Source organism: Lygodium microphyllum, chromosome 14 (assembly GCF_053477565.2).
Source record: "Lygodium microphyllum isolate KBCC chromosome 14, Lygodium_microphyllum_v1.1.10, whole genome shotgun sequence".
Taxonomy (NCBI): Eukaryota; Viridiplantae; Streptophyta; class Polypodiopsida; order Schizaeales; family Lygodiaceae; genus Lygodium; species Lygodium microphyllum.
The window spans coordinates 39903104-39975192 of record NC_141148.1 but is presented as its reverse complement, the minus strand read 5'-3'; the positions used below and the strand labels follow the sequence as shown (position 1 = coordinate 39975192).

The window sequence follows — 72089 nt, the reverse complement described above, 5'->3', positions numbered from 1 at the left end:
AGAGAAGACCTACAATTCTAGAGGAATGGCCACTTTGAGCCCACGGCACAAAGGTGAACCAAGCGGCTACACTGAAGTGGCCCCAATCATCGCAGGGAAGGGCAAGGCCCTATTGCACCCCTCCCTTCGACCCTCACTCCTCAAACTGCCACCACCACCACCACCTCCACCACATAGGAGCTCTCATCTGCCATGGACACCACTCAGCTCATGTCCATGATGCAGTTCTTGGTCACAAAATAATAAGAAATGGCACCAAGGATAGGAGCCAAAAGGTTGTCTGCAACGAACGCTGAGTCTAGGTAGGACCCTAAGTGGCAAAAGATGGAAGCATCCACCATAGCACTGCCAACGATGCCCTTGGCTGTGGACTATGATGCCTATGTGGCTGAACTCCTAGCCCAACTAGAGAGGGCCAAGAAAGAGAAGGAGGCTGCTGCTCTGGAGCTAGAGGCCGAAAGAGAGATCATTGCGGCCCTACGACTAAAGATGACACGGCAAGCCTCTGAGCATCAGAAAGAAATTTGGAGCTTGAAAGAGCAACTCAATGCCCAAGAAAAGAAGACTCAAGAAAATGAAGATCGCTTAAGGCAAAGACTAGAGGATGAAGCCCAAGACTTGGTGGCAGAGCAACAAGACCACAAGTGGCTCATCCAACAATATGCTGAGCTCCAGAAGGGAATGGCACGGGTGGAAGCTATGCATGAAGAACTATAGGAAAGCCCGCAAGAAGGAGACCAATCATCAAAAGAACGACACCAAGAATAGGAGGATGCCTTGGTATTCCAGCTATGGTTGGCAATGGAAGAGCAAGAAAAGCTAAAGAGAGAAATAGAAGCCATGTCAGAAATGAGGGATGAGGCCATCGACAAAGCCACAGGAAGCCTACAAGACGACCTGAAGAACGCCCAAGAGGAGGTGGAGACACTAATGGCCATGGCCATGACCGAAAGAAAGGTGCACCAAGCAGAGCTTGAAAGTTGCGTGCAAACTATTGAGTGAATATCGATCAGAACAGATCGCAGAAGCCCACCAATAGTACTCTATGGTTGAGCATGGTAGGAGGATAGCCGAGGAGCAGTTGAACCACCGAGATAAAGAGAAGACCCAAATTATGAAAATCTGGAGCGAGTAGCAACAGGTGGTAATGATGCTATCTCAGGAGATGGAAAGGGGTAAGAAAAACATGTAAGAAAAGGCACACCAGTGGGAGGAACGTAACCTTGAGAGAGTACGGGGACTGACAAAGCGCCTAGCAATATCAGAATGTGAGAGGGTGCTCGTAGAGTCCAGAGTTGAGGCCGTTGAAGCATGCTCCAACACGTAGAGGCAAGCCTTTTTTAGCACTATGCTTCATGTCACACAAGTTGAAGGCGAGGACTCAGTGGAGAGAATGAGGAGGAAGCTGGAACTAACAACCAAAGCTTTAAGATATGGCCTGCAAGAGCGCACACTTCCAACCAGCATGGGCATAACCAAGGAGCAACAACGTAGCTACTTGCTACAAGTAGGTCTCTCCACCAATGAGCTCATGGAACTTGGATTTGAGGAAACAAGAGTACCCCCACCCACCCCTAATCCAACTCTCTATGGAACAAGACATCGAGGAAGGGCTTGAACTCGAGCAAGCATTCAAAGAAGAATCGCAAATCAGAGAGGCCAGTCTACCCTTACCTAATCTACCCCTAGAAGAGCCGGAGGGTACCCAGGTTCTCGAGCACATTATTGCTGCAAGAAGAAGAAGATGGAAACTTGTGAAACAAGCCTAGCAAAGGGCGCAGGCACGACCATAGCAGCTTCTTGACGAGCCCATGCCACCACGCAAGGATCACCACCCCATTAACTAGCCGCATGAGTTGACTATCTGGAAATAACATGAGCTCTAATCCCGGCCCTTCGAGTTCTCCTTCCTCTATCCACGGGCCTTGAATCGAGTCTTACCCCTGGAAGTAGTGGAAGGAATCATTTGTTTGGGCAATACTCTAGCGAATCGATGGGTCGAGGAGCGAAAAATCATCATCACACAATGGAGGCAGGAGCCCATGGACTACTGGTAGGACAATGTCTATTAAGTTCCCAAAACTGTCCAAGGCTACAAGGAACTGCCAAAGTGGCAGAGGAGGACTTGGGACACCAATTTTGATGCGTGGATGGCCTTCTGTGGCAACTCCTGAGGAATGCATGATCTTTAGAGTAGGGGACTTGCGCCATTCTATTAATCGTTTCCTCGAGGACTTCTCTTCCTGGCCCAAACCCAACCTTCATAACCACTTATAATTACCTTAGGATCATTATGTTTCTGCTTAAACAAAAGCCAGTAGTTGAGGAACCCCACCTCCCCCTACTCTTTTTGTTGACATTAACCTAGGAATAGATAGTTGTGCTGTGGCTAGGCTCATGATGAGGCCAACCTTGCTTCCATCGTTTTGCGTGAGGATCCTTGAAGACATGAATGATAGCCACTTTATGAGGTGCAACCACCCTTTTATGTCAACCACACCTTTCAATGTGAAAGCTAACATCAAGGAATACTTGCAGAGCTGCACCTTCTTGACTAAATCCCTAAGACTGCCTCGCGACTCATCCAAGGAAGATCAGGGTAGAGTCTAGAAGCACCCCTAGTATCCCAAAAAAAAAGCACTTTGCATGCCACAAATCACTGCACCTAATGTTTTTATACCTAGCCACACCCCCCACGACACATGCTTAGGCCATAACAAGGGTAGGACACACCTAGAGAGGTACCACTCGCCTATGGTTAGACCTATCACCCTAAGCTACATGCACCACACCCTCCGCCTACACCAACTGGGTCCTCAAGTGTGGAATACCACGAAGGGCTTGCCCAAGGTAGACCCATCTCCCAGTTCCACAACCATGGACACCACGCACTCCACTATTAGGTAGACACACCCCAGGTAGTGCACCTTCTTTTCTTTCCAGGTACAAGCAAAGGGCCCACCACCAGCTTCAGAGACTGCATCATCCATGCAATGCACTCCCCATCCTATGCCCCGTGCCATCCAGCAACGTGCACCCAAGCAAGCGGCGGATGCGACAGCCCCGATCAGAAAGTGAATGAAGAAACTCATTTAGAATAGCACAAGCAAACTCAGCCCCACAGAGAGTTAAATGACGGATCCATCTAACACTATCTTAAATTTCAAAGAAGGATCTATCCACACGCCATCCTCCAAGCGTGGATCCATCTAACACCATTTTGAATTTTAATGATGGACCCACCCCTCAACATCCCACAAACACCAAGGATCATACCTAACACCAAAGCCTTTCAATTCCATAAATCCCTCCAATACCACGGCTCATTTCAAACTCACGAACCTTCCAATTCTAAAAATCACTCCAAGACACCCTCAACACGGCATGTCCACAACCTCAACAAGGCGCCCCTCGTCACCCAGCACCACCGTCCCCCTCACCACCCACAAGTGCCATGGGACTGGCATTCGTCTAGAAGAAGGTTAATGTTAACCCTCAAACGAACAAGGTGGAAATTTGGGAAACTCTAAAGCAAAGGACAAGGCCAAGGCAAAAGTGAAACAGAAGACGAAGGTGTGCCAACAAAAATATAGAAACACAAGAAGCCTAGAAAAGTCCTAAATCAAGGAGAAAGGCGCACAAGAAAAAGCACGAGTCAACACTTTTGTAAAAGAGCACAAGGCACACCATGATTTATTTGAAGAAGTGCCATGCAAATTGTAACGGTAGATGGGTGGTAGGCAGGAAGCTAGGAAGATAGGAGGACAATGGAAAAGGACCTAGGCTATGACCAGCCATGTAAGAAGGGGATGACCACCCAAATGGAATTTAGAGCTTTGTATATAAAGTTCAAAAGATGAATGAGAGCTCATTCTTCAGTGTGTGGCAAAGTGGACTCTTCTTCTTCTCTCCTTCTCTTCTCTTTGCTTGCTTGTGTGTGCTTGAGGGAAGGAGTGTGAGAGTGTGAGGGAGTGAGTGTGTGAGGGTGAGGGATCAAGGAGATGAAGCTCTCCACCATCTCCTCTCTTCTTCTTCTCTCCTCTTCCCTTCTCTTCTCTTGTCTCACATGCGGCTATGGAGGATGGAGCTTGGAGGTGGAGGTTTGAGGATGCTTGAGCTTGCATCAAGAATCATGAACCTATCGCAGTGCTTGAGAGAGGAAGCAACTCAAAAGGGCATCAAGGTAAGCTCACTACACTCATAGAGAGGGATAGCATGTCGACTATGTGAGAGATAGCCATTAGTACTCGCTTGAAATGCTTGAACAATAAGCGGTCTGTGGGTCTTGGCGGTAGAGCTCGTGCTTGCCTCTACATGGCCCGCCGTCCGAATGGCCGAGGGTCGAACGAGAAAAGGGTCGAATGCAACTAGCCTGAATGTCAAATTTGGACCGTCCAAGTATAGTTATCTGAGGACCGAATGGCCAAACGGCCAAGGGCCGAGTCAGGTGGGTTGAATGCTAAGTTGGTCCAAATGGTTGATTTAGTCGCCGCGGGCTAAATGTCAGCTTGTCCGAGTGGGGTTGGGCCAAGTGGTAAACATCCAAATGGTAGTGGGCCGAATGGCCGAATACATGAGGGTCGAGGGCCGAGCCCAGAATCATCGTCACTCGAATAGGCCGAACGCGGTGCAATTTTGGCAGACAACAATAAATCGATCCAACCACACGATTTCGATCACTAGATGTAGCACACACCTCCATATCAATGATATAGATAGAGGAGAAGAGTTGTGTGTACCTGTAATGCACAAAAAACACCTAGATGAAGCTATCGATGCAATGTGGGAAATGGCTCTCCCTCCCTCTCTCTCTCTCTGTCTCTCTCTCTCTCTCTCTCTCTCTCTCTCTCTCTCTCTCTCTCTCTCTCTCTCTCTCTCTCTCTCTCTCTCTCTCTCTCTCTCTCTCTCTCTCTCTCTCTCTCTCTCTCTCAATGCAACAATTGCAAATGAGCTCTTCAATCAATTTCCCCTCTCCAATCACTCTTTTAGCGACATAAATCCATTCAATCACTCCTTTTTTCCATTTTTTTTCTTGATTTGTGTCCTGTTTGGGCTTGTTTTACAACAGCAATCCTAAAGCTTTCCGCTTCGATTTCTTGATCCTACCTACTCTAAATGTAACAAAAATCAAAAGTAAAGTATTGAAATGATTTCTCCTACTTACATGATTATCAAAAGCACAACATACTTACTTACTTTAAGGATTAAAAACCCAAAACCTCCTATTTATCTCAAGCTCTAGTTCGGGATGAACCCTTACTTCGATACCCGAGTGAGGCGTGAAAGTACTCAAGCTTGAATCCATTGGTTCCGACAACGGAACCAAATTGTAGAGGGATCTCATGCTCAATCTCCATGACCCACGAACCTCCGCTTATTGTTTAATCGTTTCAAGTGATCACCTATGGCTATCTTTCACCTAGCTGATGCACCTAGCCACTTACCTCGATATGCCCAAATTAGTTGCCTCCTCCCTCAAGCACACCAGTAGCTCCACGATTCATGATGCAAGCTCAAGCATCCTCAAGCCTCCACCTCTAAGCTCCATCCTCCATAGCCGTGTGCAAGATGAGAGAAGGGAAGAGAAGAGAAGAAGAAGATAGGAGATGATAGAGAGCTTCATCTCCAAGATCCCTCGCCCTCACACACTCACTCCCTCTCTCAAGCACACACAAGCAAAGAGAAGAGAAGAGGAGGAGAAGAAGAGTCCACTTTTTCCACACACAAAAGAATGAGCTTCTCTATTCACTTTTTGGCTTTTATACATAACCCTAAATCCCTTTCGGGCAGTCATCCCTTTTTTACATGACCAACCATTGTGACAAGGTTCTCTTTTCCATTTCCTTCTATTTGCCTTATCTCTTTACCTATACCCACCTACCTTTTACTATTTTGCACAGGAGGGAACCTGGCACTCTTTTACAATAGTTTTAGGGGTGCCTTGGATTTAAAAATGTGCTTTTGCCTTTGACTTGATTTTTGAGGCCACCCTTGGACTTTCAGTCGTTTCCCCACTTGCTTTTTCCATTGTGTCCGATTTCCTTATGGGTCACCTCTTTTAGGTCCCGACTTGCGCTTTTCCACTTTTGTCGCTTTCTTCTTGTGCGAGATTAACATTAGATCCCAAAGGAAGGAAGCATATAAAATGGTTCATGGAGAGGTTTTTGTTATTCATCAAGATTGATACTATCACTAAAGATACGCATGGGATTTTGTGGTATGCTAATTATAATGTTGTGCCAAAATGGGCAACCACATTGCATGAAAAAATGATGTAGGAAGTGTATGTTCCCACAGTGAGGAAGAAACAATAGAAGATTAGGGTTGAATCTATGATTGCTTCTTTGTATGTACACTTGATAGTTGTTTGCCCAATGCTTTAAAGAAGACAAAGTTAATTGATGGACTAGTTATTGATGTTTATGACAATGATGCCGATCAACATAATGCAAGGGTGGATAGTGAAAATGACAATGTATGCAAGTAGCTAACTCCATTGAGTATGGGTTTTGGAATGCATGAAGTTCATTAGGGTAATGCATTTCGATCTAGTATGCCTATGGACTTCTTAGATTGGTTGAATGATGACGATAAGCAAGATACACATAATGATGATGTAGTGGTTTTGGGGATGCAAAAGAAAGTTAAAATTTCCAAAGTCAAGCTAGAGTCAATGCAAAAAAGTAGGATCTAATGCATGAAGGGAGCACTATGCATGCAACCTATGGTTGCAAATTATGTATCATAGAGTCTTGATGAGGCATATCCTTTGATAACTAGTTTGCATAAATTTCTACTTCATATGCATGCTAGTAGTGCAATGAAATTAGATGCTCTATGGGCTTTTCAATTAGCAGCTTACAAATGAAAATGAAAATAAGAATGTTATGCTCCTTGAAATGTAGAAAATGAGAGAATTGCATGACAATGAGGTTGAAGCTTTAGAGAGACAAGTTGATGAATATTGGATGATGTTACAAAAGTGCAAAATTTCATTATCCGCTTTTAAGGAGTGAACATTTGCAATGTAGGAAAATTTTTAGCATGAAATTGAAGTGGTGGCTCAAGAAAATCCAGAGCTCAAAGTGGAAACAGTGCTCTTGGATACTAGAATGGAACCTCTCTTATAGGTTAAGAAGTAGCTATTGCATGATCTAGAGGTTAATTTAGAAGGACCGGCTTTATATGAAAGGATTTGCATGCAATAAAAAATGCTTTGATTAAATGTATACACGACCAATGGAATATCATAGCAAATAGAATATCATAGGTTATTTCTAGGATGCATGCATTATTGCAAGCAGGGCTTCATTCTTGAAGAATTGGAAACTTTGATTCATGAGAAGGATACCTTGAAAGATAGGTTGGATGGCCTGTAGAGAGAGTATAATAGATTGCTTATGATGATTTTTGGTTTGCATGGTGTAAAGCTAGTTGAGCATGTTGTAATGCGATTGGGTTGATGTAGTGAATTCAAATATTAATGTTCTTTTGAATATCAACAAGCAAGTGAAAATTAGTGAGCTTACATTCGACAAAATACATGAATTTGATGTACTTTTGTTATTTTCACCTAAGCCTCACAGCTAGAAATAGTCTCATGTGGTGTCTATGACTAATTCTCATGATGATCACGAGCCTCACAGCCCATGAATTACCTTGGTGGCATTGTTAGATTTTTTTATTATTTTTTTGTATTTCCCATCATGTAATGATATGATATACTTATATGCCTTAGTTTTGCTACGATTGTCTCTTGATGGGTTTATGCAACTTCATTGGGGGGTTATGAGATTATTAGAGAGGCTCTACTCGTGATTTCTGTGTGTAGCTTGATTCAAGATGAAAGGCTTTGAGTAAGGCATAACCTATATCATTAGATATGTCCAACTTTGAGATAAGTGACAAGTCATGCAAGGGTTTGAGTCATGAATGTTATAGCCATCCATCAAGTTGTGCTAGGTGTTAGCCATGGCTTAACATTACATTTACCCTTAATACAATTTATAACGTAGTCTTTGGTATTTCTTGATGTAAGTGGACTTAGAATGTCATATGAAGTGTAGTTATGTGTGTTGTTACAGGTGTGACGTGAAAGGGTATATTCAATGTATCATCTTGGATATTACAATTTGATGTATGATGGGATTTCTTGCTAATACATAGTCTCTAATAGTTGGGACCATGAACATGTTGTGTATTTTTGCCATATTGTAGTCATGCTCTTTGATCTCTATTTCCCTTTTGCTGTCATGATTGATCTACGATGTATACTTATGGTTTCACAGCATTATCTCTAAGTTTTAGGTTTATTGCTTGATATAGTATGATATTTTTATACAATGCTTGTAGCAATCAGTTGTGTTCATGTATTCAACATTGCAGCTCTATTATGTATTCTACATAGATTAGGGGCTATAACACTAACAAACACCATCCACAACTAGGGCTAAATAATTACTTATCCATTCATCCCTTTAGGTTGTGCACATAACCTAGGCCTTGGGGCAAACATGGATCTAGGTTGCATCATCTTAGAATAGGAAAATTGAACCAACACCAACTAGAATCAGCCTTCAACATGTCATCCATAAATTCTTCTAAACTTACAACTCCGGATTAACCCTAAATCACACTTGGATGCTTGCAAACACCACTCTACACAAAGGGGCATCCACACACATGAATACACATAGGTTCACCCTATAGACCTTCACCTTGCCTTTAGGTTGTTCAACTACCACTCATAGGTACCCTCTCCGTAGGATGAGACCACCGATTAAAATCAAAGTAGCATGATAACTAGGTGTAAAGGCATAGCCACCCACTTTTAAACACATTTATGCATAGGCCATCACTTACATACACAATAACTGCACCATTCTGAGGTAGCCATAGCCATATATTGTGATCACCACAATCCACCTAAACCCTTTATCACACGATGTAAGGGTTTAGTCAAAACACTCCTACACCCATTAGGCAACCTCAAACCTAGTGTAATATAAAATTTATGTGCCTAAACACTCACATCACCCTCTCTTATGCCGTGCATGTAGAATCACATCATGATCTTAGGTGCCTCATCCTTTGTACAAAAAGTGAGGCACCACTCTTCGAGTAGATATATACCACTTACCTTAGAACTAGTTGCACATACCTTACTCTTAAGACATGTAGTCACAATTTTGGTGTAAGCACTTCAGCTCTTAGGCACTTATCACCATCCAGCACACTACTTGTGGTTGCATTTTTAAGCTCGCCTAAAATTAGGATAGAAACCCACCACTCGTAAGTCCATATAAACCATGATACTCTTAGGTTAAGCCCCACACACCTACACCTTACCTTTAGCTGCACACCACATTGCACTCTTAGACACCCCTCCACACATAGTCAATAGGCACCCACTAGGCTCTAAGGTTACACATCTATTTGACCCACCCCCATTTGGGGCAACTCACTCCATTAGGTGCACATATAAAAGCACCCATAAATTTGAATCAATAGGGCTCACTATGTGACAACTTAACAAGGCTAGAGAAAGAGAATATGAGAGATTATATTTCAAAGGTCTAAAGCTTGTATAAGAGGATCTCTGTAGGGGAAAGATTCAAGATTGAGGTTGTTGCAAATGCTTTTGTCAAGGGTATCCATGACAAAAGAATCTATGATGCAATTGCTAGTAATTCAATGTTTGACGAGTCCAACATTGATGGTGCCCTAGAGGAGGCAATATGAATTGACAATCTCCATAGGGAGAGGAGTAGAGACAAGGAAGGTGTAATTAGACAAGATTCCATATCAACAAGGAGTAACAAAGAGGTTAGAAAAATGTAGAACCTCCTAATTGCCTTCAAGTAGTAGCAATTGTAGCTCTGAAGGCTTGTAATCATGACCCTACTAACATAGTGTGTGTAATGCAAAGGTAATCCTCTACCATCAAAATGCCCTAGACTCTCTCAAATGTGCACTAACTATGGGTGCATTTGGCATGAAGCCGCATATTTGTGTGCCCCAAGAATGATCCCTTATCTAGCTCGTAATGCAAATCATGGATATCAACAAAACTAGGATCCATGCTACCCAAGTCTATAACAATTGGCATTGCCTACACTATTTGTGTAAAATCCAGCTACTCAAAGGAATGAGATTACCTTATCAGGCATACCAAGACCTATGAGGATATTATCACTCACCCTCCTAGCAACCAATGATATGGCCTATTACATCGAGGAATAAATCAAAGAAGAGGAGTATGCTAACCCTTACATTGCATACAATGAAGAGTCCAACACAATTATTATGAACTATTGCTTGATTCTTGTGATGATGCTAGGATGTGGTCAAGGAATAGGAAGAATCCAACAATGAGAAACCATTGAATGCTGAAACTATGGGAGACTTGGATATATTTCCACAAAATTTCCACATAAGCTAAAATCTTCAAAGGACAATTGCATGGACCAATGGTGTTTAGAGTGTCACATTAGTCACCTGTACTCTAACTACCCTAGGCAAAAGGGAAGCATAAGTAAGGAAATCATTTTGTCAATGCCTTTGAGCCGCCTTGGAAAAGAGATGATAAAAATTTAGGACAAAATACCAATTCTGATGGATATCGTTATTAGGGAACAAACATCATTCCCAACTCTCACCATCACAAGGGAACAAACCAAAAAGATAAGAGTCATCATTCCCACTCTTACCGTTACTAGGCATGAAAGTAAAAAGAGAAGACTCATCATTCCCAACTCTTATTGTCACTAGGGAACAAAGAAAAAAGACAAGAGTCATCATTCCCAACTCTTTCACTACTATTGGATCCATAATAGTTAAGACACTAAAGCTAATGTTGCCTTAAAGAGCAAAGGACTCACCATGCTAAAAACAAAAATAACCATATGTATTGCAAACTAACACTGCAACACCACAGCTTAAGAAAGCAACCTCAACTAAGGCGAAATAATACACAAATTCTAAATATCAACCATGAGTAATAGATAAGCTAAAACAATGGGTGTAGGAAGCCCAAGCTAAGATATAAGGTAGGGGAGGTCATGTATAATATAAGTGCACTCGTGTATGCTATAACAACAACATCCATTTGAAGGGCTCCAAATTGGATAGTAACATTCCTTGTGCACATTGATGCATCAAAGATTGCTATTAGAGAGGTTATTTGCCAAGTTAGCACAACATGGATTTTCTTATGAACTTTGCTAGAAGATAGCTCACAAATATGAAAATTAATTATTCTACTACTAAAAGGGAAAGGTTAGGAATGATATATGTAGTAAAGAAGTTTTATGGCTATTTGCTTGGCATCCACTTTAACTTCTTCGTGGACCATCAAGCATTGTTATACTTGGTAAACAAACCGTGTACCACTAGCCATATAGCTTGATGGCTCCTACTATTGCTGGAGTTTGACTTTACAATGATTGTGCAAAAAAGGCAAACAACACTATATGGCCAATCACATGTCTCAAGTGACAAGTGGTGAGAAAGCAATTGGTATCGATGACAACCTTCCTAACTCCTACTTGTTTAGAATATAATAAGAAGTCCAATTATTCAAGGTCAACTTGTGACCTTATTGGTCAGATAATGTTGTGTAAATCCTTGAACAAGGACTACCTACATTCCATAGGATAGATAACATTCAAATGCCTTATAATTAAGACCAAACCCTGTCGAATGATAGTGGGATAGCTCTACCTAGCTAGGATAGGTTGGTCTATCAAGGAGATGTGTTTGTGAGCATAAATTGGAGGATGTGCTACAACAAGCACATGGAGGGATAAGAGGAGCCCATTTTGATGCCAATACCATGGCTTGAAAAGCACTACATTCAAAAGTCTAGTATCCTACATTGTTTAAGGTTGTGGCTTGTTTTGTGCACTATTGATTTGTCAACACACTGAGGTGCCACCCCAAAAAGGTAAAATGGAGCTAACACTAGTGATAACCCATCAACCCTTCAAAATTTGGGCCATCAACTTCATGGGGACTAGTAGCCCTACAATGCAATATTCAACTGCTCGCAATAATGGTGCTTGAACTATGACAAACTTCTTATGGGAGTAATTATCTCCGCATTTGGTTGCCCCATTGAAACTATGAGTGACCAAGGAATCCATTTCATTAATGAAGTAGTGGAACAATTTCTCTCATTATTCTTGGCCATTCACAGAGAATTGACCTTATATTATCCACAAGCAAATGACCAAGTGGAATCCATAAATGAAACTATAGTAAATGTTATGACTAAAACTATTTCTAACTCTCAAGCAAACAACAAGCTCATTGAAACACCTCGGGCTTATAGAATAACATATAACATAACCATGGGCGAAACTCCATTTTAGTTTACTTATGGAACAAATGCCACCATGCATTGGAGTTCCTCCTCCGCTATATTATGCATAGTTATGCATGAATAATGGGAAGACAATAAAGCTTGGACCAATCAATTGATAAAGCTTGTATGACTATCTCCTAACCATATATGCATCGATTTGTGAAAAATCCTTATGAAAGGCCTAGCTTGATAAGCATGTGCAACATAGAGCATTCATCAAAGGAAACTTAATTCTTGTGTATTCACTTAAGGGACATAAGGAGAAGGTGAAGTTTAGAGGCCAAGAACCATACCATGTTCATACGATCAATAAAACCAAAAACATAGAACTCTAGACCATGGAAGTTGAAGGAATTTGACACTTCAATGGTAGTAGAACTACCCTTGGTGAGATTACTTACACAAATCAAGACATTACATGTGAATGAGCTTGGCATTTTAGTGAAAACCATCACAATATTTGAGCAAACTTGGTATGGGTAGATTGGCCAATAAGCTAAACTCACTCAACAAGTTCATCCAAGACTTTCAAGTCACCCACCCCAAACCAACTCATTCAAACTTCCATGTCAAGGCCATGATGAGTAGTAATCTAGACAATAATGAGGAACCTACCATCCCTTCAGCATATCTCCATGGCAGATTTATCACAATAATGGAGGTCAAGGCTGATGCTTTAATAGACAAAACGCCTTCCCATATCACATTTGGAATCGTGTGGGCCATCCACAATACTAACAGACACAAAACTCCATCCTTATGGTAGTCTTACTCTTTGCTAAAGAACTTGAGCTTATGGCTACACTAGAAAAAAGTAACCCTTTTCTCTTCTATGTTCTTTTGAACTATGAAGAAGTGGGGAGAAAGATCCTTTTAAGCCGCCCATTTAAGTAGCAAGTCCAATGCAATGCCAACCATGTCAATAAATGTATCCATTTGACATCCCTATAGGAGCACGGTTTTATCTACTTTCAGCACATGGGAAACTTGAACTTCCAGTGAAGGGAGTGAGCTCTTGTGTGAAGTTCTTTTGGGTTGTAGGTAGTTACAACTAGGGCTTTAATTTGGACTCTTGAGTAGAAGAAGTGGGAAGAGTATCCCTCATGACTTGCTCTTGTTTAGTTCTATTGACGAGAGGCTAAAGCTTGAGTTTATTAGTGGAGGTTTGAGTGATAATAAAGGCTCTCTGGGATAGAGGAAAAGAGGCTAAAGCTTGAGTTTATTAGTGGAGGTTTGAGTGATAATAAAGGCTCTCTGGGATAGAGGAAAAGAGGACAGAAAAAACATAGCTTGTAGTTCTTCAAAGATGACTAAACCAGATATTATGGTTTCATCTAGCGGGGACATCTACTGTTCTAAGAACTTAGTGTTGGTAAAGAGTACTCAAGAGACACTTGACTAAATCCAATGCCCATGACTAGCAAAGGGAGTGCCTTGCCATGAGAATTATTGGATGCCCAAACTAAAAGCTTGCAAACAATCACTTAACCAAAAGAAACCCATTTCATAAGCAAAGGAAAATGACAAGTATCAATGGAAACCTAAGAAAGAATTTAAGCAATATAAGGTTACTACATTTACAAATAGAAAGCCAATATAGTGAAAAGAGAAATATGGTTATGTGTCTCATTGAGATGGGTGCCTAAAGCCTTGCTTACAAACAAGGATACTACCAAGGCAACATCACCTCTAGGTTCCAAAATGCACCAATTCTACTAAAAATTTATCGAAGACAACCTTGGTTTTGTTTATCCAGAACAAGTATCTAGGCAAGAAGCCAATACCATGAGGCCTAGACCCACATTTGCCTCTAAAAAGTCTCAACCCATAAAACTTGCTATGGTGTATAGGCAAAAGGATTCCAACCCCAACACCAATGTTATATAAATAAGAGCCACCGCCAAACTAGCATGATAAAGCCACCTCCCCCAATTAGCAAGAAACCAGAACACTCTCCACACTCTATCTATCAAAGAGTGACCACACTAGCCATGCAAACAAGTCTCCCACTACTAACTTGTTTGCCTAGTTTGACATGACATTCAAAACCCTTGCTCGAGCCTACAAAATAATAAACGTGGGTATACACCAAATGATTGTGTGCTAGAGGTTGTCTCACATTGGCATACCATGTGGGAAGACCATGAGCACATCTTTTGCAAAAGCACACTAATATAGAACGAACTCTTAACGACCTTAATAGAGAAAGATGCAAAAGCACAGTGCCTCATCCCTAATAGGGCCTCTACAACTAAGATTCGGGACCACACTTTGAGATAACAAAGCTTAGACAAAAAAGCCACTTGCAAATCCATTACTCAAGAATTTGGTATGCATGTAGATTGCCGATCTAGAAGTCGAATCATGTAGAATGCAGAATAGCACAACATCATAAAGACAATCCAATATGCTCCCATCCATTGTGATATGATCTCTTTTCAATCAATCGTTCTCCTAAGAAACCTGGACTATTCTTTAGAGCTTGAACATCATCCCCTCTCGGGAAAAAATTGCTTGAGGAGGAGCTTCATATAGTTGCCAATTCAAAGGGCCCTCAATAATGAGTTAAATCATTACATATCTCTGCATCCTAACACGTAGGACATTTGAGCTAGATCCTCTAACAATAATGCAATATAACCCTCAAATCTACAACTAGTAGCTTCCTAAGGTTAAACTCCCAAAACCCTATATATAAATAAATAGAATAAAATTCATATACATAGCAATAATTTTTTTAATGTTCAAATACTATTTACACATGAATAGGCTATCATGAATTTCCCCATTTTGCAAAGCTAGGAAGATGTACAACTAGCTCTTCTTCCGTGGGGATAGAAACCCATGAACTTGTTTGGTACCAATAAAGGTAAAAGCAAGTAAATGTAAAGCAAAGTTTCATGACTCGTATCAATTACTCGCTCAAAATTTTCTCCTATGAATGACTTTCTATTATGTGCAGATGGCAAGATAAGTACCAACCACTATCAAGGACGACAAAATAAAACTATCTTAACCATGGAACAAAAATAGGAGATCAAAATCCAAGCATAGATTTGGAGCATTGGAGATCTAAAGTTTCACCTTCTAACTAATCTAGCAAGGTGATAGAAAGTAGTGGCATGCCAAAGGGATTAATACAACAATGTAACCTTACCAATTGCATGAAAGCAATGTGTGGGCCAATCCAAATGATATGTGTGGATTACATGAGAACGTTCACACCAGAATCCAATTCTTCTTTAGTTGGGTTCATGGTAAGAAAGGAGAAAATAACTTGTCTAGTCATACTCACACCACAATTGGTGAAACATGCTCGAAGCCTAAAGCAATAAGAGGATAAATATGATAAGATGAAGAGAACTCAAACTATCTCAAGAAAGTGGCATGAGAATCTAAAATACACAACAACTTGTTGTCCGCTTCTATCCCAAAGGAAGACTTGCATGTTACAACATAAGTCATTCACACCATATTCACCTACATCAAACCTAAAGTACAAGCTAACATGATTCCCAATGGACTAGTGGAGGATATGATGATAGGTAGAACAATAAGACAAAATGCAAATGGCATGTGGATCAATGTAGTAACTAAATCAATTATGAGGGCCCAATGCCTACTCAGCAACAAGCAACTTGGTAAATAGCTCACAAGTATCGAAGCAAATGTTGGTGTAACACATGTAGCAATGCCTTCACTAGAGTCATCATCATAGCCATAGGTGCACTTGATGCCTCAACACTTGTCCCTGGAATTCCATCCTCATTGTTAAAAGATCCAAGCCTGCCTAGAAGAGCTTCACCCTCTAAATATGTAGACCCAAAAGAAAGAGAAAAAGGGGAGCAAGGCAATAGAGCATGCAAAAAGAGGTCAATACAATAATAGACTAACTCTTCTCTAGCATTTATTACAACTCATAACTAACTCCAACCATTGGTAAAGCTTTTGCAATAGTGGTCCATGCCATGTGAAGATGGCTGCAACCCTCTTCTTTGATGTGAATGTTGGGATAGATTACGTATTTATGGCATAGCTCCATCTTACAATATTGCTCCTTTTGGTAATGAATGCGTTGATCGAGGTGAAGACTACCTTGAGTGGTTTCATGTCAGTCAAAGCAATGGATCCTTGACTAGATTTATGCAATGTATAGTTAGTCAAAGTGATGTAATAGAGGTGAAGCACTAGAAATGTTCTAGATAGGGTGAACATATCAGTCACGAAGGTGATAAGCAAAATCAGTCAAGGTGATCAATATTCAAGTTCTTAGACTAATCCATTCGACCTTGGAATTCTTTTGTTTGACTAATAATGTCTAGATTGTGTTCTCTAAGGGTGCCCCTTCTAGTTTCTAGCAATAAGACCCAATTTAGCAAGCTTTTTGATGCCCAACTTCAAGTAGTTGATGTGATTAGAAAAATGGTCAAGGTGATGCTTTTGGCTTTTCTTTTGGGCTCAAACTTCAAGCAATGTTCTTGGTGTGGATACTATAGGCGGTGCTTGTTTAATAGATGGTTCAAAGTGTGTTTCCAACTCAAAAGAAAGTGTGTGTTGATGATTTTAAAGGCCTAAAAGCATCCAATCAAGAGTGGTGGTTGCTCTTAGTCAAGATGAAGCTGTTTGTATTCTTGAAATTGAGATTAAAATAAAACTTGGGGGTTCACCATCGATTGTAATGTGCACCCCTTAGTCCCTAGATGCAGGGAATGCCTTTAAGCTCTTCAAATCTTGAAATTTGAAATTTGAAATTTTGATAAAATTGCACCAATTGATGATATGGTTAACTAGTCAAGGCATTGTATATTAAGCTCTAAATGATCCCTCAATAATAGACGTCACCTTAGACAATTAACCTTGGGCACGCTTCTATTAGTTAAAGAGGTTTCCTTATTTTGTGGTTTAAGGAGGGTTTAAGATTATCTCTCACATAGCTAGCTCGTGCTTTAGCTCCAAACCACATAAGTCCTTTCCTCTCAATCCCATGAAGGCAAGAAAGTCCAAGAGTTTGTAGTAGATTCACCAAAACTCACCTTTCTTGTTGTAGCTTGCTATTGAAAGAAAGTTGATGGCCTCAAGGTTCATATATGGCTTATCTTGTGTTCCAACCATTGATATGCAAGAACAACTCCTATCCAAGCCACCAAGATTTATCTTTTTGGCACCATGAATGACCTTGGAGTCACTCATAAAACAAGTAATGGAGACTCGTATAGATAAGTTTGGTGGGATCTTACAAGGCATACTAAGAGCATCTATGTTCGAGAGACAAACACTTTGAAATGAGTATTTTACACATGTTTTGAAACGAACACAAAATCCCATTCATTAATTGTTTTTGATGATACCATAAAGCTACTACATTTTTATGATTTCAAATGAAGCATGGGTAAATATGTTACATACTCATTGTTTTAAACAAAGTAGTCTTGCAATAATTACCATTACTAACCATGTCAAAAGTCACAATGGTGTTAATATCTAAACCTTCTAAAACCACAAGTTGTTAGAGGTTTCATGAGACATTTACAAACATAGGGTAGAAAAGAGGTACAGAGTTCATCATACCATAAGTATTCAATAGCTTGTTGAGATATTCTAACCAACATAACGAATAATGCTATCAAATTTCCAACTCGAGGAAAAAATGAAGAATACACAAGCGAGTCATCTAAAGTTTTTGATTCAACCAGTCTTTGACAACAATAAACAACTGATTATCCGATCTTGTTATGATTAGATCGTCTACATGCATTAATAGAATACAAATAGCATTTAGTTGAGGCATACAAACGTAAAGATTATAGAAGCTGTATTAATACAGAGGTATGTTTGTTTGTCATTGTACAAAAGAGAAAGCAACAATTTAATGGGTATTTTACGATTCAAAATTTAGGTCTCCATGAGACTAATGGTAATGTGGTCTATATGTGATCATCTTCATTAAAATGGATACACTCATCAAATTTGATCACTACGTATTAGTTAGTTAAACATTCAAATTCTATCAAATATCATCAACAAAACATTATCTACAAGCATACATAGAGTATAAGATGGATGTCCAATTTTTAAATTGCAACATGTTGTCATGAAATAATCAATTTAATGACAAGAGTGATCAACCTTATATGTGTTAGAACTAATGTGACTAGTCCATAGAAGGCATGTAGTTGTGATTAAGTGGTAGTCCATTAAGGCAATAGTGACTACAAGACTCCTAAAGGAAGGCCATACCTTGTTCCTCCCCCCTTCTCTCTCTCTCTCTCGTGCCTATGCCCCCCCCCCCCCCCCCCCCCCAACACACACACACACACACAAAAACAAATCAAGCAGAGTCTGGCTAATGCATAAGCACATTGAAACTTGATGAGGTGGATATACTAGTATATTATTTTTCTATTGACATCTTAGGAAGTCAACCATTGCAATTCTCAAAGAGAAAGTTTCGGATGATGCTGATCATGATAAGCTTAGGGAAAGAAGATGTACTAGAAGCGGAGCCAAAATCTTGGAAAAGCAAGGTCTACATTTAGATGAAAGCAATTCTCTTGTTGATAGTAGAGAAGAGGATGCATCATTTAGCTCAAAAGGCAAATGGATAGAAGCTAGTGATACTCGTGGTGTAACACAAGAGGAAGATGAAGAAGAGCAAATGCCTTATAACAATGAAATTTATCCTTGTTTTTGAAACCTCTTCTTGTTGAAAATTCTATCATTTTTTCAATTAGTCTAATTTAGCAATCATTTTCAAATCTCACCAACATGTGTATATGGAGTCTCATAGTGAATAGGAAGTTTTACATGATGGATAAAATTTGTATACTTCTCTTACAATCCCTTTTTTTTTTCTTTCAAAATCAATGTACTTTTCAAGATGATAAATATGACACTCTTCAAAAAGTGTAGTCATTTTTCATATCATAAAAAAAAATTATTGACTTAAAAAAGTGTGATTTTGAATAATTATATAAAAATGATAATTTTTAGGGATTCGTCGAAAAGATTCCAAAGGTTTCTCCTAAGATGAAATATTACCTAGAAGGTTTGCAGCTATGTTTGTATTATAATAAGCCCTATATTTTGTTTTTAAGGATTAAAACATCCGAATGGGGATGGATTGTTATGAAGTAAGAGTAGAGCATTATCTTAATAATACTTGTTGTCACATTAACACAAGTATAAAAGGTGTAAGAGACTATTGTACGTAATACCATTGATCAATAATGTAAAGTCTCTTTTACATTCTTTAGCTTTTTGCACAGCTTTCATAGCTGTCATTTCTTTCTCTCACCTCTTCTCGCCTTCGTCTATCCTTCTCTAGTATTTTTTCTCTCCTCTCAGCAATTCTCTCTCTCCTTTGCACTCCCTTTCTCTCTCTTTTCTCTATTATCTAGCAAATTCTAGTCCAAAATCTAAACCATAGAGTCGACCATTTATTGCAAGGTAGTCTCTTGTGATGAGCATGACAATGATACAAGGCTCAATAGAGAGAGAATTAGATCGACCTAGTTTGTGAATTTGAGGCATTTTTGGAAAATATTATAGAAATATAAAAGGTGGTTTTCTTCGATAATAAGCCTAGGGGGAAGTTGAAGGCTGATAGGGCACCTTATTAAATGGTACCTTGATCAAAATGGGGGAAAAATTTGCCAGAGCTTCTTCTTGGTTGTGAAAGAAGCTTAAAGCCCACTCCTTCTTCCTCTTCTTCCCATTATTGACCTTAGGGACTCACACTGTTCTGTCGATTGAAGCGCGCGCACAGAGAGAGAGAGAGAGAGAGAGAGAGTGTGTGTGTGTGTGTGTGATGGCTCCCGAGCCCGAGGACGAGCTGAACGAGAAAAACCCTCCGCCCCTCGACGAGGACGACATCGCCCTGCTCAAAACATATGTGCGCATGTTTCTCTCCTTCTCTCTGCCGTTTCGCAGGCGTGGTTTCCTTCTTCTCCTTTCTCGCATCTTGTGACTTCTGTGCTTCTGCACGCAGGGCCTGGGACCGTATGCCACGCCTATCAAGAAGGTGGAGAAAGAAATCAAGGAGATGGCCAAAAAGGTGAACGATCTGTGCGGTGAGTGGCTATCCTTTTTGGCATCCCATAGTTAGGGCAAAATCTGGACTCAAACCTTGCAAATGTAACGTCCTAGCTGGTTAAACTCGCATTTTTACTCGGTTTTTTCGGACAGGTTGTCAGTTCAAGCCCGTAATTCTGTGTGATCGAGGACATTGGAAATTTAGTACCCTAGCTTGTAAACTGTGTTAAACCAACAAGACGAAGATTGAGGCAAACTGTGTTAAATATACAAGCTGAAGATGCAAACAAAACTGTGCTAAACTAACAAAGCTGAGGACGCAAACTCTTAGGTCCATACTACAGATGGAATAGTTGGCCATCGAAAATGTACACAAGTTACATGCACAGAACCTAAAGGATACAATTTGAAAAACTTGGTTACTATGTGCCAGATGGTAGCAGGCCAACTTTGAGAAAGTATTTTCTGTACAATGATTGTAAGGGTCTCGTTGGGAGATTTAGCACGCTAAATAGACTGGCTGGGCATATTTTTGTCTGCATTATTTATTTGGGCCTCAATCACTGCACCATTTGTTTGTTAGATGTCCAATATTTTAGATGACCCTTGTGTGTGTAGTGGATCTTGGATTTGAGTGGAGTGCTATATACATAGCTGCAACATTGATTCATGTTGTATGCTATCAAATATCAATTTATAACATTATAGAAAGTATTGTGTTGTTTCTAGAAGATTTGAGTCATTTGAGATTGGTCACTTGGGTCAGGTTGGATCAATTTGGAGATGGATAGGTTGAAACCGATATTGGTCCTTGGGGGTTGAAAGTGGCAGTTGGACGAAACCTGGTGGTCATTTGATTAAGATGGCCAAGTTGGATGGTTCCCTCATAAAAGCTTTATGTGTTTAGGGCTCTAGCAAGAAAGAGTTAAGCCAGGGTCAATTTTGGAAAGTTTATCAGCATATAGCTTCTTTGTAGCGAGTAGAAACTTTATCCAAGTAAACATTAGTTACATAATAATATCCAATTCGTCTCCCTTCAAGTTTTGTATGAGATTTTGTCTTGAAAGATGTACCTACCTTTTGCTTGCACCTACTCTCAAGTAGGTCCCATCATCTGTGGATATTAAACATTTTGATTGTCTTCTCTGTTTAGAAAAGGTTAATATAAGGATTCTTCTATGTCTTATTGTAGCTAGCACTTGGTGGTGTTTTCACAGCACTTTTTGACCAGAATTCCTGATGTGAAGTCATTTTTAAATGCATGCTAGGCATAAGTCTGAACTTTCATTTCTTTCATACTTGTCAGTAATAAAAGTAGACTTGAATGTTGACTCAGTGAAGATGCATTGATTTAGCACTTTTCATGTGTTGATGGCAGCATTTTCAGAGTGATGGCTAGTATGACTTTTACACAAACTGTGTTTTTTATACTTGTGGCTGGTGTTCTGTTTTGAGCAATTTGAGGTTGGGTGACATTAAGAGAGGCTGGGCAAACCATTCTGCTAGATGCATTGGATTTTCCACTGTTTACAGACGCCAGAATTTTACCTATGTAGCGGGAATGCAAAAGTTTATTCTTGCAGCAAATGCAAGTGGCAGCTCCCCTGACTCCTGTGTTTCCTGACAGACACTTGTCTGGCACTTGCTGCCTTTCTGCAGGCCCTAGACAGTTTCATTTGTGATGTTCACTTTATGCCTATCTCAGTCTTGTCTGTAACCCTGCACACGTTGCTGGACAGCCTCAAAGCAGGTCAGCACTATTGTGTTTCTGCCCCGGGCAGCAGCGCATCACTTTCTGGATTGACTCTCAAATGTCTCCCACCTGCTTTTTCCTCTAAGCCTATGATTTCTTCTTATTATTTTACTGTAGATTCAGTCTTAACCTTGGAGTTTCAGTCCTCTCATTATGCACATCTTCTATTTGCACCCTGGTGCTTGACATGCTTTGTTAGCTTGAATTTTACCTCGTAGAATAAGAGTTTTGGGTTGACTTCTTTCTATATCAAGCTTTCAACGCTTGCAGAGAAAAAAAACCCAGCCATTAGGTTTTTTTGTTAGGAGCTGGGGACCTCTTACAAATGATGTGTCTAGCTTAGTAGGGCTAGTCCAATAAGATGACTATATATCTTTTCTCTTTGGGAATTGATTCTTTTCTTGTTCGCCCCTTTTTGCTTATGTCATAAATCATTTTCATTAGCATTGGATGGGAGTGTAGGATTCTAGGTGGATTCTTCCTTATCCTCTTTCATACTCCTTCCTCCTACCATAATTCTAGGCTATCTTGGTGTTTCTTCAGGGTTCTTTGCCCTCTTTCATGCTCATTCCTCCTACCACTATTCTAAGGTAACTTGGTGTTTCTTTAGGGTTCTTTGCCTTGTTAGTTGGCATTCTCGCTCCTCTATGTTCAACAGTGAACATATCGGCTTGCCTTTGGCTTCCACAGGGTGATGTGTATATTATTTGTTATTTCATATATTCTAATGGTTTGTGTTAAGCCTTTACAATTCTGTGATGCACATTTGTGCATATGTGAGATGGATTGTTCGTTATTCATAATAAGAAAGTTGTTTTCATTGTAGCTTTCTCTAGTAGAGTTCTTTTTGTAGGATTATGGCCCATTGTGGTTATCTACATTGTTAACCTTGAGTCATGACTAGATCTTTAGATAACACTTCTAGAGGCATTCACAGCTATGTATATATTGCTAGTGGATGTTAGTGTAACATTTGCCATACAAGATCATTAAATGAATGTAATAAGTTTTTAAAGTTTCACCTTTATGTATGTAGCATTGCCATAGTGTCAGATCGTGAACCTAGGTATGAAGGGACCTGAAAAGCAAATAAGACCCCTTGTTTGATGTCTTATACAATATTGGACAAAACTATGGAGGTGACTCATTCAACATTTGGCTTTGGTGTCTTATAGAAGTCTTATTAGAAGGTTTTTAATAATATTATCCTCAAGAGAAGAGGAAGTTCATGTGGACTTCCAAATAGTGGTGATTTGAGATTCACCCCTTGACTCTAGATAAACTTGAGGCTTGTAAGAAGGTAGGACAATGCTAGATGTTTGGCTAGAAGTGTCACATGAAGGAGGTTGGCCCTGATGCCTCATTGTGGAATCAAGAGGAGAAGGCTATCATTTAGGCCATAGTTGGTGAGACTTTTGTTCTAGCTATCCTGCCCCTTTCAAAGTCTCCTTTGACTAACTCCAACCTATTGCGCTATTCTACTTTATTGGTCTAAAGTGTTTGTCAAAAGTTAAGGTGTTGCGGTACCATTGTTACTACTAGTAAGGTCAATGGTGAGATCATCCTCTTGTAGATGTGATTCTTAGTATGCTGTAGTTATTTGATCATTGTGAGTTATATTGTTATGACAAGAGATAATACAATACAATTTGTTAACCAAAATGCTAGGCCTGAAATCGATGCATGGGGTTTCTATGGCACTTATAGCACTTGATAGCACATCTTTATGAATATATTCTAGGTTTTGCACGGAGGAAACAAAGCGTGCACGACCAAGATTGAAACATAGGCTTAGATATGATAAATAAAACTTAAACCCTAAATGCAATATGCAAAACACACAACTCAAAACTCAAACACAGAGACAAACGCAGAGAGAAGAAACTTTGAAGTGAATGAATGTTGTAAATGAATGTAAGAGTGTGTAGAATACCCAAGGGTAGAGCAATGATGCGTTGGAGAATAACGTCCATTAGAGACAAATCCCAATTGTTGTGACCACTAGTCGGAGTGTGGAAGACAAGAAAACACTGAATGCTGATCACCAGGGAATCAGAAGACATAGATGACAGCATGGATGATGCTTGTGCAAAGGGTAGTAACAAAAAGCTGTAAATGCAACAATAGAGTTGCTGCGTGGAGGAGGAAGACCACAACGAGTTGTCACTTGCAAAGGGGAGGGCCAAATGTAAGCTCCAAAAGGTCACTTGGAGGAGTGGAGGGCTGCCACCTGACGCGTGGGATTGTAGAGTTTGAATGCAAGCAGCAGGAGGGTTTGGCGATGACGGGGATATTGAACGTGTTGAGAAATAAGTGTGTGAACTCTCCTTATACTGGAGAGGATAAGGGTAGCTAGGTGTAAATGAACTGGAAGATAGGGGAGCAAGGGAAAACCCTAACCCTAACATCTCCAGAGGCTATATAAACTGCCTAAAGGTCACTCTCATAGTTGACGAGAGTGTACTAGCTATACTTTTGAACAACTTACTAAGCAAGATCTTCTTGTACTTGAGCTCTCTCTCTCCCTCTTTTGCACACTCTCTCATGCTTCCAACTTTGATTTTCCACATGGTATCAGAGCCATTTTTGATCCTTTAGCTTCCCTCAGCTTCCTTACATCATTAAGTGCACATGAGCTTTCAACTTTTACCTCTTGCCTCTTGACCACCATAGCCACAGCTTGACCCACCTCTGTTGGAAGACTTGGGGAGAACAAAGGAGAGCATTTTAGTTCCTGATTTCTTTTGGAGATATTCTCCTCAACTTGGGGCAATCCAATGTGGCACATCAAAGGCCGGGATTAGGCTACGTGGAGGGCAACATTGGAGCAACGCAGAAATTGGCGCAATTTTTATAGCGTGATGTTCCATAGCCTGGTGCTCGTTGACGACGACGCAATCTTGGGGGCTATCATGGGGCTTTATTAGCCCCTCCAGGGAGCCATCTCCCTCTGAGAGGGTTTGAAGAAATTCCTTCTTTGCTGGTTGCTGTGAGCAAAATCCTAACTATGGGTTTCTGGTAGCCATAGCCAATAAGCTTCAAGCTTCCTATTTTTTTCAATTTCTTCAATTTGTAATCATTAACAATGATTTTAACCACTGAAGCATATGCTTTGAAGTGTGTTCTTGGTCTGTGAGTAGCTCCAACACTTGGGGGACATCATAAGTTCACTGAGAAGCGTGACTTCAATATCGGTAATAAGTCAAGTGTCTCACTAAGCTCAACAAGGTAATACCTAAACATCTCAATCTTGAGATGAGTGCTTCTTGTCAGAAGTGGAGCAGCGGTGGAAGCATAAACATGTGCTGAAATAAACTGCTGAAACACAAGACAAAAAGAGAAAAGAAAAGAACACGATACAGATGAGAACTCAGATGTATGCACGGGAAATGGAATCCATATATCTGAACACGAGACAGTCGCATACAACAGTGAGTCACTGGCTGCGTGGGCACTGGCATTGGCTCCTCTCTCCACAGAGTCTGCAGATGGTGAAGATGAAGTGACTGACTGAGGAGGAGTCACTGAGTATAAATAGGCTGAAAAAGTGGGGAGCAATAATGCTGGTCGGACAGCATTAAAGCTGGCTGACTGGTGCATAAAATGCTCCACTGGCATAAAATGCCACACTAGAAAAATACCTAAAATACCTAATAAAAATGCCCAGCCCAGATCAAGCTCAGACTCACACATGAGCTGACAAATACTTTGCTAACACCCTCTCTCAGATCATGAGTGATCTAATACAATACAATAGTACAATGAAAAGGGATCAGAAACTATACAACATAGAATCACCAAGTACAACCATGGATACCCAAGCAGTGGGTGATCAAGCCACCACCAAGGTGCCTCGGAGAAAACCTGATGTCGATGTCGATCGTACCAAACACCTGAAAATAGAGAAGATCATAGCATGTCTCTGTGTCCATCACCAATGTCTCGCAGTAGCATACAAGCCCATCCTGTCAAAAATGCCTCTGAACATAGGTGACCATGGATTCCCCGCCTTTGGCCAGACCGCCAAAGTGTCCCCTCATGTGAGCTCCAGACGAAAGCCTCCCGCTCTCTGTCAGATAACCAGCTCAGCATGAACCTGGATGTCAATCCCAGCTCCAGGATTGGATTCCGCCAGACTGAAGTCGATGCGTCAGGGACGTCCCTCTCTGGAACTTGTGCACCTGTATAAAAGTATAGATGAGGCGCGGCTGCCCCATTTGAACACCCGCTCACACTCCCTCTCTGGCACAAGAGAGTCGTGAGGGATGACCTCATCACCACCACTAGAAAGCAGCCGAGGAAGGGGCCACCAAGCCCTTCCCGCAATACGAAGAAGAGGATCCCTTCCGCGCCTTGGACTTCACCTTGGTCAGAGGATCGGAGTCGGAGTCTGATGAAGGAGAGGACTCATCGGTAGAGTCAGCATCCAGCTTCGTCTTCTGCTCCTTCTTCCTGGAAGCCGCTAACTTCTTGCAGTCCTTCCGCAAATGTCCCTTCTTGCCACAGTGGTAACACTGGGCCTTCGACTTCTTCCCGTCACCCCTCTCTGAAGCTACATAAGCCTCACCTCCATAATGTGCCAGAAGCCGCCCCTGTAATCTCAAGGATGTCGCATGGTTGTCCTCATCAAAATCTTCAGGAAGAAGAAAAGGACGGAGAGGTCGAGGAATAGCTCCACAGACGATGTACCATAACCACTTCTGCACTAACCAAGCTTTCATGACAGCACTCCATGTGAGATAATCAGGTCCATGTAACTTATCATCAGTGGAAGTGCACGGAGGAGCCATATGGAGAGGATAACAAGAGAAGTAGAGAAGAGATGGAATTGAGAGAGGAAACACAGCCAAAACACAAGCACAGACTGTAGAAAATGAGAGTTCACATGCAATATAACCCAAAATCTGATCAATAGAAGACAAAAGCTGCTGCAGAAAGTCAAAAAATCAGTTAAAAACTGCCAAAAACAGAGAAAACGGCCTGAAGGAACAGCCACCCAGCCACGAGAGATGCTGAATCAGCAAAACGCAGGTTGTAAACTGGAGAAAACAGGTAGTAAACTGTCGCCAGCAGTTGCAGATGAAAAACGCAGGCAGCAGAGGGTGCGTAGGCAGCAGAGGGTGCGGAGGTAGCAGGCGATGGCAAGACTGCAAAAAACGCAGGCTGAAAACAGCCCCAAAACAGGTCGCCTGGCTGCGACAGCAGTCGTCTGATCAGCAGGGGTACAAAACAGTCCTGAAATCAGCAAGAAAACACAGCAGAAACACAAATCCTGAAAACTGATACCATGTCAGAAGTGGAGCAGCGGTGGAAGCATAAACATGTGCTGAAATAAACTGCTGAAACACAAGACAAAAAGAGAAAAGAAAAGAACACGATACAGATGAGAACTCAGATGTATGCACGGGAAATGGAATCCATATATCTGAACATGAGACAGTCGCATACAACAGTGAGTCACTGGCTGCGTGGGCACTGGCACTGGCTCCTCTCTCCACAGAGTCTGCAGATGGTGAAGATGAAGTGACTGACTGAGGAGGAGCCACTGAGTATAAATAGGCTGAAAAAGTGGGGAGCAATAATGCTGGTCGGACAGCATTAAAGCTGGCCGACTGGTGCATAAAATGCTCCACTGGCATAAAATGCCACACTAGAAAAATACCTAAAATACCTAATAAAAATGCCCAGCCCAGATCAAGCTCAGACTCACACATGAGCTGACAAATACTCTGCTAACACTTCTAAGCAGTGAAAAGGCATTTAGTGACATTAGTACTATTGCCCTATGAATATTAATATGATTGAAATCTCCTCAAACTCTTCATCAAGTGTTGAGGTCATTAATTGACCTTGCTCAACCAAATGCTCGTATATTAAACGGCAAGGAGGGGAGGAGCCTGAAGTCCAGTCAGAGTTTACCTCATTGAAACCTAGAAAAACAATAACACTTAAATCAAGGGTTGTTCGAAGAACAAGATCACCAAAATCTTATCTTGAGATATTACATATGTATGATTTTCAACCTTTTTCATTTTTACAGCTTTAAAGTTGGTTATTATTTGTAGGGCTATTAATTTTGCTATTTGGTTCGTACTTGTCCACTTGTAAAGGACTAGACACTGCCATTGCCTAAGGCAATAGGTAAGACCTTCCTATAATGGCCATGGCCTATGTAGATGTAAGGCCTCAAATTTGCAAGTTCAATGGAAAAGATTTCCATCCTTGGCAAGTCTTGGTAAAATATAAAATGATGGAACGAGGCTATTGGCCCTTCATAAAAGGGACCAAAGTTATTAACCCATCCAATCCCCTTGATGTAGAAGATGATGAAAGAGCTTAGGCCATCATCATGCTTCATTCGGATGAATCTTTAATTCATTATATTGACCAACTCTCCACTGCCAAGGAGAAGTGGGATGAGCTTGAAAGGCTCTATGGCGCTACAGGGAAGAACTCCAAGATTTTTCTAAAGATTGAGTTTTTTAGCTTGGAGTATAAACAGGGAGAAGATCTAAGCAAGTTTATTTTACATATGAAGGGGCTCATGGAAGAGCTGGCCTCTGTTCAAGCACCAATTCATGATGAAGATGCCATTTGGAGTATAAACAGTGAGAAGATATAAGCAAGTTTATTTCACATATGAAGGGGCTCATGGCACAGCTGGCCTCCGTTCAAGCACCAATTCATGATGAAGATGCCGGCACAACTGGCCTCTGTTCAAGCACCAATTCATGATGAAGATGCCATTGCCATAGAAGGTCTTTCCAACCCTTGTTACTACCCTTACTAATATCCCGAACCCAACCTTGGCAAGTAACATCCAGTCATACCTGGATGAAGAGGAGGAACCATAACAAAGGTACTTCAGCATTTACTTCTCGTGGCAAGTGTTAGTCCATATAGCTTCTACAAAGTGCTCCTGTCATAAAAAAGGGTATACTGTAAGCAATTGTTGGAAGAAATATCTTGACAAAGTGAAGTGCAATAAATGCAAAAGGACTGGGCATATCACTAGTAAGTGTCCTAGTGTTCCAAAAGTATCTAAGGAATTGGAGGCCAACTTTGCCTCCCAATCCACGACGATCGACTCTTTTGAGTCTTGTAACACTCTTTACCTATAACCATCCTTTATAGCCTGATTTATAATGGCATCTCATTGTGGATTAAGGGGGGGCATCTTATCATACTTTATCCAATGCTACGTGGCATTGAGGGGGGTGTTGAGAAGTAAGCATGTGAACTCTCCTTATATTGGAGAGGATAAGGATAGCTAGGTGTAAATGAATTGGAGGACAGGGGAGCAAGGGGAAACCCTAAATCTAACTTCTCTAGAGGCTATATAAACTGCCTACAGGTCACTCTCATAGTTGAGGAGAGTGTATTAGTTGTACTTTTGAACAACTTACTAAGCAAGATTTTCTTCTTGTACTTGAGCTTTCTCTCTCCCTCTTGTGCACACTCTCTCATGCTTCCAACTCAGATTTTCCACAGAACGCAGCTAAGTTTGGGGCACCAGACAATGGTTGGCAACAATGGATGAAGACGGCAGGCATTGAGGAGTTGTGGAGGGTGTGGTAGTAGTCACGAAGGTTGGACCACCACATAGATGAAGGCTGATGGCTGAAAGTTGCACGAGAGGAGTGTGGCTGAATGGTGGGCAGCTTGTCTATTTATAGGTGTTGAAGGGTGCCCCAAAAAATTAGGGTTTTGGGGTTTCATTGAAACTCTCTTGAACCAAGCACCACTTTTGCGCTTTTCATTAATTAAGCGAGTTTTGGGGCTGTTTAAAGATGCTAATCAGCTGTAAAGCGTGCTTTATATCAACAAGCTTTTGTTTGCAACTCTCCTTCTTAAAAGAGATTTTACCTCTCGATATTTAACTAGCTTCTCACTTTTTAGATTCGAATTGTGTGGGGCCTTAAGCTATAGTTGCGATCAATATTATGCTTTCTAAGATAGACTTAACTTTGTTTTTAAGAGGGAGCTAGTATCGATATTATTGGCAAACCATGATTAAGATCGTATTCTTCACTTCCCCTTTGCAGCCTAGTGGGGAAGTTTCTTTAGTGATCTAGTTTTAAGTAGCGGCAGTCATAATCAAGCTTAGTAGCACTAGACACTTCCACTACTGCACAATAGTGACTAGCAGCAGCTCTCTGGGAGTTGTTCGATTGAGGATGGCAAACTAACTAGTTTACTGGTTTGAGATATATTTGTGTGTTTGTTTTGGGTTTCTTTACAAATTTCTTGGCTGATCTAGCCATGCAATATGCATTTCTAATTAGGTCAACTTGATTTATGGTGGGATCAGCCATTTTTATTATTTGTATGATTAAGATGGGCACTACATCTCTAAGATTTTGTCATATGACTTTGAATCTTCATTTCTTCATCAAGATTGATAGGTTTTAGCACATGGCTTGTCAAACCATTTCCCTTTCATTCTCTAAAAACAAAACCTCCCCACCTCCCCCCCCTCCCCCAAAAAAACCCCTCTGCCCCCACATAGGGCCCCATAGTTGCCAAGAAATTTATAAGGTTAGGAAACTCATTTCATACTTGGGTGCTTTGAAAACTTATGTATTTGTTTTAAATTTCCAAGAACGCCATACCCCAAACAATGTGTTTGAACTTTTGTAATCAACATTTGTCATGGATTCATTTGACACACTGACATGGACATTGAATTGATTGCAAGAAATTTTTTTGAGTTGTTGTCTATGATGCATGTACATATTAATGGCGGCTTCTATATTTAAAGCTAAAATTGCCATGGATAATAGACCATGATGCATGTACGATTTTATACTTATAAAGTCTCATAATAGTTTTCTTCAATCTTGAATGAAACTTTGTTTCAAATGTTTTAGGAAACTTGTATGAAACCTATGAACCCGGTTTTAGAAACCCTTGGCAACTATCCCGGGGCCCTTTATGCTCTTTTTCTATTCCCTTATGATTGTTTCCATTGCCACTCTTACGATTTTCTCTTATAGATGCTTCTGCCTTAAATAAGATGGTGGATTGCTAGTTACTTCATGCAATGCGAGTTTTGAATGCGAAGTGCCAATGCATATCTTTGGATTTTTATCACATGGCTTTTGCAAGCAACTTGTGTCAATGATGGATGTTCTTTCTATACTACTTGAACTTATAGGGAGTTATAAGGATTTTAAGAGCCGTAGTTTTTTGGTTGGCAAGCTGGATAAATAGACGAGGTTGTGTCTTTTAGGCTAGTGGAGAATGGCGATGAATGTGCTAGCCATGATTATTTTTTATGCACTGACAAATTTTGATATCAAAATCAATTGTTTTTTCTTCCCATTGGCACAATGCACTTGACCAAATACCATATGACCCTTTGAAAAACTGAATCCATATACACACGATTCAAATGGAGTGCATTGTCATCTTACTTCAAGAAATATGTTACTCTGGCATTTAGTTGGAAAATCTGTTAATCTTTAGACCATGATTTGTTTGATTCAATTCTATATACCATGATTTGTTTGATTTCAATTCTATATAAACCATTGTGATATGTTGCTACTGTCTTTTGTAAAAGTATATGGGTTGGGACTCACTGTACATGACTTGGCAGATGTTTTATACTGTATGTCTGCATCCTCTTAGTTCTTGTTGCTGGTCAAAATGTCATAGATGGGTATAACGGTGGTGGTGCAGATGCATAGTCACAAGTGTATACATGAATGCATTTGTTTATTTCCTGCTTTATCTGGCTTTAATTGATTTACTTTTTCGATAGGTATCAAGGAGTCCGATACAGGTTTGGCTGCTCCTAGTCAATGGGATCTTGTTTCTGACAAGCAGATGATGCAAGAAGAACAACCATTGCAGGTAGTACTGTCAGCATGCTGCATCATGCTTGGTGCCACATGTTATTCTAATATGGTTTTTGTGGTTCTGTTAAAAAAACATAGGGGAAATGCAAAATCAAGATAGTTTCCATGATCTGTTTCTTCCATTTATTTTGACTAACACCTCCTGACTAAAAGATATATGTGTCAAGAGGAACTGAAACCAACCTTTGGTGAACCACAGGGCAGTGAATCTGCTTAGCAAGCACTTAATCGTAAACAAAAAAATTCAACAATATGAAAACAAAACAAAAAGTAGAGCTATGATGCCTCTACAACAGTACCCAAGACATATTGGTCCCAAAGCTTGGCCCCCCTTTCTGTATTTGTTCATCATTTTTAAAGGATCAGTCCAATTGTTCATAGATCTGGAGTGCTTTTGCCCTTGTCTCTGACTACTCTCACCAGTCTAGAACTAGAGTACCAGCTTTGAATGTAAACATTTGAGATTTCCTGATGATACAAGCAGACCAATCTGCTTGATACTGGATCTTGCTAAAAGGACCTGATCTGGCAAAATTTGACGCAGCAGATCTCTTTGAAAGGTCTTGAATCTGAGCATGCTGAAATTAGTTGCAAAACTGCTTAGAAAGTGTTGGAACGGTATTACACAGCTGTAGAGCTATTTGCCTTTGGGAGTGTAAGAAGTTGGGAAGAATAGGGATTTAGTGTGTAAATAATATTGATGCCATGTCACATTGACATTGGTATAAAAGGAGAGGATATGTAATTTTTTTGATATTTTGATACGTTAATACATCACTGTCCTTCTCTTCACCATGCTCTTAGCTTCAATGGCTTCATTCTCTTTCTTGTCTTTCTCTCACATTTTCTAGTCTTTCTCGCTCCTTGTCTCTCTTTCTCTCTTTTGCACTTCTCTCTCTTCTGTAGTCTTCTCTCTCCTCTTTCTCTCTCTCTAGTTTATTTCTTGACAAGTGGTATCAGAGCATTGGTCTTTGATACATTTTTTCTTCTATTTCAGTCCAATTTTTCACAATAACCAATTTCAGACAAGTACTATAGGAACTTGACATAGACAATGAGTAGCAGAGGTTTGCAAATCATCTATAGTTAGTAGGAGACTATATTTGATGATCTTCAAGGGCAGATATGGCGGTGAAAGGCTAAAATAGCAGGTCGTCATAAACTTTTCATGGAATCTGGAGGTAAGTAGGTCAAATGGAAGTTAAAGTGTGGTTACTTTTCAAGTGGAGCTTCTCTTTCTCTCTCTTCCAAGAAGCTTCAATGGTGGCTGTCAAGAAATCCTTCAAGCTTATTCTCCATTGACCGTTTCTCTCAGCCAAACCATGGGGCAATGATTCCTCATATCTTCTACAATAGATTGAGCACCGTTGTTAGGCAATTTATGTAGTGATGGGATCAACAAACTGTCCGAAATTTGTGCCGCAAATTATGCTGATTTTCTTGCTTTAATCTCGTCCTTCTTCTGTAGCTCATCTCTTCCAGATTTGGTTGCTTATCATTGGGATACTCAGAGCAAGTTCCTTCAGCAAGTTTCAACAAGAATTGAAGCCTTTATTTTCATCCCCTTTGTTGAAAACCCTAAAACACAACAGGGCAGTCATAGCCACAGGCTTGGAAGCTTAAATTTCTTCAGTCTTTGGATCTTTCCGACCTCCAAGGCTTCTCTATCATCATTTTGAAGCTGAATGGACTCCAAGATTGAAGACATTGCAAGGATTTCAACTTATTGAGGATCTTGGAGCTCATATTAAATGTCACCAGGTGGTGATACTTTTTGCAGTTGCTTTCCTTATTTACTTACATAAATATTTTATTTTATTTTTCTTTAGTTGTTACTTTTTACCCCCAAAGTTCTCTCGTATTAAGCCGAGATCTTTGCATAGCTAGAAGAGGTAGCCATTGGGACAAATTGGACTAATGGTTTGTTTGAGCCTTAGGACCGGTTTCATCTTGAATGGGCATTGAAGAATAGAATGCCAGTGGTTTGGGACTGTGTGCTTAGCCATTGGAGATGGTGCGAGACAATGAGTCTGGTCAAGATAGAAGATGCACATGTGAGAGTGCTCACGGAATAAAAGTCACAATAATTGAGCCACATTACACTTTTTGATGTGGTTGCAATGATAAAAGTTTCTCAGAACAACTTAAGGAATGCAGGGGTCACCATCCTTAAAATTAGGGAGTTACTATTTTTGGATCCCAGAATCTGTTCGCGTCATTATCTTCGTTTCTGCACGAGGATTAATTCCCTGGTCTGTGGCGAGGTCAAATTTTGCACCGATCATGGAGAATTTTAGACCAGAAGGTTTAAACGGGAAAATTGTTACATGTATGCCATGTGGCACAAATTCCCAAAAGAGAGAGAGAGAGAGCATTAAAAAAAACCTTAATAGGCATAAGGGGCAGATTTGAGAATGAAGTTTTGGAGGAGTTGAGGGCAGATTGCTGCAAGTTTATCATCTATGGAGAGTACTTCTTCGTCTCTGACTCATATACGGAGGTAGAGCTTGTTCCATGTGGTCGACTCTCTCTATTCTCAGAGAAAATGCTTCGCATGATGGGCTGCTACCATTGAAGGTACAATTCTCTGTTTTCTTTGCACTTCTGTTGAGGCAAGAGCCTCACTGTCCAGGTTCAGGGGCAGTTGTTGGCTTCTCCAATGCAGGAACTAAAAAAGTGAAGACCATGCCACACAGGAACATGGTTTTTCAGCTTTGATTTAGTGCTGTTTGTGGGACTGTTTTATTGCTGGAATGATGCTTTCCTAAAAGGGATTTTGTTTTGGATATGTGGACAGTAAGAACAATAAATATAGAGTACGACAGATTGTAATTTTGCACATGAATTATTGAGTTATGGTCATGGAAAATGCTTACCTAAAAAGGATTTTGTTTTGGATATGTTGGACAGTAAGAACAGTAATTACAGAGTATTGCAGGCTGCAATTCTGCACATGAATTATTGAGTTATGGTCATAGAAAATGCTTTCCTAAAAGGGATGTTGTTATGTCATGTTGTACTGTCCTTATGAAGCTAGGATTTACTCAGAAAAGATGAAAACCAACTATTCATAGGTTATGTATTTTGGAACATTTCATTTTTGTAACTTTCCATCTTTGAATTGATAAAGAAATACCGAGAGGGGCGTTGATTTTCGGGGCCAATCTAGTGTTGAGCGAGGGAGTGAGGTCTCTGTTTGTGTGTGTGTGTGAAAGACCAGGTGTTAATTGAAGGAACTACTGCTTTATGTGAGTCATAGGCCGGTTACATGTGATAAAAATTAATCCACATGTGAATTGAGGTTTCAAAATTACATGTCCTCGTGATAGCCCTCCCCCTTGAAATCCTTGCAATCGTCCTCGATTGTACTGCCAAATGCATTAAAAGCAAAGTACTACAATGGAAATTTCATAGGGTATCATAGTCAACACAACATTGCGCACTGCTGTTCAACCATTCCATATGTCCAATATATGTTGAAAATTACGAGCTTACATAACATAACGTAACATAATATAAGACTCACAAAGAATCTAAAAAACATTGCCAGATTAGCATGTGACATGTCCATTTCTCATGAGCTCAACTCATTTGGCAAAACCAAACCATAGTATAGCGAAAACCAAGCATAAACCATGGCTGAAATATCAATGACATCATAAGACATGTTGGTGTTGACAAAACCAGCTGAATACCATTGAATATTAATGATCATATGCTGAAAACTAACATTCGATATAATCAGCCCTTGATGATCATTAACTGATGCTACACCAAGCATAACCAATGCATACCAAGTATAATTGATTACACACCGTGCATAACGGATGCAAATGTACAGTTTTAGAGATGGAGTGAAAACCATACCGATTTGCATACCAAACATAGCGACTTGTACACTGAATAGTGATCTCTTGGCAAACATATTGTTTAGCTACAGTACCTTGAATGTATGGAGAATATATTCGAGATCCACTACTTCTAGAGCTGTCCATTACTGAGGAGCGGAGGTGCTAGTTGCCTTACAAGCATTAGGTAATACTTTGGACCTCTGCTCTGCTGAACATGATTGAGCCCGAACTAAAGTCAGCTCTAACTAGAAAGCATCAAGGTAAAGCTGCAACAACTGAGGATGGTTTGCCAAGTGATCCTCCTCCATCCATTTGGAATCAAGCAATGATGATGCCTCTCAGGAGTTAGTATAGACGATCACATGAGGAAGAAGAAAATATAATGCTTGATCTTGGACAAGGCTTAGACCATGGACAACAAAGTGAAGAGGAATTTGATGACCAATTCAAGAATCCAATGAGGACAACAACAAATCTCTTTACTAAATTGACAAAGGATCCTCAATTCACTTGATTTTGAAATAATCTAAAGGACAGCAAGGGCAATAAGAAGAAGTCATCTTTCACATCTTTCAGATAGTAAAGGTGCACCAAAGGTAATGTCGAAGTCTTCATTTGAAGCTCCCAAAGATGCTAAGAAGCAAAACAATTGGTACCTACGGGACAAGGAATGCAAATGCAAGGCTATTAAGGAAGTGCCAATCCAATGGATTTTGGACAACCATGCATGTATGCTATGATGGGGCAGCTTGGATACAAATCTCGTTGTTAAATTGGCAAAGGATCCTCAATTCACCTGATTTTTAAATATTCTAAAGGACAGCAAGGGCAATAAGAAGTCATCTTTCACACCTTCTAGACAGTAAAGGTGTACCGAAGGTAATGCCAAAGCCTTCACTTAAAGCTCCCAAAGACGCTAATGAAGCAAAACAATTGGTACCCACGGGACGAGGAATGCAAATGCAAGGCCATCAAGTAGGTGCCAATCCAATGGATTTTGGACAGCCATGTATGCATGCTATGATAGGGCAGCTTGGATACTTACAGGGCCCAATTTGTTTGGGTAAGGCTGGAAATGTGCAAAATCCTATGTATGGCAGCATTGGCTTGATGCCTAGGGCACAAAGTAGCATGTTTGGTAATGCATTTGTATCCCTGAATGTCTATGGGGATCAAGGAATGAGTGCTGGTCATACAAATGCTCCATTTGGTGTTGGTTTTGATATAAGTTCAACAAATGCATCCTTTTTGAAGTAGCCAGTGGATGACAACTTAACACCCAAAGGGGCAACAAAGAACTATAATGAGGGTGAAAAAATAGTGAAGTTTGAGTCTTTTCTCTGTATTCACTTTCCTCTTTTCATTGCGCACTCTCACATGGCATCGGAGCCACGCGTAGGAGCTGGAGATCTCGAAGAGGGGCATGCTGTCCGCGATCGGACGCCATCCACACGTGTTGCAATCCTTGTGTCTGACATTCAACAATTTACGACAGCCTATTTCCAGCCCATAATAGGCTGCGTTTAGCATCAACATTTTGTGTTTTGCACGAGGGCGCTTTTTTCTAGGTGGGGCAGCCATTATTTAGTGTTGGGAGGCATTACAGTAGCTTGGGTGGCATCGAGCAGCCAAGCTTGTGTTTTCAGCAGGGCAGCCACTCTTCATACGTGGGCAGCATCAACACAGCCTAGGTGGCATGTTTTCAGGCGGTTGCACTACTGTCACATTTGCGTTCATTTCTCAGTTGAGCGACCTTTTGTCTATGTTAGGCGGACATCATTCGAACCAGGTAGATGTATTACAGAAATGGGCAGCCTATTTCAGGCTTGGGCAGCAACTTCTTGACTAGACAGGTGAGTAGTTTTGTTGTGTTTCATATTTAGACAAACTCTTTTGACCTAGGTGACATCATATTCATTTGAGCGGCCTCCATTGCAAGCTAGCATCCGGGATAGATCTGTGTTTATTGCAGATACTCGATTTTCGAGCACTCCTAGCCCTTGACCAAGCTCTGTTTACAAGTCAAAGACTTGCTGTCCTCTGCACTTACTGCTCCCTCTCTCTACCCAACATTGTATTCCCTTCAGCATCAGATACTCCTCGTCTATCTTGCTCCAATTAGTCTTTTTCTGTACCGTGGCCCAACGGACCCTAATTATCCCATAGACACCTCTTATTGGTCGCCTTTATTCCAATGGCAACATCTCTTGTTTTCTTATAGGTACTTTATTGAAGAACGTCTATGGCCAATGTGTATGCTATGGGGGATTATGTGGTTCGGGATCATTCAAATCGACCACTATCTTATTACTCTTTCCCATTATATTCTTTCGAGGCTTCTAGTCCTCGACTGTCATTGATGGCATCTCCTAAGCTGGTTCTAGTCCTATCCCCTCTCTCGGCATTCAACATGTTGGTTGGGACAAACTGTCCTCTACAGTTGTACCACATGGATTGCCTCCTTGACGACTATGACCTTTGGGATTTTGTTACAGTCCCTATAACCCGACCTACTATGGCTCATCATGATGGTGTGACCGCAAATTTGGTAGCTTTACGGGATCGATCGAATACCAAAGCTCGTTTTTTTCTCTTATTGAGTTGTACAAATTCAGTGCCCATGCATGTTCGATGTATCCGCACTACTATAGAGATTTGGAGGAGATTGACATCTCTCTTTCGGACCCATACATTTCGGCATCAATTATATCTTGAGTTGAAGCTCTAATAGCTTTCCCTACAATGAGAGATCACATACACAAGATGGAGAAGATTCAGGATAAGCTTTCATTCCTTTGTATAGACATTTCTTCAGAGGACCTAGTTGTGACACTTCTCTCACATCTTCCATCACCGATATACAATGTATTCTATACCAGTCTTCTCCCTTCTCCTAGTCGGGCGAAGCCCACTTGGAAGGAGCTAGCCCCATTGGTGCTCGAGGAGGATGCACATCACAGTGAGCCAAATTCTTGCAAAGCTCATGCACATGGCCGTGCTTATGCGGATTTCTCTATAGTTACAAGACAAGGCAAGCCAAAGAAAGGAAACAGAAAGAAGTTAGAATCCTCTTTCGACTTTGATATAGCTTTTGTGGGAAAACGTATAGGATATCCCACGTGTCCTCATTGTGGGAAGGCCTCGTACACTAAGGAGAAGTGTTGGAGGGTATACCCTCACCTTCATTCGGAGTGACAAGTGAATCTACATCGGAGTTTTTATCTACCTCTACTTCATCACCAGCTATTTCCACTCAATCAATGTCTCTATACATTTATCAAGTGGAGGAGCCTTCTTTGATTGTTCCTTCTTTAGAGCAACCTTGGCAAGTTGCCAGTGGTGCATCGAGTCTTATGAATCCCTAAGGTGATTGATTACAAGTTTTCGATCTGTCAAAGAATCCCATTATTGCTAATGACATTTCTTCGGTGCTTATTAGTGGTGTTGGCGCCTTGTCTCTATTGTTTGATTGTTCATCGAGCTCCATTTCTGAGGTCCTACATGTCCTTGATGTCATGAGGCCCGATATAATTTTGAAATCTCACTTAACATGCGGATTAGTTTTTAATCACATGATTGAGTAAATGTTGCACATGTGAGGTGCAACTGGACTCGAGAAAATCACGGGATGTCAAAGGCAAAAGTTGCTATAAGTTATGTTACATAGATACTTGGTGGTATTTGGTGTCAATTTTTGGCCTAGGTCATTCATTTTGCCACAAGTGTTAGTTGGTGACATTAGAGATGTAGCGTTCAATGGTACCTAATACCGATCTAACGGCCAAAGATAACACAGAGACACTCAGGAGTGGATGATGCCTAGCAAATTTAATTATTGGCCAGTCAAATTATTTTTATGTGCATCGAAGTAATTATTAGATTAATTTTCAGTAATTAAAGACAAAATTAATATTTAATGATGGATAATGTCGGAAAAACCATTTGGGAAGGCTGCCACTTGGCAAACTTGCCCATACAAGTTGGTAGAAGGCTGAAGAAGAGGAAAAATGATTCTTGCTGTAGCAAAGGTGGGAGAGCTGTGAGCAACCATGCCTAGCCTATTTTCAGCCTTTGCAGCCAGCCACGAGTGAGTTTTGAGGAGGCGATTGCAGATTTGGACCCTCCACAGCTGGGCGATTGCAACCAGTTACAAGGTGGTAGCTGATTTGGATGTCTCAGTTGCAGACGACAACATTTAATGCTGTTGTGGCAAGGCAACAGCTGCATTTGACTGATTTTCAGTCATACCGTGACAAAACTCTAAATTTTCTCTCTCTACAGCTTTCTCTCTCATCTTTGAGCCATTTTACGGTCTTGCTCTGAAGCAACATTTGGACCCTTGGAGGTTGAGAAATTGCAAATTTCTCTGCTACAAACCCTTTACAACAGAAATTAGGGTTTAGCAATAGCCTCGAGAAGTGTGCAAAAAATTGGAAGCTCCAATACTTGGATTTTTTAGGGCTGAAGGTGAATTTTAGCTAAATTCAGGTGGAGGACTAGGCAGCCATTGAATTTGGGACATTTCCATCGTGTATGAAGTGGGTGAAGGCCAATTAAGTGCTCGAATCAAGGGGCAAAACAGATTGAAGACTTGCTGGTTACTTTGGACAGCAAGGGGAGTTTGGATTGCGAAGGGGATCATGAGAATCCCATTGTAAATCAACTTCTTTTTCAATAAAGCTAAAGAAATACCGAAAGGGGGAACCAATTTTGGGGCCAATTGGGTGTGCATTGTCCAAGATCAGTAGGTAAATTTGTATTTTCAGATTTGCATTTATTGTTTGCTACTGTAATTAAGTTGTAATCAAGGATTTACCACCCATCCTCGAAAGGAAGATTGATTTCCTGGTTCCATTGCCGAGGTATCATCAAATCCTTTGAATTGGGGGGCTCATGGTACTTGATTGCAATTTGGGACTATTGCATTATTGTTGAAATTGTTCTCAGCGGTGAATTACAGCAAGCATGTCTTCACATGGCGATACAGGATCAAGTGTAGAGGATGCATCACTCCTTGGTCAATCATGTGGTGAAGGGGGAAATACAATGACTGAAGTTGGGCATGGTTGTTAGCATGGACAGCATGTTGAAAATGTGGGAAATGACCCAAATGTTGGCACTTCAATGCATAAAGAGGCTGATGACTAGCAAGGGGCTGAAGTATTTGATGATAGCCTCAAGGATCAAATGCATAAAACAACAAATCTTTTTATTGAATTGGCAAAGGATCCCCAGTTTACTCGCGATTCTTGAATGCCCCAAAGAAGGATAACAAAGATAAAGAGAAGAAGATATATTCTATAGCTTCGGGACAACCACAAGAAGCGAAGGAAATGCCTAAGCCTTCTTTAGAAGAGCCCAAAATGCTTGATGAGCACAAACAATTGGTATCCGTGGGGCAGAAAGTGCAAATGCATGACCAACTTGGTAGTGCCTATTCATGGGAATATGCACAACAAGGCAATTATGAAAATACAAGCATGGGACAGCAAGGATACTTTGGTGGTGGTACCATTTTTCATACTATGGTTGGACAGGCATTGTATACGGGAATGTATGGCTCACAACACCCAATGTATTTGGTAATGCAAGTGGAATGCCTAATCCCATGTATGGCAGCATAGGTATGATGCTTGGGGCACAAAACAGGCCATATGGATATGTATTGGCATCCCCAAGGACTGTTGGAGCACAAAGATTTAGTGCTGGTCATGTAGGTGCTTCAGATAGTATTGGTTTTTATGCAAATACAGCCAATGCGCCCTTTTTGTAGTAACCCATTTATGATAACTTGACTGCCATAAGTTTGCCGAAGGACTATGATGAAGGTGGCAAAAAGCATGAAGTTTGAGCCTTTTAGAGGTGCACAAGATAGGCTGAAAGTACTTGTTTTTATTCAGCAGTTTGATGTAGACTATTTTGGAGGCAACTTCACAGAGGTATCTAAGATACGCAAGGCAACCACATTTTTTAAGGGAAATGCATTGTAGTGGTGGTCTACACTTCTTATTCAAGGGAAGTCACCTACCACTTGGGTCCAGTTCAAGCAAATGTTTGCTTCAAATTGGTTAGCAAGTACCTTTGAAGTAGACATTATGACAGCTTAGAATTAGTTGAATTCCAAAGGCTGCAAGAACTTGGATCAGTATAATGAGAGGTTTTGGGATGCATTGCTGCCAGTTACTTCTTATCGCATAGTACCCCTCCATGAGCAGGTGGAGAAGTATATTTGTGGTTTGCCAAAGGGTATTCGGGATTTTTGCATTAAGTCCACTGTTTCCAACATGTCTTAGCTTATAGAAATTGCTACTATAGTAGACACATTGCTGTGTGGAAAGGATGCAGGATTCCACGATGATGATGCCAAGTCACATGTCAAAGAGGCAAAGACTGAGAAAAAGGGTAAATTTGAAAATAAAGCTAAAAATCAAGGCAGATCTGAAAATAGGGCTGGAAAGAGGAACAGATAGTAGAGAAAGAGTGGGAAAAGTGATGCACGACGTACGGAGCTTATGGCTGCAAATAGATGCTATATTTGGGAACAACAAGGACATATGGCATCCAATTGTCCTAATAAACTGCAAGCTGAAAAGGATTGTTTGAGAACATGGGCACAATGTTGAAATTCTCTTCATCCTTCCATCCACAAACTGATAGTTAGTTTGAGAAGTTAAATTCCACAGTGTTAGATCTTTTGAAGTGCTATGTATTAGATCACAAAGCACAGTGGGATCAATATTTGCCGTTGATTGAGTTTGCATACAACAACACAGTGCACAGTTCCATTGGTAAGGCTTCTTTTAAGGTGGTAGAGGGTGGTAAGAAAGTACCTCCTATTTTGCACACAAAAGATAAGATCATTGAGGCTGATCGCTATGTGGAAAGTATGGATGCAGCTTATCAGAAGGTTAAGTATGCGCTTCAAAGATCATAGGATAAGCAAAAGAGAGTAGCTGATTGTCATAGGGGTGCTTTGCACTTTGTAGAGGGCGATTATGTATTGCTGCGATTTGAAAAGACACGGTTGAAAAAGATGAAGGGCAAAGAGATTGTATCCAAAGCTGTCTATGAGATACTTTGGGCCATTTCAAGTGTTGGAGAGGATCAGTGATGCATGCTATAGACTGAAATTGCCTCCACACTGGCGGATACACAATGCCTTTCATATGAGCTTGCTTAGACCTTTTCATGGAGATGTGCCAGAGGATGGATTTGCTGAAATTCAGCTGGGAGTTGAATAACTCAATGAAATACTGTTATCGGAGTAGATTTTGGCACACAAAGAGAGGAAGATCAGGGGTGAGGTTCCAGAAGGTACTTGGTGAAGTTTAAGAATTATTCACCAATGATTCCATTGCCCCAAATTTACAATTGAAGGGCTGGCATCTGAAATCCTTGGCAATACCACAGATTGCAGGTGTTGATTTCAATATACAATGCCTTCTACTCATGGCATGGGTCCTAAGGTGACTGCCAAATCCTAATTTCTACAGAAATTTAGGGTTTACAGTAGAAATCCTTTTGTTGTTCGCCAAATCTAACTAAGGTTTGCTCCAAATGGTTGAGAAATACTGAGAATGGTTGAAGAGCACAAGCTGGAGAAGGCGGGAGAATGTTGAGATGAGAGATAATTCAAAATTTCGTAGTGATGAAACACCCATAATTGATTGTTGGCCTGTCAATTTTGCAATTAATGCAGTTGCTCGCTATCTTGACCCCTCATAAATGCTGTCACATGATTAACAATGCTGTCATCAGCCCCTAGAAGATGTCTCTTTGTTATTGCTTGCCTCCTAAAGGCCCCAGCCCAAGATGGCTGTTGCTTGTAGCAAATGCTAATTTTTGCATAGGTAGAATGACGAGCTGTCCTCTCTTTGTCTCGCTCCTACCAGCTCCAAACTAACTGCACAGTTGATACCCAGCCCCAAAAACGTTTTCTGAGTTTGCATGGGTATTTTTATCAAGTGGTAGCGTTCTCATCCCAATTTTCAGCATTATTCAGCTATTAAGTTAATTTTTAGAATTAGATAGTTTTGAAAATGAATTTCAGCTATTCTGACCCTACCCAAAATTAAATGTGTCCATCCATAATTAGATTGGTTGGGCCATTTGCAACTTGGAGTGATCCTCAATATTTGTTGACCCTTAGATTGACATTAATTAATTAGTTAATTCTAGTCTCTAGTATCACCTGTGACACTTATTGGCCAAACAATTGTGCTAGGGTCAAAATTGACACCGATTGAGGATCAAAGCCTAATTGGTATAACTTATCATAACTTTTGCGTATGACACCTATTGCATTCTTGGGATCCTTGGCTTGTTACCATGAAATAATTACTATGTGCATCACATGTGCTAAACAGCCTTGCACATTTGATTAATCAAATTTTATTGACAAGATTAAAACATCTCAAAATTTCAGGTCCTTGTGACTCAAGCTCATCTCGGATATCTTCCATCTTGTTGATATGATCCTTAATAGAAGCAAGGTCATCAATAGAAAACATTTTGCGTTTGTTGCTGTTTGCAACTTGCGTATGTGAACAATGATGACTTCTTGTAGACTTGTAAAAGGAAGGACCTAGCTCATGAATTGAGCTAATTCCATAGAGCTGCTTGGTCCATAGTAGAACCAAGGGTGGGATTCTCCATGGGTGGAGAAAGAAGAGTAGTAATGAAATCGCAAAGATCAAAGGTATGAAGGATGCACTTCACTTTGCATGACCAAAGGGAGTAGTTTGACCTATCAAGTTGATCTTCTTTGGAAAGGAAGGTAGAATTGGCACCTAAACAGGGGGGTGCTATCATAGCAATATGAGGGTTGGAAGGATGGGCCGTATATGAGAGATGTATGATGTAAAGAAGTGAAGGGGAAAGTTGCTTCGATCTTTGAGACCTGTTAGAATGATACTCCCTTTTGGAACAAGGCTTCGTTCTTTGTTCTTCATGTTACCGTTCATGACGTTTAGACTAGTGAGAATGCCTATCTTGAGAGGAAAATATAGTTTCCTCATCAAAGTCATCAGCTGCATTGAACCAATGGTACTCTATCTCTATAATTGACTTGCAATCATACTAGAAAATTTGAGTTTTGTTATTGGGATGCATGGGCCCTGAATGGAGGGAAAATCAGCTACACCCTACGAAGGAAGATTGTAAATGTGTTGCATGCTTGGTACAAGGCCCGAAAACAACAGCAAGATTTTATTCTTTGTGCAAATTTGCTCTGAACAACCACCTAGATGTGTTCTCCTCTTGTGGAAGCCTCTCGGTCCTCACTTAGGCGATGATGCCCTGTGAGAGCGCGCAAGGGAAGAGAAACACGAACATGGAGAAAAGAGAAAGACTCGAAGAGAGAAGAGAATGAAGTGGTAATGTGCTTTGAATTTGAATGGAAGGTTGTATACGATGGTAGATTGATTAGTCCTTGCAAGCAGTCCGAGGCATTAGTGAGGGCACTAGATTAGGCTGATGATGATGGTTGTACTGGAAGTGAAAGAATATCGGAGACAGAGTGTGCTGAACTTGTAGACAAGAAAGATGATTTGCTAAGTGTGGGGGGTTGGCTATAAATAGCTAGCTTAAGTAGCCAAAAATTGGCGGATTAGATATTGGTTCACAAAATGATGTAGTTGGCAAGCATAAAAGTGGTTGACCAAGTGCACACTAACCAAGAAATGTTGGCAAAAATATTAAAGCAAACTGCCCTTGGGCCCCACTTTGGCATGAAAAATTGTGTTGATCAACCGTTGAAAAAAGAAATGCATGTGGTTGGTACCAATGTGAATATGCCCTAGATACACTGAAAAAGAAACACACACCTAGATTGGGCTGAAATAGTTAGAGCTCCTTTCTCTTTGTCAAGCTTTGATTAAGGTCACAACTAGGAGATCATAGACTGACAAAATACATGCTAGTAGTGTAAACATGTGCAGCTCTCGAAGTGTTGGCCTTGTGATTGTCACGAGGACGTGAAAATTTGATGCTTTGCTTATGTTTAATTGACATTTGATTAAAGGATTAATCAAATGTGCAATTAAAAGATGCACATGTGTTGCACATGTGAGGTGCAAGCTACTTTTTTACAGTTGAAAGCCCAAGGACCTTGTGAAAAAGATGGGTGTCAAAGGCAAAAGCTATAACAAGTTACACTTGTTAGATTCTAGGTGAATTTTGGTGTCAGTTTGCCCCTAGGACATTAATTGGCCATTAAGTGTCAGTGGTGACACTAGGGACTAGGCATTTATTAATGGATTAATGCTTGTCCAAGGGTTAATGAATGCATGGGACCACTTTGGGTTGCAAATGGCCTAGCCAATTAATTTTTGGATGGGCAAGGTCAATTTTTTGGGCATGGATAAATTAATTAAATGGCTGGAAACTGCTGAAAATGGATTAAGCCACTTGGCAAAACTTTCCCATGCAAGTGGGGGAAAGGCTAAATAGGGCTGAAGGAAGAGGGAAATCTCGTTTTTTCATTTTTTGGAGCTGTTGGAAAGAGGTGTTGGACTGTTGCTGCCAGCTTTTGGGGCCATTTCCCAGCCATTGGAGACCATTTTGGTGATGGAGATTGCATATTCTTGACCTTGGGAAGCTGGCAATTGCTGCTGATGCACTTTTTCTTGAAGATCACAGTCTCTGATGCTCCTATTGTTGTTGGTGCATCCGTTTGGGGTTGGTACAATAGGGCGGCAGCTGATTTTGATCAGTTCCTCGCGACAAATCTCAGCTGATTTTGATCAGTTCTTCAGCCTATGCTCAGCCATTCTCAGCAATTCTTAGCCATTCGGAGGAGATCTCAGCCATTTTTGGTGGGCTGATCTGTAATTTCTGCAGTAAACCCTAATTTACAGCAGAAATTAGGGTTTAGCAGCCACCTTGGGATCCGTGCCAGAGATTGAAGGCTCAAGGGACTGAAATCAGCAGCGGATAATTGAAGATTATCAAGGGATTTCAGGAGCCAGCCCATACCGAATTGATTTGGGGCAGCATTTGTAGGAACCGATTAGACACGGAGATAGAGGTAGACAGACCTTACGCTCAGTGAGGGAGATAGCGAGAGTGCGAGTGAGCTGAGTAGAGAGTGAACACGTTTTTTCGGTACAATGACGAGTGTACCACTTTAGGTTTTTAGATAGATATATGTATGAAAGTACAATGTGCTAAGGATGTGTGCACACCTGTGCACATGTAAAAGGCACGATGGCCCTTTATTCCCAACAGCCTTCCACCTAAAGGCAGTGTGCTTTAAGAGGAGAAAAGAATCAGCTAAGTCTAAGTATGTACAAAGCTGAAATAAATATATCTATCCAACTCCCATCATTTGTCGGCAATGAGCAAACTGCTCCTTCGTGAGAAGGTTTGCAAGATTATCATCTGTATGCACTTTGACAAGCTCAATGCTCTTGCTGTCAAGTACATCTCTAATGAAGTGATATTTCACTTGTATATGCTTTGTCTTTGCATAAAAGATAGGATTCCGTGCTAGCATGATAACACTCTGACTATCAGAATGGAGAACAGGTAACTTTGCGATACCAAGCTCTCCCACCAGACGTGAAAGCCATAAAGCCTCCTTGCATGCCTTAGTGGCAGCTACATCCTCTGCCTCTGTAGTAGACAATACAACACACTTTTGTAGCCTGGAGATCCAAGAGATCGCTCCTCTTGTGAAAGTAAACACATACCCAAAAGTGGAGTTTCTGCAGTCTGCATGACCAGCATAGTCTGCATTCGTAAAGCCAACAACAGATGCCTTCTGCTTTCCAAAGCAGATGCACAACTCCTTTGTGCCTTTGAGGTATCTCATAATACCTTTCACTGGATCCCAATGCTTCTTGCTAGGGGTTGCCATGTATCTGCTAACCACTCTCACTGCTAAAGCAATGTCAGGATGTGTAGCAACCATAGCATACATCAAACTGCCAACAGCTGAAGCATATGGTATCTTGGCCATTTCAGCCTTCTCATTATCAAATGTAGGCCTGTCCTTTGCACTGAGTTTCACATATGGAGGCAATGGAACCTCAATTGTTTTCCCCCCCTCCATATTGAAACGCAACAAAACTTTGGAGATATACTCCTGTTGAGATAGATAGAGTAAACCTTTAGATCTATCTCTGAGTATTTGCATGCCAAGAATGTGATTTGCATCACCCAGATCCTTCATGTCAAAGTTGCATGAAGACTTTGCTTCAATGAATCCAAGGCATGAGTATCCTTGCCAGCAATCAACATGTCATCAACATACAAAACCAAGATAATCAGGCTGCCATCTGCTGCCTTCTTGGTGTACAAGTAGTGATCCACTTGACTTCTATGAAAGCCTTGGGACTGCATGAATGTATCAAACTTATGATACCATTCTCTTGGTGCTTGTTTCAGCCCATACAAACTCCTTTTAAGTTTACAGATCATTTGTTCTTTTCCTTGTTCAACAAACCCTTCAGGCTTCTGCATATATATGTCTTCATGCAGATTACAATGTAAAAACACAGTCTTTACATCCATCTGTATGAGCTCCATATCCTCAACTGCAACCAAGCCCAAAATGGTTCTCAATGTAGTCATCTTGACTATAGGAGAGAAAATCTCATCAAAATCAATTCCATGCTCCTGCTTGTACCCCTTTGCAACCAATCTTGCTTTGTACTACGGTGAGGAACCAGAAGTGACCTTCATTTTGTAAACCCATTTGCATGGAAGGGTTTTCTGCCCTTTAGGCAACTGCACCAAGTCCCAAGTGCCATTTTTGTCAAGAGATTCCATTTTTGACAGCATGGCTTTATACCATTTCTTGCTGTCCTGTCTGTCCATTGCTTCCTTGAAGCAAAACTGTTCACCACAGTCTGTCAATATGACATACTCAGCCACATTAATTGCACCAGGAACAAATCTGTCAGGTTGTCTAGTAGCCCTAGACGATCTCCTAACCCAATGGTCATTGTTTGCTGGCTGTTCTTGCAAATTTCCATTTTCAGCATGCTGTCCTGGCATTTTAGCCTGCAAATCAGCATTAATAGCTTGCTGTCCTGGCTGTTCTTCCACATGTAATGGCTTATTTTCATGGGCAATAGCTGGCTGATCATTTCCAGCATCATTTCCAACATTTACAGGCTCATTTACAGCAGGTATTTGTTGTTGTACAAGGGGTACATTTTGCTGTCCAAAAGGTATTTCTTCTCGGAATACAACCCTATGGACCTCCTCAGTCTTTTCGGGTTGTTTGTGCATGCGATCTTCCTGGAAGGTAACGTCATTGCTACGTATTATTTTCCTTTTCTCGGATCCCACAATTTATACCCCATTTCACCCTCGTCACCATATCCTAGGAAAATGCATTTACAAAACTTTGGCTTAAGTTTGTTGTGTTTTTCTTTACGAATGTGTACAAAAGCCTTGCAGTCAAACACTTTTAGATGAGTATATAAAGGTGGCTTGCCCGACCACGCTTCTTAGGGAACTCCCTTCCCCCCCCCCCCCCCCCCCCCCCCCCCCCCCCAAAGACCTGTTTAGTGACCGATTGATCAAGTGAACGTCTGTCATAACAGCCTCTGCCCAAAAACCATGGGGTAATGCAACATGAGACAGCATCGTACGGACCTTATCCTGTATGGTCTGATTCATATGCTCTGCAACTCCATTTTGGGGTGGATTATGAGGGGCAGTGAACTCCCTCTTTATCCTTTTGCTATCACAAAATGTCTGAAAGGCTTTGGACACATATTCCCCACCATTGTTAGAGCGAAGACACTTAAGTGTCTTATCTGTCTGATTTGCAGCCAATGCCAAGAATTTTTAAAACTTGTCAAGCACTTCATCGTTGCCATGAATAGGGTAAACCCATACTTTCTGTGTAGCATCATCGACAAAGGTGACAAAATATTTCTTTTCCCCTAAAGATAATCGTGGCATTTGACATACATCCGAATGTACTAACTCTAGAGGAGAAGGTTTCAAAAGAAGAGACTTTTTGTGAGAAGTCTGTGCATGTTTGCCATAAATACAATGATCACAGTGCTCAAAATCAGCATAACGAAGACAAGGCAAGTAACCCAAACGAGAGAGCATTTTCATTTCAGTTTGACTCATGTGTCCCAACCGGCCATGCCACAAAGAAACACTTGGCTGCTCGGTCACGGCAACAACATGGTCAAGCACACTAGATACATGAAGTGGATACAACGTATCACTCTTGCAACCTCTGGCAATAACCCTAGATCCCTTACAGATCTTCCATTTTCCATCACCAAAGGTGGTATGAAAACCATCATCATCTAGCTGCCCTGTGCTAATCAAGCTCTTCTTGAGCTGAGGTACATGCCGTACATGCTGAAGTGTAAAGATAGAGCCATGCTGAAATTGTAACTGCACATTGCCAATACCTACAATCTCACATGCATAGTTGTCCCCAAGATGGACAACACCATGTCGACTCCCTGTATATGCGGAAAACCACTCATGATGAGGGATGACATGAAAGGAAGCGCCTGAATCAAGAATCCAGGTATGCATGTCATCATCTATATTTGCAAGTAAAGCACGTGTACCAATCAGCAATAAATGACCACGCAGAAGTGCAGATTTCAGATCTGTAATTCAGTTTTCAGAAGCACCAAACCAAGTGCTACAGCATTATCCAACTGATTGTAGCTGTTCCAAAGGGCATGTGCATCACATTACATGAGAAATCCCAAAATTTCAGCTGCAATTTCTGTTGTACTTGTACCCACGGGCATAAAATTTGACACGAACGGTCAAAAGCCCCAAAATTTTGTGCTCAAAAGCGTTAAACACACATCTGCATTTCCTCTGTCATGCATAGGATTGTCCAATTTTGCCAAAATAAAGCAATTTCAGCAAAACCCCCAAATTTTACCTAGTATTGATGTCCAAATTGCGCGGAATTCAATCTGCATATACATAAAATGACCAAATGTTGCACAAATTTTGCCCAAGTCGCAAAAGCCCCAAATTGCACGGGGTCCAATGTGCCTCAATGTCGAGAAATTAGGTCAATTTCAGCCCAATTTATGCATGTACATGAAAAGCCCCAAATGTTGGGGATAAAATGTCATAGATTTCTGCAATTTCTGAGACAAATATCACTGTTGCATCTTGCTCGCATAAAATTTGGACAAATCCCCAAATTTTCCAAGTCTTGTGTATACTAATTTTAGTGAAATTGAAAATTTTTTACTAAAATGTGAAAAGCCCCAAAATTCCTGGGCAAATGTGCATCGGCTTTGCAATTTCTGAGTCAAATTGTCCAATTCTATGTTGAGATCCCTAGATTTGAGAAAAGCCCCAAATTTCTGGGCCGATTTTGCACAGATCTAAGATTTTGTGCTTACGTGCGCGAAACCCTGTTAGTGGGTGAAAGAAATTTCAAAAAAAGATTGAATTTTGGGAAAGAAAAAAAATATGACGGGTCAACGGATCTGTTAGCCGTGCGATGTGACACCCATTGGATGCGGCACTTGGTTGCTGTCTCGTGACCTCCGTCCCGTGACGTTGCGCCGCTGGCGTGGCTGTTTGGTGCTCGCGTGCCCTCTCACCTGGTCGCTGTTTCCTGTTGCCTGTCGTTCAGCTCGACTAGTCACGTAGCAGCAGTCTCGTTCGTTAGCGCTACAGTCCGTCGCACGCTTGGTCCACGCCTGCTGTAGTCGACTGTCACTGCCTGCAGTTTACACCTGTGACTCTCCTGCTTACCTTTGAGCTCTCGTCACTACGTTGGTCTTCTGCCTCAGCATGACAACTGTCTGTAGCACCTTATGCTTTGATACCAGTTTGTAGGAATCGATTAGATACGGAGATAGAGGTAGACGGACCTTACGCTCAGTGAGGGAGACAGAGAGTGCGAGTGAGCTGAGTAGAGAGTGAACATTTTTTTTCGGTACAATGACGAGTGTACCACTTTAGGTTTTTAGATAGATATATGTATGAAAGTACAATGTGCTAAGGGTGTGTGCACACCCATGCACATATAAAAGGCACGATGGCCCTCTATTCCCAACAACATTTGGCCAGCCAAGGGTCAAATTGGAAAAGAAGTCTTGGGTGAATCAAGGGACAAATGACCCAAAAGGCTTACTGGTCATTTATGACAACTAGAGCAATTGGTTAGCAGGAGGAGATTGAAGAATCGTGAGTTGTATTTCTTCCAATTGAATGAAAGATAAAGAAATACCGCAAGGGGTGTCAATTTTGGGGCCAACAGGGTGTCTACTGTCCAAAAATGTTATGGTAAAGTGTGTATTTCATTTTATGTGTATTTATTTATTACTGTAATTAACTCTTAAATTAGGTTATCACCACCCATTCCAAGAAGGAAGGCTGGTTTCAGTGATCATGAGTGCCAGGGTAGTCTCCATCAAATGTGCACACTCCTCTTGCTCCATCTTCCATTGTGAATGGATTGACTTGCACTGTGACACTGTTATAGAGTATCGTCAAGCTAGCTTTAATAAAGGCCAGATCATTCACATTTTCCACTCCAAGGTAGTTCCTCTTCTTTGAGGCTATACGAATGTAGGTGCTTCATAATTGCTTCAAGCAAGAGGAGCTCACTACTTGTCTCAAGACATGGATAGTCAACTTTTGCCACTTTGGCCCATCTAATACAAAGTTCTCTTGCCACAAATGTGCCCCAAACTTGAAGCAGTCTCCTTGTGCATCATCACGGACATAAGTCACTCTTTTATTGTGTAGCTAGCAAGTTGCTCTTTGATCTTGTGCTTGGTATTTGTACTAGACACCATGCACTTTAGAATAAACCTTCAATTATAATTGACCTCAGTATCATGTTCTTGACCCTTACCTTGAAAATTAGGGTCCCATAATTGTACTAGATACCATGCACTTTAGAATAAACCTTTAATTTTAATTGACCTCAGCATTGTGTTCTTGACTGTTACCTTTAAACTGTTGAGCTTAGAGGTGCGAGAATTGAGACACGCAATACTTGCTAGCAGTAGAGAGAGACAAAGAGAGTGTAGAGTTTAGAGAGAGTGTGAGCACGACTTGTGGGTACAAAACGAGTGTGTATCTCTTTAGGTTATATATATATATATATATATATATATATATATATATATATATATATATATATATATATATATATATATATATATATATATATATATATATATATGAAAGTACAAGCGCTAAGGGTGTGTTCATACCCGAGCACATGTAAAAGGCACGAGGGCCCTTTATTCCCAACAATCTCCCACCCTAAGGCAATGTGCCTTAAGAGGAGAAAAAAATCAGCTAAGTCTAGGTATGTACAAAGCTGAAATACATATATTCATCCAACTCCCATCATTTGTCAGCAATGAGTGAACTGCTCTACTGGAAGACCCTTCGTGAGAAGGTCTGCATGATTATTATCTGTATGCACTTTGACAAGCTCAATGCTCTTGCTGTCAATTACATCTCTAATGAAGTAGTACTTCACTTGTATGTGCTTCGTCTTTGCATGAAAGACGGGATTCCGCGCTAGCATGATAGCACTCTGACTATCACAATGAAGAATAGGTAACTCTATAATGCCAAGCTTTTCCACAAGACGTGAAAGCCATAGAGTCTCCTTGCATGCCTTAGTGGCAGTCACATACTCTGCCTTTGTAGTAGACAATGCAACTCACTTTTGTAGTCTGGAGATCCAAGAGATTGCTTCTCATGTGAAGGTAAACACATACCCAAAAGTGGACTTTTTGCAATCCGCATGACTAGCTTAGTTTGCATCCGTAAAGCCAACAATAGATGCCTTCTGCTTTCCAAAGCAGATGCACAACTCCTTTGTGCCTTTGAGGTATCTCATAATACCTTTCACTACTTCCCAATACTTTTTACCAGGGTTTGCCATGTATCTGCTAACCACTCCCACTGCAAAAGCAATGTCAAGACGTGTAGCAACCATAGCATACATAAAACTGCCAACAACTAAAGCATATGGTATCTTGGCCATTTCAGCCGTCTCAACATCACATGTAGGGATGTCCTTTGCATCGAGTTTCACATATGGAGGCAATGGAACACCAATTGTTTTCCCACCTTCATATTGAAACGTTGCAAAACCTTGGAGATATACTCCTGCTGAGATAGATAGAGTAATCCTTTTGACCTATCTTTGAGTATTCACATGTCAAGAATGTGATTTGCATCACCAAGATTATTCATGTCAAAGTTGCCATGAAGACTTTGCTTTAGTGAGTCCAAGGCATGAGTATCCTTGCCAACAATCAGCATGTCATTAACATACAGAACCAAGATAATCAGGTTGCCATTTGCTGCCTTCTTGGTGTACAAGTAGTGATCCACTTGACTTCTATGGAAACCTTGAGACTGCATAAATGTATCAAACTTATGATACCATTCTCTTTGCATGTGTATGAGCTCCATATCTTCAGCTGCAGCCAAGCCCTAAATGGTTCTCAATGTAGTCATCTTAACTATAGGAGAAAAGATCTCATCAAAGTGAATTCCATGTTCTTGCTTATAGCCCTTTGTAACCAATCTTGCTTTGTACTTTGGTGAGGAACTAGAAGTGACCTTCATCTTGTAAACTCATTTGCATGGAAGTGTTTTCTGCCCTTTAGGCAACTACACCAAGTCCCAAGTGCCATTTTTCTCAAGAGATTCCATTTTTGACAACATGGCTTTATACAATTTCTTGCTGTTTTGTCTGTCCATTGCTTTCTTGAAGCAAGACTGTTCATCACAGTCTGTCAACATGACATAATCAGTCACATTGTTTGCACTAGGAATGAATCTATCAAGTTGTCTAGTAGCCTAGACGATCTCCTAACCCAATGATCATTGTTTGTTGGCTGTTGAGCATTTTCAGTGTGCTGTCCTGGCATTTCAGCGTTCATATCAACTTTAATAGCTTGCTGTCCTAGCTGTTCTTGCACATGTAGTGGCTCATTATCATGGGCAATAGCTGACTGATCATTTCTAGCATTATTTCTTGCATTTACAAGTTCATTTACAGCAGGTATTTGTTGTTGTACAGCGGGAACATTTTGCTGTCAACCCTATGGACCTCCTCAATTTTTTCTAGTTGTTAATGCATGCGATCTTCTTAGAAGATAACATCATTGTTGCGTACTACTTTCTTTTTCTTTGGATCCCATAATCTATACCCCATTTCACCCTCGTCACCATATCCTAGGAAAATGCATTTACAATACTTTGACTCAAGTTTGCTGTGTTTTTCTTTATGAATGTGCGCGAAAGCCTCGCAGCCAAATACTTTCAGGTGAGCATATGAAGGTGGCTTGACCTACCACGCTTCTTAGGGAACTCCCCTCTTCACCCTTCCCCCTTTCCAAAGACCTATTTGGTGACCGATTAATCAAATGTATGGCTGTCATAACAGCCTCTGCCCAAAAACCATGGGGTAATGTAGCATAAGACAATATCGTACGGACCTTATCCTGTATGTCTAATTCATACGCTCTGCAACTTCATTTTGGGGTGGATTATGAGGGGCAGTGAGCTCCCTCTTTATCCCTTTGCTGTCACACAATGCTTGAAAGGCCTTGGACACATATTCCCCACCATTGTCAGAGTGAAGATACTCAAGTGTCTTATTAGTTTGATTTTCAACCAATTCCAAGAATTTTTTAAACTTGTCAAGCATTTTATCCTCGCTAGGAATAGGATAAACCAATACCTTCCGTGTAGCATCATCGACAAATGTGATAAAAAATTTCTTTTTCCTAAAGATAACCTTGGCATCTGACATAATTAGAATGTACTAACTCTAGAGGAGAAGATTTCAGGGAAAGAGACTTTTTATGAGATCATCTGTGCATGTTTAGCATAAACACAATGATCACAATGCTCAAAATCAACATAATAAAGACAAGGCAAGTAACCCAAACAAGAGAGCATTTTCATTCTAGTTTGACTCATGTGTCCCAACCGGCCATGCGACAAAGAAACACTTGGCTGCTTAGTCACGTCAACAACATGATTACTCGCACTAGATACATGGAGAGGATACAAGGTATCACTTTTACAACCTCTGGCAATCACTCTAGATCCCTTACAAATCTTCCATGTCCCATCACCAAAGGTGGTATGAAATCCATCGTCATCTAGCTGCCTTATGCTAATCAAGCTCTTCTTGAGCTGAGGTACATGCCGTATGTGCTGAAGTGTGAAAACAGAACCATGCTGAAAGTGCAATTGCACACTGCCAATACCTACAATGCCACATGCATAGTTGTCCCCAAGATGAACAACACCATGTTGACCCCCTGTATAGTCAGAGAACCACTCACGATGAGGGATGACATGAAAGGAAGCACCCGAATTAAGAATCTAAGTGTGCATGTCCTCATTCGTATCTGCAAGTAAAGCATGTGCACTAAAGTGTGAAGAGACCAAGAGTACGTCATTCCCACTGTCACTATCATGAGTGACTACATTCACCTCTTCAATTTTGACATTGCTCTTCTTAGGTTAACTCACTTGCTTCTCTTCCTTGCTATCATTTGTCTTCTTGCCCTTTCCTTTTTCTATTTTCCATTTATAGCAGTCACATTTAGAGTGACCTTGCTTGCCATAATGATGGCATTCAACATCTTTGCCACGTGATTTATTGCGTCCCTTGCTATCAGATTTACCTTTCTGTTGTGATCTTCCTCTAGTATGCAAAGCACTGGAAGATTTACTGGATGCATTGTTATGCCGATTCATTTCTTCCATGAGTAGAGCACTCTCTACATTAGCATACAAAAGGATCGCATTAGAATTGCTCATAGCAGTCCTGAATGTATCCCAACTCTATGGAAGAGTGCAAAGCAAAAACGTAGCCTTAAATTCTTCATCAATCAAGAACTTCAAGGCAATCAGTTGGCTGAAAATTGAGTTAAACTCACTCAAGTGAGTAGACATTGATGTACCCTCTTTCAATGTAAATCCATAAATTTTTCAGCCAATACACTTTGCTTGTAGCACTCTTCTGTGCATACAGTTCTTCCAGTGGAGTCCAAATAGCATATGCAGAATCCAAACCTTCAATGTTAAACAACAAGGCATCAGAAATCGATAGCTAGATGGTTGAGCGTGCAAGCTCATTTAACTCATCCCAATCTTCCTGTTCCATGTCTGCGGGCTTTGCCCCTTTGGTCTTAATCAGCTTGGCTTGCTTTTTCTGCAACAAGATATTGTAGCACTGTTTTTGCAAGAGTAAAGTTATGTGCTCCTTCAAGCTTTTGAATGTGCATGAGATTATTGCTGTCACTGCTGCTAGCCATGATTTTCAGCCCAAATTTGACCAAAAAATCCAGCAAATGCAGGCCCAAACTGTCACACAAGTAACCAAGGTACAAACAAGTACCAACCAACAATAAATGACCACGTAGAAGCAGAAATTTCAGATCTGTAAGTAAATTTTCAGAAGCACCAAACCATGTGCTGCACCATTCCACAACTGATTACAACTGTTCCAAGGGCAAATACATCACATTACATGAGAAGTCCCAACTTTTAGTTGCAATTTTTGTTGTATATGTACCCACGGGCATAAAATTTGACACGCACGTTCAAAAGCCCCAGAATTTTGTGCTCTGAGCATCAACCATATATCTGCACTCTTTGACATGCATAGAACATGTCAATTTTGCCAAAATAGAGCAATTTCAGCAAAACCCCCAAATTTCATTGACCGATCTATCCTGATTGCATTAATACATGTTTCCGAAAGCATGGAATGGGCAAAATTAGCAAAATTTCACAAAATTTTGCAAAAGCCCCAAATTTCTTAGGTCCAAATGTGCACCAGTGTCAGCCAATCTGACTCAGCTGAACAAAATTTCACCAATATAGTAAAAGCTCCAAATTTTATGGGTCCAATGTCGAGAAATTCCACTCAAATGAGCAAAATTTCAATAAATTTGGTGAAATCCCCAATTCAAAACACGCACAATGTCTGCAATTTTTGACGTAGATGCCTCAATTTTGCATGAACAACACTCAATTTGGAAAAGCCCCAAATTTTTGGTCAAGATTGCCCAAACCTGACCTTTTGTGCTTACGCATGCAAACACTCAGTAGTGGAAGAGAAAAATTGCAGGGATTTGACAAAAAATGACAAAAAAATGCTTGGGAAGAGGCGAATATGCTCCCGTTGATCAGCCGCCTGCTGTCGTGACGTGTCGCCTTGCAGAAAACTGCCGCCTGATGCCAGAAAGCTGTCGCTTGCTGTCGTGACTTGTTGCTTGTTATCGCCTGGTTCACTTCTACTGTCGCTTGCTTGCTAGATCAAAAAAGAACCTGTCACTTGCTTGCCAAGTCAAAAACGACTTCTTGTGTGTGTAGATTTAGGGTTTTTGGACTGTCAATTGGCAATGCCACATACACGTGCTTGAAATCAATGGCGACCTGATGATTTTGCGCGAGCGAAACACTAGAGATCTCTCACATGGACTCCAAGGAGTGCGAACAGCTTAGTCGAAGCTCTGATATCAGTTTGTTGAGCTCAGAGGTGCGAGAATTGACACACGCAGTACTTGCTAGCAGCAGAGAGATAGAGAGAGAGTGGAGAGTTGAGAGAGAGTGTGAGCACATATAAAAGGCACGAGGGCCTTTTATTCCCAACAGAAACTTAGGCTCCACAATAGAGGCGGCTGAATGCAAAGGTGAAGTGTAGGCATTCCATCTCTCAACACATAGGTATGGGATCTCATATTTCTCAAGATTAGGTATTAAATCTTTGAACTTCTTGATCATCCTTTTCATTGTCTCATATACTTTGCAAATACATAGCTCCCTATCATGAACATGTCTCAATAAGTATATGATTGGATGTATATCGCATCAATCCTTTTTACGTTCTTCCAAAAGTCATTGCTTTTTGCCTTTTCCTTGCATAACATACTAATGTGAGTGGCTTCCAATGGAGATGTAGTGAACTCATCACTATCAGGCCGTTTATTGTACCACTGCACTCTTTGAGCAACATCAAAAAGTTGTAGGTAAAGCATGCTTTTTTGAATACTTTAATATGTTTTTTGAACCTTTTGGAGACTTAGCAAAATAATTGCTGACTTAAAGTAAAAGTGACCATTTGATTTGCATCCTGTATCATTGGATGAACCCATGCTAACTCACCAATATCCTTCAAAAGGATGTTTAAGCAATGTCCCCTATATTAAGAAAATCTAATGTGCTTGTACACTTCGTGAACAATGACACCTATTGCCTTGTTTGCAGGCTCACCATCTACCACAAAGCCAACCACAAGTTGTGGACCAATAATCTCAATGGCATCGATTCACTTTGTTGCAAGCTAATTCATAAACTTTCTAGTCCTTGAAGCATCATGTGATGACATGAACTAGATCTCACCTGTGAATATGCTACAACCCCATGGATTAACCGCTTATGTCCCCACCTATTAGTGATAGAGTGTGACCCTCCCATTATCTCATTGGTCTCCTCTTTTTCCATTGGGTCCCAACTTCCCTTAAGAATAGTTTGTTGTTGGGTGGCCAAGGATGAAGGTGGCATGCCAGGTATGTTGTTGGCATAGATTAACCCAACCCATGGGGTGTGGATGCGACACTCACAGCTATAGATGGAGGTCTAGACCCATCAAATGCTGTTGCTGCTGCCAAAACTGTAGTTGGATCAATTGCCACTTGTGCGGTTCTATTTTAATGCAAATAGAGCCTTTTGATTGGCCGTGTGCTCTTGAAGCTCGTGGCTCTTCTCCAACGTGATACCGGGGCAAAATTGCACCTCCAATTTTGGCTTGTGCAATAAATGAGCTTTTATTGTGTTTGTGCCACTCGTATGATATAGCTTGCATGACCGAGCATGTGGTGTGCCTCTGCTTGATAGGTGTTCAACATTTACCTTGTCTCACCATGACCATGTGTTGGAGCATTAGCCTCTCCTTTTGGCATGATGAGGTGCTTGTGAAGAAGCCATGTGGAGTTTGGACCCGAAGCATAGAGAGTGAGAGAGAGGCTGGCAGCTGGTTGCTATAGGTAGACAGGTTGGGATGAGTGGACAGTGTGTAGTGGTGAGTTGACTGTTGTGGTGGAACAGGTGGCAGGGGTGGAACAGGCAAGCATACAGGATGCTGCAGCCAGGGAACATGCAAATAGGCGGGGCATGACAGCTGATGGGCAAGAGGCAGGCGATAGGTGCAAAACAGGCGGGCGACAATAGGGAGCGCAAAAGTTGGAGGGGACAGAATGTGGGGCAGCCCTGCAACCTGGAAACCTACTGCCATCCTGCTTCATCTGTCCTTAGTTTTGTGTGAAGTGAAATCAATGTCTGTTGGGACGCCATTTTGGCGTCCTGAGGGCCTGGGACATCTGTCCCCTGTTTCTAGGCAGCAACTCTACATGTCTGTATTAGCAGGGTACATTGAATGGTGTTGGGCTCTTCTATAAGGGCATAGGCTGGGCACCAGATAGGGCAGCTCGATTTGTTGGCCAATCTGCCAATTCAAGGGTGCTTGTATTGCTGGCTGACCTGTTTGTCTCGGGTGGCTCTCTGTGCTCTATATATTCGCACTCCACCACCCTCGGTAGTATCAGATCACATTCAAAATGAGCATCATAAAGCTGCTGGAGCCTGGAAGAAAGGCTGTGATTCATGTTTGTAGGTTAAAATCAGCTCTACCAAGGTCAAGTTCAAGAGAGTACCAGTGTATGTTACTGTTGATGCTCGTTTCTGCCAGACAAAGAAATGGTAAAACTGTAGGCTTAATGAGTTTAGGGACTAAGATATTCTTGCAGCATTTGTCACGTCATCAACCTGTCATGATATGGCCGAGTCTCTGCAGTTCTACTAGATTTGGTTTCTCAATCTAGGGTATGGTATGATGTCCTTGTAGCTTGCGGAAGATTATTCGGAGGTTATGATTGTTACCTCTACCCATAGAATATTAGTGCAGTGTTGTGGAGCTTGGTGTAGCGACCTTACACACAGTGTTAGTAAGTCATATGCACAGCATGTAAGCTGTAGCGACCTTACACACTGTATTTGTAATATGCATTTTGAGGTAAATGTGCATAAAGTGCAACATGCAAAACATTTTTATGCACCTACTAATTGTACTGTCATATGCATGCTGATACTTGTTCAACTAAACCTTCATCCCTTCATCACTCTGGTAAGCTGCCAGGTCGATAGATGAAGCTATTTATGTTATTGGTGGAACTATGTTGGATGTTCTTCTTGTTTCTCCAATAAGTTTGTGATATTGCAAGTTGCATAAAAAATCTTTTAAGGCTTTCTTGTTTGCTCCATGTTGTAGGTTGCTCGGTGCACGAAAATTATAAATTCAGGTTCTGATGACTCCAAATACGTGATAAATGTGAAGCAAATTGCAAAGGTCAGTGACTGACACACACTCTGTCTTAATTTGCTAGCAGTTCTATTTGTGAAAATTTAGAACCAAGCATGAGTTTGTTCACCTCCTTTTTATGGCAGTTTGTTGTAGGCTTGGGAGATAAAGTTTCACCAACAGATATAGAGGAGGGGATGCGAGTTGGGTAATCTTTCTTGCACAGAAGTTGAGACTTGTTTCATTTCATGCATTGGTGTTCTATGTACCTATTTGAAGAGTTTGTTGATGGCCTTGCAAAACTTGCAGTCCTTAATTTAATCTAAAATGAGATCCATTTTTGTTCATCGTATCCCAACGTTACGAAATACAGTCTGAAACCTATCCGAATTGTCTGATGCAGGCTTCTTTCTGGAACATTTCTTGTCCTTCTCTTTATTGTATTGGTAATTTGTCCAACTAATTCAGCATTAGGAGTTCTTCTGAAACTTGAAGTACTAGGATTTGTCTAGGTTGATCAGGTCTTGATTGTGTAGTTGTGTCCATACAAGAGATATGGCAGACTCCTTCACCATGTGATGTAGATTGTGAATAGTGAATACCAATCAAGAGATTGTGACTTGGAGAAACATGAAAGTAATGAGTGTATATTGTTAAGTACTGTGTAGTAGTTGGAAGTTGCCCAGTGACTTCTGAGAATCGACTTGTTGAAAATATGAAAAATGAGTAATGACACAGAATTATTCAGTAGGTAGCGATTAAAAGTGAAGCATGGGGCTGCACTTCACAGTTATGTGGTCATGTCGAGATGTCTCTGGAGGTTCAATTCTATCCATTATTTATTTATATTGTAGTATATCAAGGCAGTAGCTCTCAAGCAGGACAAACAAAAGTTTCCTCTCAACTGCCCACCTCACAAAAGAGGTTCTGCTCAAGATGTCTATGGCAAACTTATACCCTCTTGCTGATTGCAACATGGTTGCAGCATGCTAATCAAAGATGGTGAATAAATATTCCAACTGGACTTTGGACTTCAGGGCTTGAAGCTGCTGCTTAAAGCAGAAAGTAATCATTTGGAGATGTATGGGAGGTAGTCCACCTGGTTTGTAAGCCTTAAAAAGAAACAGAAATGGTTTCACAGTAAAATGCCATAGATGATCTTGCCTTGAAGAGACAGAATTTTCAAAATTTACAGGATGATCTTTACTTGGCTTGTACTTGTTAAATGCAGAATGCACAATTGTACATAGAATGCAGGTGTTGTTTAACTCAAACAAATGGAGCCTAGTTGGGAATTACGTGAAACTCTTTCCTAGTAATACCATTGTTGATGCTATTGTTGTTACCTGAAGTATCCCATTTGTGAAATCTGCTGCTGTTCTCTTGAGACTATGGTCCTAGGTGTACATGCTGCAAAGAGATTGGACAAAATCTACAAGCGTGCCACATTTGATTATTGGAACTTCTGGGTATCTGGAATGTGTCAGAGTATGGAATGATTCTTTGCATTGGGGACTTTATGGAAAGTAGTAGAAGCAAAGTGCCACAGACAAAAAGAAGTTGAATTTACCTTTGATCAGTGAAGAGGGTGATTTTTAGAAAACTGCCTCCCCTCTTAGTAATAAGCAACTACTGAAATAAAGTCTTCTAAGGTATTGGTGGTGTTTCTTTCTCCTGATCTTCCCTGTGCAGACTTCCAAAAGGAGGAGAAGAGTTATTAATTGAGGGATTAGGCAAGTCACATGGGAGAGAAGTGCTCCAGCCATTTTTTCTCATTTGCCATCACAGATTCTGTTTGGCATGTGTGTAATTTGGCTATTTGTTTCTAAGCCCTCTAAGTGATGTGTAGTCAACTCAAAGGTGCAAATGCATTGAAACGGAGGAGGGAGTGGACAGAATGCAGCTAATTATTCTAATGATTAGCATTTCGATTTGACCTGTCTTGGCTAAATTCTGGTAGAAGCATCCAGTTTCTGCAGTAATGTGTATCTAGACACGGCTTAAAGATGTAAGATCCTGCCTAGTGAGGGAAATTTCAAGGAAAAGTTCATACAGCATCAAAGTTGATTCTTGATTTTACTGATCGCAAATATCCATGAGCATAACTGTACAGCTTGAGTCATGTTTAGTACTTTCGTCATATCAGTAAATTGCCTTCATATGAGACTAAAGTAAAATCTGTTATAATCTTGTGATTTACATGTACTCTCTGTTTCAATTGTGTAAGAAATCATAGTACTCTAGGTTTAATTGTCTTATATAAATGATAATTATCATGGATTCACCGTGGTTGCAGTGTTGATCGCAATAAATATCAAATTCAAATACCTCTGCCTCCTAAAATTGATCCGAGTGTGACTATGATGACGGTGGAAGAGAAGCCAGATGTCACATACAATGATGTTGGTGGTTGTAAAGAGCAGATAGAAAAGATGCGAGAGGTGAGAGCTTTACCATCATTCTGTACTGTTGTTAGTTCATTTGAAACTTTTCTCTTGTTTTTGTTTTCTTGGAAGGTGGTAAATGGGCTTCTCATCCCAAATACTCTACTAGTAAACAAGACTTGGCAATATGACGGTAGAAATTTGCAGAGGTAACCTACACTAGTAGTTCTTAGGACAATCCTTGCATGTGGATGCAAAGTTGCCATAGACTCCAAATAACCTCGAAACCATTCCTCCAAATGGAGTACATTTTTGTTCTAAGAAAAGAACTTTTGGACAGCTAAAGGTTCCAAAAAAGTAATTCAAAGCAACCTTACCAAAACTTCTCATGCAAGGTCGTACTTTTTGGTATGGCAGGACCTAGGTTCAGCATGCCTCTCAATATCAAAAGTCACTAAAACTATTAGATATTAGTTGTTAAAAGCTTACATTACAATTGGTTGGTTGTAAGGTAAATATACCTACCTACCTACTTAAAGGACTCTGGTGCCTAAGATAATTTCTAAAATTTTTAAAAAACTGTATTATCATTTTTTCTCCTTTTGTGGGGTTTTGCCTGAATTTTTACATTATTTTATTAAATATTTAATGCAACAATGATTGCTCCTACTTGTAAAGCATTACCATTGAATGCCCTTACAAGAGATGTCTCAATTTCTTTTCTTGGTGATCTTCTTTTTCTTTCAATGTTATTCCAACTAATTTCTTCAATTACTTGTGGGTTTCTATTGGATTTTTAATTATTTGGATATTTAGTAGAATGGTAATCATGGTCTAACATGTAAGGCTTATGATTGGATGTTATTGATTTGTTTTACATTTTACTTCCCATTTGAGAGGATCTTACCTGGTACACGTTAGGATAATTAGTGAGGATGCTATGTGGAGGTGCTACAAATCATTGTGGCTGTGTATATGTATATCTTGCTTGGAGAGCTGACTTGTGCAGCTTTATATGTTTTGAAAACCAAGCCGAAGGTAGAGTTCCACTTAATTCAAACAATAGCGAACTATGGTACATGCTTTTTTTTTTTGGGGGGGGGGGTGGGGGCAGGGGGATAGAGAGAGGGTGGATGTAGAAGAAAGAGCCAGATTGTGAGAAAAAGAGAGCAATCGGGTGGGGCAAGGGGAAAGAAGATGCTTTTATGCATCCGTTGTCTCTCAGTGCTTGCACTCATTGCTAAGAATTTAATCCTATTACAGGTGGTGGAGCTCCCAATGTTGCATCCAGAAAAGTTTGTTAAGCTGGGGATTGATCCTCCAAAAGGAGTGCTTTGTTATGGACCTCCGGGGACAGGAAAGACTCTTCTAGCAAGAGCAGTGGCTAATAGAACTGATGCTTGTTTCATCAGAGTTATTGGAAGTGAGTTGGTGCAGAAGTATGTTGGAGAAGGTGCTCGAATGGTCAGGGAGCTCTTTCAGGTAGTGGACCACTAGCTGGAATAATGTCTTTGGGTGTTTTTATATGGGCATGAGACATTTCTTTATTATTTAGATAATAAAGTTTTGTGTATGTATAGATGGCCAGATCAAAGAAAGCATGCATTGTATTTTTTGATGAAGTGGATGCAATTGGAGGGGCCCGTTTTGATGATGGACTAGGTGGTGACAATGAGGTTCAGAGAACGATGCTTGAAATTGTTAATCAGCTGGATGGGTTTGATGCACGAGGAAACATCAAAGTACTGATGGCAACAAACAGGTATTTGAACCACAGGCTATTTTTTGTGTAAAATATCTAGCAGGGTATGTTCATTTGTTTATGTTCTCACACCTGCATGTGTCTGTCAATGCCGTAGGCCTGATACACTGGATCCAGCACTGCTACGGCCTGGCCGGCTTGATCGGAAAGTTGAATTTGGATTGCCTGACCTTGAGAGCAGGACACAGATATTCAAGATCCACACAAGAACAATGAATTGTGAGAGGGACATTCGGTTTGAACTACTTGCCCGCCTGTGCCCAAATTCCACAGGTCTGTGTTGTACGAAGTCTTAATTCTGTGTGCAAAGTGTCATTTTGTGTCCTGTTCATTGATCTCTAATGGCCAGTAACCAATGACTTTTGGATTTCAGGTGCCGATATTAGAAGTGTCTGCACTGAAGCAGGCATGTTTGCCATTCGCGCACGGAGGAAAACTGTAACTGAAAAAGACTTCTTAGAAGCTGTCAACAAAGTGATTAAGGGCTATCAAAAGTTCAGTGCTACTCCCAAGTACATGGTGTATAATTGATACATTATTGAATCTTGCATATTTGTGAGCCTGAGTTGTAAAACCTGATAACTGGATGGTCCTCAAGGCAATGCAGTTTGAATTTTGTGGGCTAATGATTTCAAGGCTTACGGTGGCACTTATTTGTAAACATTACGTGCAAAATTTTCTGATTAATGCAGTGATACATTGTAGCTTGGGCACAGGCTGTTATAAGTGAATGCTTTCCAGCAGTTTGGCCTTATTGAGGTAAATTCTTATGGTTTTTAGGTGATTGGATGTGTGTATTTGTTTTTAACTGGGAGGCTTGCTTGTTTCTAGCTTGGACTTCAGAGAATAATGTCTGCAACAATGTCTGTAACTAGCTATTTCATTCAGTTTGTGCCACATGAGACAAAGTTCAGTAAATCTTATAGTGAGAGGCCATGTAGTGTACATCAGGGGCCACACTTTTTTAATATTTTTCTCAAAAGGAGCCTGCTCAATGCACAGAGATAATAGGGGTATGACCCAAACTAGGCTCTTGCATGTTTTTGGCCTTGCACTTATTGATGAGGAGGGCAGATGAAATTTCCCTGCCTCCAAAATAAAATTTTCTGAAAAACATGAAAGTAGGTAGGCCACTCAATTTTTAATGGGTAGGCCACTCAGCGTCTCTTTAAGCTGCCCAAGGACTTTTCAATGGGTCTAGCAGCATTGGCCAGGCCAACTCGTGAAGCAAAAAGCCCTTTGCTTGGACATCTAGCTTGTAACTTGGAAGGAGACTATGTTTTTGATTGGACTTGCTTGCCAATATGCACACGCTTGGCCGTGTTGTTAAGAATACATGGTAACTGCTGGTTGCTGCAATTAGTGAGTCCAAAAAATAGTAAGAGTGTACATTGGTGTATTGGATTATTGCTCTCGTGTGTGGCTTTGCAGTGTTGGGTGCTAGTTGATAGGCCTTTACAAGCACCACAAAAACAATGATAAAAGGAAGGATAAAACTTACTTCAACGGGCAAAATTAAGGTCCTTTTTTAATGCAGAAATTTGAATTATGATGTGAAATACACCCACCTGAGAACCACAGAAGAGAGATCAAAGTGAGGAAGATGGTAGATAAACAAAATTCTCTGTCTTGACTCCAGGAAATTGCACTGCAAGATTAATGAGGCTGTCGCGTGAAAGTGCACTGGCTGGCATGAAGAAACATGAATAACTGGTCAATGAAACATGAGTAACCATTGTTGGAAAACTAATGTTTTGATTAGGCGTCCTCATGGGGCATTGTGGAGTTTCTCGCTGTAAAGATTGGAGTGTTAAGTACCAAAGCAGTGCTAATGCTTGAAAAGAACCATGCCTTTAAGGCTCCTTAAAGGAAGTTATTATAACTCTCAGAAGAAAAAGGGTTCAAATGGATGATATCATGGAAAATCACCAAATCAATTTTGAGATTGGAAATAGTTGAAGTTCTAAAGCAATATTATATTTTAAGGGAACCGAAATGTGGAGCATAGGCAAACTCAACACCAACACAACTCAAAAGTGCAACCAAATGAAATTGCCCAGCCCAAGAAACTCCCCTCACAACAAAAATTGCACCCGAGAGAATCCGAAAGAGAGCATGCGAAAGGGAGGTGGGGAGAGAGAATGGGTGGACATGAAAGAAGGAAGCTGAATTGCCCCGAATGAATACTATGCATGTGTTGATATAGAAAGGTTTGCAACCTTTGGCACCATACAAGGGCAAGTTTACATGAATGCCGTGTGCCTATTTAGCCCTTAACAATGCATTTAGCAACTTGTTAGCTTCCATGATTTTGCTTTGTGTCAATGGCACCTTGGATTTCCTTTTGTGCCAAAATGGCAACTTGAAGTGAATTTTAAATAAAATCTTGATGTGTGTGACTATTTCTTATATGCCATTGAGGTATGTAAAAGGATGTTAATACAACTTGATCGCCCTATCTATTTGTTTGTTTGTCTATCTATCCCCTCATATCTATTTTGTTGACGTTTTATTGGGTGTTAAGCTCAACTCCATACATCCTCCTCTCCTTGACAATGCTCATTGATGCATAGCATTTCATTTGCATGCATTCAGTTTTTAATCCAAAATATTGTTCACTCTCCTTGATTATATGGGGGCATTGCTATTTAGAAGGTGTAGACTTAGCAAATTGCACATAAAAATTACGGCCAATAACCCTCTCGATCTGTCACACTAGATCAAGGTTTAATTGCATGCATTAGTTATGAAGGTCTTTTATATTTTGTCTCTCATCTTCCTAGCATCTTATGTGTTAAGTTTTTGGTAGGCTTTCCCTTTTCTTGTAACTTATCATGATTGCAAAAAAGACTTGTAGGAGATGGGGGTCCATGATCTTAATGCCAAATTCATTACTAACAAAATTGAGGAAACATTTTTTTTTTTTTTTTGGGTAGTCCATCATGTTTATGTTGTTTTGTACTTAAGGATTGTGATCATGCATCAAATATATCTTATTGACCCATAAATTGGAACTTTACAAGTGCTCAACCAATAGTACAAGCTATTGAAATGAACTTGTAACCCTTATAAGTTGTGGATTAATTTACATATTACATATGCTTGAGTGTGATCCAATTGCACAATGTTTTGGTTATGGATACAAATCATGTTGAAAGCTCTTAAAATGTAATGGTTCAAGTGAAGTATCTTCTACTGTTAGTGAGGAATTCACTTTGTGTTTGCATTCTCTTGAGTAATGTTTCCAAACAAAGCTTTTGAAACTTACTAGGTATATTGCACATCTCAAGTGCTCAAATTGGTATATTTATGAGGTCATGGCATCTAGTGAACATTGGGACAAGTTCCTTTACTATGGCTTTCTATGAGCATCAATATGTATCTAAAGGAGCTCAAACATTATTGTCATATTTTGGTAGTGATATGTGTGAACACACTTAGGACTATTGGATCACTTTTCCCCTTCTTTAGGAGTCTTTTTCCATTGGTTTTGTACATATTCACGTTAGAGCATTCCTAGTCTTGTAAATCTTTTAGTTTGAAACCTCTCAATACACTTTTAGTTATGTGTTCTCAAGCTTCTTCTTAAGCTAACTTTGTGATTGTATTCATGCAACCATGAATCCAACAATTGGTAGTATTAGAGTAAGCTTTGATATCTTAGATAGAGTCATCGATACCCTCCACTTCATCTCCTATGATTGGGACAAGATTTGATGAGCATTCACATGCTAAAAAATAATGCGAGTATGTTTATAGGGCTTCATCAAAATTTTGATTTGGGTTCGGGATCCATTTGCACAATTGTCAATACTATGTAGGATGTTTCCTCTTGTGCATAATTATTCATGGTAGCCATTTCTATAGGTAAGGACTCTTCTGGTTTGATAGTGGTGCCCCATAGCATATTAATTCTCAAAGTAGTTTCTTCACTTCTTTTGAGTTTGCCTCTAAGGGTAGGATTGTCACATGTGCCAATAGCTCTTCATATCCTATTAAAGGAGTTGGAAAACTTGTCTTGACTACTAATACTGGTAATAATTTCACACTTTAGATGGTTTGCATGCACCAAAGATAAAAAATAATTTGCTACGAGTTTCTACACTTGCAAAGTTCAGGTTGTTTATCAAATTTATATTGTTAGATATATGGTTCATGATCTTCCATGTGGTGATATAATTATGACATCCGTAATAAATGCCATGAGTGTGCACATGCCCTTTGGGAAACGATATTGACTTATCATGCTCAATAGATCCTTCGTACTTATGCTTCAACTTGTAAAGAGAATAGATTTCTTGTCTTCTAGTAAAGGCACCAAATCCCATGTGTCATTTTCCTTAATTGTAGCCATTTCTTCGAATGATCCCAATGCTCATTACCCATTGCATCCTCAAAACTAGTGGGCTCTACATCTTGCACAACCTTAGCCATACATGCATAGTGATGAATTACATAGATATCATACACTAATTGCCGCATGGGCTTTCTTACTCTGGTTGACATGCATAGATTTGAATCACTACCACGTGCCATACAATGCGCTTGTGCCTTTCTCATAGTAGGTGTCCCAATAGAATGAGCTATGATCGCAATCTAGTACTCCAAGGTCTATGAATAGATCCACAACTAGGAGACTCTTATGGCTTACTCAATGTCTGTGTGAAGGTTGACTTGTTTTTTGCACAACCACACTCTTATGCACATTAGCTCCAACTATATACTACACATTACTATACCAACTACTCATTTTGTTAAAAACTCTTCAATCAATTGAAGGCTTTTCTTGCCTTCATATGTAGGATAGACTACCCTCATGGTAGAAACATAATTTGAAATAGCATTTTTAGCCAACTCATGATCTCTAGTGTTAGTTTCATTGATAATATGCCAAATTTTAAATTTTTGTAGATGCTTAATTAGCCCATTTATCTTAAATAACTAGTTCCTCAAAACTTATTTGTTAGATTTGTAAAAATTTTGAACTTGCCTAACAACTAACATAGCATCCCCATTTTCCACTAACTTTCTATATTCCACAACTGAATATAATGTTTTAAACAAGCATGTAAACTTGCATATTCAGCCTCATTATTGCTTTGTATTTCCTTACTTTCATGACTTCCTGAAAAACCTTCGTGAACTTCTTGAAAAACCTTCATTTTTTGAGGATGTGAGATCAACCTTAGTTTAATAATGACTACACTTTTAAGAGGCTCTTTATAGGTCAAAATGTTGTTGGGGGTAAAGGCGCCTCTGCCTAGATGCCCGTGTACTACTACATTGACAGTACCCGCCATTGCACACTGCAGGTGGCAGGCGCCTATCATCGTTACTTTATTCTTTATTCTTTTAGTGACAGTTTGAATAAAGGAAGGCTCGGTCACACATTGTGGCTGTTAGAGTTTCCATTTGTGTCTCTCTTCTTAGTCTTGGTCTCCGCCATAGCTCACTTCCAAGCAAGCTTCGATCCTTCTCACCTTTCAACTGGTATCAGATCTTAGCTTCTCCACTTCGCGAGCTTGGTTCATGGCATTCTCAGCTTCTATTCAAATACCTACAGTAGTGGATCTCCTTCCCGGCAGCCATAGCCGACCTTCCCGAGCAGCTCCCGTAACTCCCCGACTGCCCGAGCACCTTCCCGGCCTATTAAGGCACCCTCAAGGCATTGCTACAGAGGTATTAAAGTGTTCTTTCAATGATTTTATTCAGTTCTTAGGTTGCAGTCAATCAGGGCAGCCATAGCTCAAACCCTTGGAGTTTGTATCTTGCTTCCCCTTGCATTTGGGCACTTGAGGCTTGTTGTATGACTCCTTGGGCACCCCCCGGAGCCTCTAATCATTGCCATTGAGGCCATGTGGATGTACAACATCAGAAGAACACATTAGCAAATTTGCTCCATTTTTGGCTAATTCATGGACAACATAACACAACAGCATACCTACTCCTTAGTGATGGCTATGCCATGCTTCTTTGGGCTTGGCAATGCACTTGGCTATGGTCTCTAACATGTGTTGAAGCCTCCTTGATCATTGGCATCAGATTTGGGTCTGATCTCTACATTCCCAAGACTATTTACAGCAGTCCCACAATCATGTTATGCAGAAGTAACATTGGCATCTAATGCCATACTTGTTTGGGCACTTCTACTTAATTGGTTTGGTACCTATTGATGCCCGATTGTTTGGGGATGCAAGGCACATGTTATGTCATCATTTTGGATTGATTTTCTTGCTGAAAATACTCAATTTTAATAGTAAATCTTTGCTGTACTAGAGTGGGCTGAAGCTATCTTACATGCCTTTGGTTATGCCTATTGGTTTCAGGTTATGTCTTTGGGATATGCAATGAAGTATTGACCTTTGGGGTACGACATTGAGCTTGTCTTTGGTTCCGGATCTTCATTTGAGCTTGAGCTCGACTTTGGAATGCATTTGATGCACTGTCTTGGATGCACATATGGCATGTATGTTAGCTATGTCCGATCGGTCTTGACATGCTTGGCCTATGCCACTACTATATGCTAGTTACATTGTTTGGAGCTGATTGCTACTAGAGCCTTGTCTTGGCTTGCGTTAGGATTCATGGAACTTACTTGGGATATTTCTTGGCTTGCTAGAGTTGTATTTGGGATACAATTGATGTCTATGGATGCTACAATTGGAGGCTACAGAAACTATATGCTCATGATGTCTGATTGATGCTAGGTCTTGGATCTTTTGTCACTAGTGCTATCATATGCCTTTCTTGAGCCTCGTGG

The 72089-nt window shown here is 40.6% G+C and overlaps 1 protein-coding gene across 1 annotated transcript; it reads left to right on the top strand.

Annotated features, from left to right (window-relative positions):
- Window positions 1-20025: 20025 nt before the first annotated feature.
- Window positions 20026-66016, top strand: RPT1A (regulatory particle triple-A 1A). The gene is made up of 10 exons (XM_087692689.1): window positions 20026-20255; window positions 20352-20433; window positions 31915-32006; window positions 61154-61231; window positions 61330-61391; window positions 63480-63624; window positions 64831-65049; window positions 65148-65329; window positions 65427-65602; window positions 65703-66016. Exons 1-10 carry the CDS (start codon window positions 20172-20174, stop codon window positions 65858-65860), a joined length of 1278 nt encoding a protein of 425 aa, XP_087548815.1. The 5' UTR covers window positions 20026-20171; the 3' UTR covers window positions 65861-66016.
- Window positions 66017-72089: the final 6073 nt, after the last annotated feature.

Bases quoted from the DNA above. Each gene is read 5' to 3' on its own strand.
- RPT1A (XM_087692689.1), top strand. From the start codon at position 20,172: ATGGCTCCCGAGCCCGAGGACGAGCTGAACGAGAAAAACCCTCCGCCC. The intron at 65,050-65,147 runs GTAGTGGACCAC...GTGTATGTATAG, and splicing joins TGGTCAGGGAGCTCTTTCAG to ATGGCCAGATCAAAGAAAGC. The intron at 65,330-65,426 runs GTATTTGAACCA...TCAATGCCGTAG, and splicing joins GTACTGATGGCAACAAACAG to GCCTGATACACTGGATCCAG.